The 72,089-nt window shown below is 47.7% G+C and overlaps 2 protein-coding genes across 2 annotated transcripts; both read left to right on the top strand.

The window, feature by feature from the left end:
- Window positions 1-22,583: 22,583 nt before the first annotated feature.
- Window positions 22,584-47,123, top strand: LOC123082409 (vegetative cell wall protein gp1). The gene is made up of 4 exons (XM_044505011.1): window positions 22,584-22,977; window positions 39,794-40,257; window positions 40,350-40,573; window positions 46,235-47,123. Exons 1-4 carry the CDS (start codon window positions 22,584-22,586, stop codon window positions 46,245-46,247), a joined length of 1,095 nt encoding a protein of 364 aa, XP_044360946.1. The 3' UTR covers window positions 46,248-47,123.
- Window positions 47,124-48,047: 924 nt separating this feature from the next.
- On the top strand, window positions 48,048-50,835 carry LOC123188014 (uncharacterized). Its single transcript, XM_044600046.1, has 3 exons — window positions 48,048-48,686; window positions 48,782-49,011; window positions 49,873-50,835. Exons 1-3 carry the CDS (start codon window positions 48,575-48,577, stop codon window positions 50,266-50,268), a joined length of 738 nt encoding a protein of 245 aa, XP_044455981.1. The 5' UTR covers window positions 48,048-48,574; the 3' UTR covers window positions 50,269-50,835.
- Window positions 50,836-72,089: the final 21,254 nt, after the last annotated feature.

Below are 72,089 nucleotides of genomic sequence, written 5' to 3'. Positions count from 1 at the left end.
GCTACATTATTCATGCTTTATCTAGTATTTCCATTAGTGAAATTATTTGGTAAATTGCTCATATTTCCAACACAATGTTGCATCCTTTAGAAGCAATAGGGTAATAGCTGGTGGTGCATCATCCATCCAAGCACTTGGCGCTGATGATTTTGCTAAGCTAGCAAGCTCACAAGCTACAAAGTTTGCATCTTTGTAACAATGTTCTAGATAATATGAGGAATTCAAATATGATAATAGTAAGCAAAATTGATTGCTCCGGTTCCTACAAATATGCTACCTTCATTCATAGCTTCTATGGCTTCCATACTATTTGAGTTAACGATCAGTTGATTGCATCCAATAGACCGGCCAAGTTCTACACCATATATAAGAGTTCTAGCTTCTATTGATAAAATGTTGATACGTCTTAAATGTATCTATTTTTTGGGCACGTTTGCTTTGTTTTGCTCTCTAGCTTGCGTAATTTTGAATAAAACTAATTCAGACAGGCGCTATTTTCAGCACAACTTCCCCATGGAGTTTTGGAGCTCCAAACGGGAACATGAAATAAAGAACTTCCTAGCAACGAAACTATGAACCGATCACCTGAATGGAACCATAGCATCGAGGTGCATCTTTTTCATGTAGAGCTTACCTCAAATCGAAGCACCGTTGTGTAGATCAGAGGGACAAGAAAGAGAGGAGATTAGAGAGAAGCTTGCTGGAGGTTGAAGAAGACATCACGTAATCACCTCGCATCCCTCCCGTCTCCACTCATGTAAGGTGATGACCCACAAGTATAGGGGATCTATCGTAGTCCTTTCGATAAGAGTGTCAAACCCAACGAGGTGCAGAAGGAAATGATAAGCGGTTTTCAACAAGGTATTCTCTGCAAGCACTGAAATACTAGGTAACAGATAGTTTTGTGATAGGATAATTTGTAACAAGTAACAAGTAACAAAAGTAAATAAAGTGCAGCAAGGTGGCCCAATCCTTTTTGTAGAAAAGGACAAGCCTGGACAAACTCTTATATAGAGAAAAGCGCTCCCGAGGACACATGGGAACTGTCATCAAGGTAGGTTTCATCACGTTCATATGATTCGCATTCGGTACTTTGATAATCTGATATGTGGGTGGACCGGGGCTTGGGTACTGCCCTTACTTGGACAAGCATCCCACTTATGATTAACCTGTATTGCAAGAATTTGCAACTACAACAAAAGTATTAAGGTAAACCTAACCATAGCATGAAACATATGGATCCAAATCAGCCCCTTACGAAGCAACACATAAACTAGGGTTTAAGCTTCTGTCACTCTAGCAACCCATCATCTACTTATTACTTCCCAATGCCTTCCTCTAGGCCCAAATAATGGTGAAGTGCCATGTAGTCGACGTTCACATAACACCACTAGAGGAGAGACAACATACATCTCATCAAAATATTGAACAAATACCAAATTCACATGACTACTAATAGCTAGACTTCTCCCATGTCCTCAGGAACAAACGTAGCTACTCACAAAGCATATTCATGTTCATAATCAGAGGGGTATTAATATGCATATAGGATCTGAACATATGATCTTCCACCAAATAAACCAACTAGCATCAACTACAAGGAGTAATTAACACTACTAGCAACCCACAGGTACCAATCCCGGACTTGGAGACAAGAATTGGATACAAGAGATGAACTAGGGTTTTGAGAGGAGAAGGTGCTGGTGAAGATGTTGATGGAGATTGTCCTCTCCTGATGAGAGGAGCATTGGTGATGACGATGGCAATGATTTCCCCCTCCTAGAGGGAAGTTTCCCCGGCAGAACAGCTCCGCCGGAGCCCTAGATTGGTTCTGCCAAGGTTTCGCCTCGTGGCAGCGGAGTCTCGTCCGAAAAGATGGATTGTGACTTTTTCCTCATCGAAAGACTCCATATAGCAAAAGATGGCCATCGGAGGGCCACCAGGGGGCCCACGAGGTAGGGGGTGCGCCCAGGGGGGTAGGGGGCACCCCCCACCCTCGTGGGCAGGGTATGGCCCCCCTGGTGAACTTCTTGCGCTCAGTATTTATTATATATTCTGAAAATGACTTCCGTGAAGTTTCAGGACTTTTGGAGCTGTGTAGAATAGGTCTCTAATATTTGCTCCTTTTCCAGCCCGGAATCCCAGATGCCGGCATTCTCCCTCTTTATGTAAACCTTGTAAAATAAGAGAGAATAGGCATAAGTATTGTGACATAATGTGTAATAACATCCCATAATGCAATAAATATCGATATACAAGCATGATGCAAAATGGACGTATCAACTCCCCCAAGCTTAGGCATCGTCTGTCCTCAAGCGAAATCCGAAATTGAAAAATATGTCCACATGTTTAGAGATAGAGGTGTCGATAAAAATAAAATACGGACATGAGGGCATCATGATCATTCTTAGAACAAAAACTTATATAATTCTTGTCATATGATCTCTTATGCTAAAGTAACAATTCAATCACAATTTCAAGTATGAATCATAAACTTCATTGAAAACTAACAAACTATAATCTCAGTCATTGGAGCAATTGCAATTTATCATAACATAGGAAAGAGTCAATATAAGAGCTTTTCAGCAAGTCCACATACTCAACTATCATATAGTCTTTCACAATTGCTAACACTCACGCAATACTTATGGGTATGGAGTTTTAATCGGACACAGAGAAAGATAGGGGCTTATAGTTTTGCCTCCCAACGTTTTACCTCAAGGGTAATGTCAACAATAATAGTTCATGAAAACTCACATCCAATTAGCCACATATACCAGGATCTTTCTAACATGTTGTGCTTGCCAAAAGATAAAATATAAAAAGGAAGGGTGAAGATCAAGGCTTGGGTTCTCCATTCATCAAGTGAGCTAATGTCAAATAACCTCTTCTCACCGGCAAGTTTGAAATCATAACTGAGCTCTTTAATAGTCCAATATGCCTTATGTTCTAGTTCTAGAGGTAAGTGACATGCTTTTCCATAAACCATTTTATACGGAGACATACCCATAGGATTTTTATATGCAGTTCCATAGGCCCATAATGCATCATCAAGTTTCTTGGACCAATTCTTTCTAGATCTATTAACAGTCTTTTGCAAAATTAATTTGAGTTCTTTGTTGCTCAATTATACTTGACCACTAGACTCTGGGTGATAAGGAGATGCAATTCTATGATTAACATCATACTTAGCAAGCATTTTACGGAAAGCACCATGAATAAAATGTGAACCGCCATCAGTCATTAAATATCTAGGGACTCCAAACCTTGGAAAAATAACTTCTTTAAGCATCTTAATAGAGGTGTTATGATCAGCACTACTAGTTGGAATAGCTTCTACCCACTTAGTAACGTAATCAGCAGCAACTAAAATATGTGTATATCCATTAGAGGCAGGAAAAGGTCCCATATAATCAAAGCCCCAAACATCAAATGGTTCAATAACAAGTGAATAATTCGTTGGCATTTCTTGACGTCTACTGATATTACCAATTCTTTGACATTCATCACAAGACAATACAAACTTACGGGCATCCTTGAAGAGAGTAGGACAATCAAAACCGGATTGCAATACCTTATGTGCAGTTCTATCTCCAGCGTGGTGTCCTCCATAAGCCTCGGAGTGACACTTGCGTAGGATCTATTCCTGTTCACGCGCAGGTACACAACGTGTAATAACACCATCTACTCCTTCTTTATAAAGATGTGGGTCATCCCAAAAGTAATGTCTCAAATCATAGAAGAACTTTTTCTTTTGCTGGTATGTGAAACTAGGTGGTATAAATTTAGCGACAATGTAATTAGCATAATCAGCATACCATGGAGCAGTGTGAGAAGCATTTATGACATTTAGTTGTTCATCAAGAAAGCTATCATCAATAGGTAGTGGCTCATCAAGAACATTTTCTAACCTAGACAAGTTGTCTGCAACGGGGTTCTTAGCTCCCTTTCTATCAATAATATGAAAATCAAATTCTTGTAGCAAGAGAAGCCATCTAATAAGTCTAGGTTTAGCATCTTTCTTTTCCATAAGGTATTTAATAACAGCATGATCCGTGTGAATAGTGGCACTTTTCCCAATTCAAGATAAGATTAGTTTCTTCACATCTCTGCAAAACTCGGTCAAGGTTGCTTAAGCAATCATCAAAAGAGGATCCATAGACGGAAAAATCATCCATGAAAACCTCACAAATCTTTTCACAAAAGTCAGAGAATATAGCCATCATGCATCTTTGAGAGGTAGTAGGTGCATTACATAAACCAAAAGGCATACATCTATAAGCAAAAGTACCAAAAGGGCAAGTAAAAGTAGTCTTTGATTGATCATTGGATGACACAGGTATTTGAGAGAAACCAGAATAACCATCTAGAAAGCAAAAATGTGTATGCTTGGATAATCTTTCTACCATTTGATCAATAAAAGGTAAGGGGTAATGATCTTTTTTGTAGCTTTATTTAATTTGGGAAATCAATTACCATCCTATAACTTGTAATAATTCTTTGCGAGATCAACTCATCTTTATCATTAGGAACGACAGTAATACCTCCCTTCTTAGGGACACAATGGACAGGACTTGCCCACTGACTATCAGCAATGGGATAAATTATACCTGCCTCAAGAAGCTTTAGTATTTCCTTTCTTACCACTTCCTTCATCTTAGGATTCAGCCTTCGTTGATGATCACGAACTGGTTTGGCATCTTCTTCCAAATTTATTTTGTGTTGACATAGAGTGGGACTAATGCCCTTAAGATCATCAAGAGTATATCCAATAGCAGCATGATGCTTCTTCAGAGTTTTCAATAATCTCTCTTCTTCTTGCTCTGAAGGTTTAGCACTAATAATAATAGGATGTATCTTCTTTTCATCAAGATAAGCATATTTAAGAGTATCAGGTAACGGTTTAAGCTCAAACACGGGATCACCCTTGGGTGGAGGAGGATCCCCTAGGATTTCAACAGGCAAATTGTGTTTTGGGATGGGTTCCTGTTTAAAGAATACTTCATCTATTTCACTTCTTTCATTCATAAACATATCATTTTCATGGTCTAGCAAATATTGTTCTAAAGGATCACTAGGAGGTACGGCAACATAAGCAAGACCAATAATTTCATCTTTACTAGGCAATTCCTTTTCATGGTGTTGTCTAGGAAATTTAGGGAAATTAAACTCATGAGACATATCACCTAGACCAATAGTAACAACATCCTTTTTGCAATCTATCTTAGCATTAACAGTGTTCAAGAAGGGTCTACCAAATATAATGGGACAAAAGTTATTTTGTGGGGAGCCAAGAACAAGAACATCAGCAGGATATTTAGTTTTCCCACACAAGACTTCAACATCTCTAACAATTCCCATTGGTGAAATAGTATCTCTATTGGCAAGTTTAGTTGTGACATCAATATCTTCTAACTCAACGGGTGCAATGTCATGCATAATTTCTTTGTATAAGTCAAAATGTATTGCACTAGCACTAGCACCCATATCACATAAGCCATGATAACAATGATCTCCTATTTTAACAGAAATAACAAGCAGGCCTACCACAGATCTATGTTTATCTTTAGCACAAGGTTTGGCAATTCTAGCGGTTTCATTACAGAATTGAATAACATGCCCATCAATATTATCAGACAAGAGATCTTTAACAATAGCAATATTAGGTTCAACTTTAATTTGCTCAGGAGGTGTATAAGTTCTAATATTGCTTTTATGAACCACAGTTGAAGCTTTAGCATGATCCTTTATCCTAACAGGGAAAGGTGGTTTCTCAACATAAGTAGGAACAATAGGATCATTATAAGTGATAGTCTTTTCTTCAACTTTAATAGGTGCAGCTACTTTTACTTCTATGGGAGGATGATATTTAAACCACTTCTCCCTAGGGAGATCAACATGAGTAGAAAAAGATTCACAGAAAGAAGCTACTATCTCAGAGTCAAGTCCATATTTAGTGCTAAATTTACGGAAAACATCGGTATCCATAAAAGATTTAACACAATCAAACTTAGGTGTCATACCTGACTTGTGACGCCCCCGATTCAATCGTACACTAATCATACACGCAAACGTGTACGATCAAGATCAGGGACTCACGGGAAGATATCACAACACAACTCTACCAATAAAATAAGTCATACAAGCATCATATTACAAGCCAGGGGCCTCGAGGGCTCGAATACAAGAGCTCGATCATAGACGAGTCAGCGGAAGCAACAATATCTGAGTACAGACATAAGTTAAACAAGTTTGCCTTAAGAAGGCTAGCACAAACTGGGATACAGATCGAAAGAGGCGCATGCCTCCTGCCTGGGATCCTCCTAAACTACTCCTGGTCATCGTCAGCGGGCTGCACGTAGTAGTAGGCACCTCCCGAGTAGTAGTAGTCGTCATCGACAGTGGCGTCTGGCTCCTGGGATCCATCGTCTCATCGCAGCAATCGGGTATAGAAAGGGGGAAAAGAGGGAGCAAAGCAACCATGAGTACTCATCCAAAGTACTCGCAAGCAAGGAGCTACACTACATATGTATGCATTGGTATCAAATGGAATAAGGGTATCATATGTGGAATGAACTACAGAATGCCGGAATACGAGGGGCATAGCTAGTCCTATCGAAGACTACGCTTCTGGTAACCTTCATCTTGCAGTGGGAGAAGAGAGTAGATGGTAAGTTCACCAAGTAACATCGCATAGCATAAACCTAACCGATGATCCTCCCCTCATCCCCCTGTGAGAGAGCGATCACCGGTTGTATCTGGCACTTGGAAGGGTGTGTTTTATTAAGTATCCGGTTCTAGTTGTCATAAGGTCAAGATACAACTCCAAGTCGTCCTGTTACCGAAGATCACGGCTATTCGAATAGATTAACTTCCCTGCAGGAGTGCACCACATTTCCCAACACGCTCGATCCCCTTTGTCTGGACACACTTTCCTGGGTCATGCCCGGCCTTGGAAGATCAACACGTCGCAGCCCTACCTAGGCACAACAGAGAGGTCAGCATGCCGGTCTAAATCCTATGGCGCAGGGGTCTGGGCCCATCGCCCATTGCACACCTGCACGTTGCGAACGCGGCTGGTGAGCAGACCTAGCAACCTCCATTACAAAGGAAGTTGCATTACGCGGTCCAACCCGGCGCGCGCCGCTCAGTCACTGACGTCATGAAGGCTTCGGCTGATACCATGACGTCGAGTGCCCATAACTGTCCCCGCGTAGTTGGTTAGTGCGTATAGGCCAATAGCCAGACTCAGATCAAATACCAAGATCTCGTTAAGTGTGTTATCTTGAAGTCACCACAAACGCCGACTAGGGCCAGGCCCACCTCTTATCTGGGTGGTCTCAACCTGCCCTGTCGCTCCTCCACAAAGATCCACACAGAGGGCCGTCGGGAAAGTATGTCCTTCCAGCCCCCAATTCGTGAATCAACCGCGGGTACTCAACGAGCCGACCCGACTTTAGTCACAACATATATCATGTGTAATAGATATAGCATATACTCGTGATCAACACCTGACGTGATCACGGCCCGATAGTATAGCATGGCAGACAGACAAGAATGTAGGGCCACTAATGATAAACTAGCATCCTATACTAAGCATTTAGGATTACATGTAAGGTATCAACAGATGTAGCAACAATGACAGGCTATGCATCAAAATAGGATTAACGGAAAGTAGTAACATGCTACACTACTCTAATGCAAGCAGTATAAAGGAGTGTAGGCGATATCTGGTGATCAAGGGGGGGGGGGGCTTGCCTGGTTGCTCTGGCAAGAGAGGGGGGTCGTCAACACCGTAGTCGTACTGGGTAGCAGCGGCGTCGGTCTCGGTGTCTAGCGAGAGAAGAGGGGTAAGAAACAATAAATATTAAGCAAACAGATGCATAGCGATGCATGACATGACAAGTTGCGATGCTAGGGGTGCCCTAACGAGGTAAGAGGTGGTACCGGTGAAGGGGGGAAAACATCCAGGAAAATATCCCCGGTGTTTTGCGTTTTCGGACAGATGAATCGGATGGGGAAAGTTGCGTGTTCTCTATGCTAGGGATGAATGGTGGACGAACGGGCTGCGTATCCGGATTCATCTCGTCGTTCTGAGCAACTTTCATGTACAAAGTTTTTCCATCCAAGCTACGGTTTATTTTATATTAGTTTCAAAAGATTTAAATCATTTTTAGAATTTATTTAATTCAACATTATCCAGAATAGTGTTTGCTGATGTCAGCATTGACCTGGTCAACCTCACAGGTGGGTCCCACATGTCATACACTGCTTAGTTTAATTAGGGTTTAGCTAATTAATTACTCTTTAATTAAATTAACTCATTCATTAGATTAATTAAACATGATTAATTAATTAATTAATTATTCAATATTTTTTAATAATTTAATTAATTGATTTTTATTTTCTTTTCTTTTTCTTTTTTATAAAAACGTTCTGGGCTGGGCCCCGTTTGTCATAGGCCTTAGCGGGCATCCGCGTTAGTGGGTTCGGGTGCAACGGGAGCCCAGCACCCGTTCGTTCAGGCGCACGCCTAGGGGCGGTTGCGGCAGCCGGCGACAGGGAGGCGTGGGCGCAGCGGCTGTAGCGGCGACGAGCAAGGACAGCGGCTCGCCGGTTGAGTAGGGAGTGCAGCCGCGGGGGTGCTCGCAAAAGGGGGTGTATTGCCAGGAGCAAGAGAGGGCGCGGCGGGGCAAGCGGTGGGCGCTGCCGGTCGCGACCACCGCACAGGTGCGCAGCCAAGGCGAACGGCGGACGAGGCCACCGCGGTTGCGCGGCGAGAGAGGCACGGGGCACGGGCGATGAGCGTGTGCAGCGGAGCGAGGCGAGTAAGGCGCGGGCGGCTGCAGCGACGTGGGGAGCGAGCATAGCAGTGAGCCACGGGGCAGGGGTAGGCCAAGCGGGCGGCGCATGGGGGGCGCACAGAAGTAGCGGGGCGAGGCGACGATGGAGGCGGGGCGGCGCGACCGGAGCGAGGCGCAAGCCGCGGCGGGCATAGCCGGGCGCGGCCACCGTGCGGTGGAGCGGCGCGAGCGGTGCGCGGGTGCGGTGAGCGCGGCGAGGCGAGGTCGCGCGAGAGAGAGAGGAGGAAGGGCGCGTGCTCACATCGAGTTCGTAGGTACTGGGCAATGGTGCGCGGGGAGCGACTCGGGGAGGAGGACGAGGAGGTCTGGCATGGGGAGGAGACGGGGAGGCGACGGCGGGGACAGGCGGCGCTGGCGACGGGATGCTGGGATGAGGCTGTGGGTCCGGGCATGATGGAGGATCCTGGCGGCGGCGACGGCAGGCTCCTCCCTCGATCCCGATCCAGTTGGGGAGAGGGGGGATATATTTTTGGAGAGTGGGGGGAGTGTCAGTGGGTAGTGGGGGAGGTTATGGCGATGGGGTGGGCCGGCCTGTTAGGTTATGGCCCAGTTGGGCCGGCCAGCTGGGCCACATATGGCCGAGTGGGGGGGTCTGCCTCTTTTTATTTTTAGTTAGATTTGTCTTTTCCCTTTTTTATTTCTCTTTTCTATTTTAATTCACTTTGGGCATTTAAATATTTTATAAATTTGTGTTTTCTTTACCATAATTACCTGTGCCATTTTTGGCACGCTCTGAACATTTTGTTTTAATTTTTGGAAAACTTTTATTTTTTAACTTTATTTTAAATTTGAATTTGAACCGGTTTTGAACTAATGGTAGATTAGCAACAGTAACTATGGTGACATGGCACCATTTGCATGGAATTACTATAGCTTGATTACCCGGGCGTTACAAAACTCCTCCACTACAAGAAATCTCGTCCCGAGATTTAGGAGGTATAAGGAAACAGTGCGGGGTATTCATCATGCAGGCGGTCCTCGCGTTCCCAAGTGGCTTCATCTTCAGAGTGATGCAACCACTGGACTTTGAGGAACTTGATCGCCTACTGACGTGTGCGGCGTTCAGCTTGGTCCAAAATGCGGACCAGATGCTCTTTATAGGAGAGGTCCTGTTGCAATTCGAGCACTTCATGATCCACTGCTCAGATTGGATCCTTGAAGCAACGGTGGAGCTATTACACATGGAACAAATCGTGAACCTGAGAAAGGTTCGGCGGAAGCTCCAGTTGATATGCCACTTTTCCATGCCTTTCGAGAATAGTGAAGGGACCGATATAGCAAGGAGCTAGCTTGCCCTTGATCCCGAAGCGGTGAGCACCCTTCATTGGTGTAACTCGAAGATAAGCCCTTTCGCCAGGTTGATAGCCCATGTCTTGGTGATGACGGTCATACTGACTTTTCTGACGTGACTGAGCAGTCTTGAGATTCTCGTGAATAATGCGAACTTGTTCTTCGGCCTATTGGATAATATCCGGACCGAAGAGTGGACATTCCCCAGTTTCTGACCAGTTCAGAGGGGTCCGACACTTTCATCCATATAGCACTTCGAAGGGGGAGATCCTCAGACTAGCTTGATAGCTATTATTACAAGAGAACTCAGCATATGGAAGAGATTCCTCCCATTTCTTGCCGACCAAAATTACACAAGCTCGAAGCATGTCTTCAAGAACTTGGTTGACACGTTCAACCTGCCCTTGTGACTGAGGATGAAACGCAGTACTGAACGACAGATGATTTCCCATAGCTTCTTGGAAACTTGCCCAGAATCTTTAAGTGAATAAGCTGCCACGGTTTGAAACTGATAACCAGTGGGATACCGTGAAGTGAAACAATTCTGGACATGTAGAGAGTCGCAAGCTGACTAGTAGTGATTGTTTCTTTGACCGCCAAAAAATGTGCAACTTTAGAAAGACGGTCAATGACGACAAGAATAGCATCATTACCTTTCTGCGATTTGGGAAATCCAGTGACGAAGTCCATTTCAACATTGTCCCATTTCCATTCAGGAATAGGGATAGGTTGCAGAGTTCCAGCATGCCTTTGATGTTCAATTTTGATACGATGGCAAACGTCACACTCAGCAACATAACGAGCAATGTCCTGCTTCATATTAGACCACCAGAATCTCTATCGGATGTCCTGGTACATCTTTGTACTACCGGGATGAATAGACAAAGGCGTATCATGAGCTTCTTTCATAACCTTTTTAGTCTGATCCAGGTTTTTCCTCGAACGTGGTACCACTAGGCGGTCTTTGAAGTACAAGGCGCCATCATCAGCGATAGCGAAGAATGAGGGCTTTCCTTCTGCTAGATGTCGTTTAATCTTATGGACTTCAGAGTCATAACCTTGAATAGTCTTTATACCATCTACGAGATCTGGTACGACAGCCAGGGTATTTAGAGAACCCTTAGTAATAACATGAATATTCATCTTCTAAAACTCTGGGGGAGGGGGAGTGCACCAGGGGGAACAATATGAAGGTTCAACTTTTTGAATTCTACAACAAGCGAGGGCTAAACTTTGTGAACCTGGAGATGGTTGCAGTAGGACTTGTGGCTCAAGGCATCAGCCATTACATTAGCCTTTCCTGGGGTATAGGATATACCCACGTCAAAGTCTACAACAGTCTCCATCCATCTCTGCTGACGGAGGTTCAGGTCAGGCTGAGTAAACAGATACTTCAGACTTTGATGGTCCGTGAAGATCTCGCAACGATTACCAAGAAGGTAATGTCGCCACTGCTTCAGTGCATGAATGACAGCAGCAAGCTCGAGGTCGTGAACTGGGTAGTTTTCTTCATGAGGGCGCAGTTGACGAGAGGCATAAGCAATCACTCTGCGCTCTTGCATTAGGACACAACCTAATCCTTGACGGGAAGCATCACAGTAAATGACAAAGTCCTTAGTATCAGGTGGAGCAAGCACTGGGGCAGAAGTCAACTTGTCTTTGAGCGCCTGGAAACTTTCCTGACACTTGTCTGTCCATTGGAACTTGACACCCTTATGCAATAGATTAGTCAGAGGCCTAGCGATCTTGGAGAAGTTCTCGACGAATCGATGACAATAGCTGGCGAGACCGAGAAAACTTCGGACTTGCTTGAAATTCTTTGGAGGAGTCCAATCGAGAATAGTCTGAACTCGTTCAGGGTTGACGGCAATACCATCCTTGGAGATGACATGCCCAAGATAGGTTACTTCGGGGAGCCAGAATTCACATTTGGAATATTTAGCATAGAGTTGATGCTCTTGAAGCTTTTCCAGCACAAGACGAAGATGTTCAGCATGTTCTTCCTCATTCTTGGAAAATACAAGGATATCGTCCAAATAAACCACGACGAACTTGTCGAGGTAATCCATGAATATGTAGTTCATCATACGAGAGAAGGTGGCGGGAGCATTCGTTAAGCCGAATGACATGACGGTGTACTCGTATGATCCGTACCGAGTCACGAAGGCGGTCTTTGGGATATCCTCTTCACGAACATGGATCTGGTGGTAACCCAACCTCAAGTCAAGTTTGGAGAACACTGATGAGCCAGCCAGTTGATCATAAAGATCGTTGATCCGAGGAAGATGGTATTTATTCTGAATGGTAGCTTGGTTTATAGGACGGTAGTCTTGGACCAATCGGTTTGTCCCATCCTTCTTCTCAACAAAGAGAGAAGGTGCTCCCCAAGGAGAGTAGCTAGGGCGAATGAAACCTTTGGTAAGAGATTTGTTGATTTCCTCCTTAAGCTCAATGAGTTCATGTGGCGGAATCTTGTAGGGTTGTTTGGCTATAGGGGTGGTGCATGCCTGGTTTCAAGTCGATGATGAATTCGACAGCTCTAGCAGGGGGAATCCCTGGAAGTTCTTCTGGGAAGACGTCTTGGAATTCACGAACGACGGGAATGTTTTCAATGCCCTCGAGTGGTGCAGCGTTCAACGCATTCAAGGCATTAAGTCGTGCCTCGGCATTCTAAACTAGATAAGCTTGGTAAGCAATTATTTCATCATAAGGGTGTAGCAGATGGACGACCTTAGTGGCGCAAACTATAGAAGCAGTATACGCTTTCAACCTATCCATTCCCAGAATGAGGTCAATGCTACATGACTTCAGTATGATGGGAGAGGCAAGGAATTCTAGTCCTTCAATTTCAACGGGAACGTTGTGACTAACCATAGAGGTTTGACACTGGCCCGCAGGAGTATGTACCATGATCACAGTGTTCATATCTTTGTATTTAATGCCATGAATGAATGCAAACTCAGATGATATGAATGAATGCGATGCTCCTATATCAAATAAAATAGATGCTAGTACTGAATTTACGAGGAGTGCCCATCACGGTAGCAGGCTGGTCTAGAACTTCATTAAGATCAATGTGGTTGGCATGAACACGACTATAAAACCTGACAGTGTTGTTGCTAGGCTGGTTGCTTCCACGGCCAGCTATGGGAAGGGCCAGTTGATTCTGGTTCTGATTCTGATAGCAGTTCCTGGCAAGGTGACCAGGTTGGCCACACTTGTAGCACAGACCATTATTGGGAGTGGGAACAGGAGCTTGGGGTGGCGGAGCTGGAAGCCTTGGCTGCCTAGTTGGTGGGGGAGGAAGACGTGGTGCAGCATAGGACTGCCTTGGAGCAAGTGCAGTTGCCTCGTACATGCTGTTGGGAATCCATATCCTACGCTTCTGCAAGGACGGGCCCGAAGATGAGCCCGTGTCACGGTTGCGCCTGTGAGAGCTCTGGTGTTCCTGCAGTCCAGTTTCGACATTGATGACCTTGTTCACCAAGGTGGCGGAATTGGCAAAGTCATGCACTAGAAGTGCGAGCTTGATGTCAGCTTGAAGGCCATCACAGAACTTCTCCTATCTGTGTGCATCAGTTGCAATGTCTTCTTCAGCATAGCGGGACAAGTCCATAAACTCCCGCTGATAAGCTTCCACAGTTTTGTTGCCTTGAGTGAGGCTACGAAATTCATGCTTCTTACGGTCCATGACTCCCTGAGGAATGGAGCGAGCATGGAAAGTGGCTTGGAAGTCTGGCCAGGTGATGATTGTTCCAACTGGCAGAGTATGCATGTGGCTGTCCCACCATTGAGCAGCAGGTCCTGTCAGGAAGAAGGAAGCAAAGGTGACATAGCTGGCAGGGGCTACATCAGCCGACTCCATCTCATAGGTGATGTCACGGAGCCAGTCATCAGCATCCAGAGGCTGAGTTGAGCTGCGGTACACGGTTGGGTTAAGGCGCATGAAATCCTGCAGAGTCACTTGGGTTGGCTGCTGGTTCATATTGGGGCGAGGAAACTGAGCCATAATATTCTCCATGAACTGGCGATTCAGCTCAAACTGTTGCATCATCCCAGCCATGTACTCAGGCGGTGGTGGGGGATGGCAACCACGACCACGACCACCTGGTCTAACCATCCTGCTAATATATAACAGGGGTAGTTCAGCATTGAGAATTTACAAGGGCAAAAATCATTCACGATGAAACATGCATAATGAAAGGAACATGATAGATACTACATAGTAGTTGGCATATCTTACAAAAGAGATCATGCATAGAGTTCGGTACACAGAGTTCAGTACATAGGCTAAGAACATCATAGGCGGCACGCAGGCTCGCGGTGAATGCAACTAACACTAACAAGCAATCCTACATTAGTCCCAGGAGGAACTGTGGAGGTAGGTGTAGCCTGACAGCTGGTAGTGACGAGAAGGGAAGTCCTCCACGCGAGTAGCCTGGGGTCCGCGGATACTCTGGTGCGGAACCCGACGTGCAGGTGGCGGGAGAGGACCAAGTGCGGGAGAGTAGCCTCCCACATATGGCCAGCCTACGCCCTGGGGCATCATGGTCCTGGAAGGGTAGATCGCAGAGCGCGACAGACACCAGATTGGACAAAGGGATGCAACAGTGTCAGAGCATAGTACAGGTGCCGACGGGTGGGGTACAACTCGTGGCGAAGAGCTCGGTTAGCTCTATCCAGCCCATCGGCATGCAGAACCAGGTTCTGATGGTAGAAGGGCTCTCGGGTGACAGTGGAGTAGCCATCAGTGTAGTATCCCTCCGCACCAACATCGGATGCGATAGCAATGTGCCTGAAGGGGGAGGTGCCCAACTCCCGATACTCTCCACGAAGACGTGTTAGAGCAGCATAAGCAGCATCGTGGACCGCCATGTCGATAGTCACTCCAACACCATGAGCAGTGTGCAGCACAGTAGTGGAGTCATACTCCCGAGAGTAGAGGTGGACGATGGCACGGTACTGCTCCTGGTTGAAGTCCTGATACTCCTCATAGACGGTGTACTCAGGGTGCCAGCGATAACCCAGATAGGTCATCATCTCAACCAACACAGCAGGTGATCCTGAGGCACCAATGGTCGTCGTGTGGTGCACGACCTGTCTCGTGGGCTCCATCTAAAAACAAAGGTGTTTCAAAGGAGTCAAATGATAGTGTGGATAAAGTTCAACATACTACTCTAAGGAATAACTAGGGCTTATCCAACTTTGGGGTGAATGTGGTCATGGGATCCTAATGTTAAAGTTAGTAAAATCGTTTAACCCGAGTAGAAGAGAGTTCAGAGTCCCAGAGTAAGGATCGAGGAGTAAAAGATCCTAATACCACCCAGATGGCGACGTGGGCCCGTAAGACACATGGACATGTTAGTAAAAAGTTTTGTAATGTCTAGACTTGACTTCGGCCAAGGAGTGTGGAAGGAGGATTCCTACAGGCAGTCGGCTCTGATACCAACTTGTGACGCCCCCGATTCAATCGTATACTAATCATACACGCAAACATGTACGATCAAGATCAGGGACTCACGGGAAGATATCACAACACAACTCTACCAATAAAATAAGTCATACAAGCATCATATTACAAGCCAGGGGCCTTGAGGGCTCGAATACAAGAGCTCGATCATAGATGAGTCAGCGGAAGCAACAATATATGAGTACAGACATAAGTTAAACAAGTTTGCCTTAAGAAGGCTAGCACAAACTGGGATACAGATCGAAAGAGGCACATGCCTCCTGCCTGGGATCCTCCTAAACTACTCCTGGTCGTCGTCAGCGGGCTACACGTAGTAGTAGGCACCTCCCGAGTAGTAGTAGTCGTCATCGACAGTGGCGTCGTCATCGACAGTGGCATCTGGCTCCTGGGATCCATCATCTGGTCGCAGCAATCGGGTATAGATAGGGGGAAAAGAGGGAGCAAAGCAACCGTGAGTACTCATCCAAAGTACCCGCAAGCAAGGAGCTACACTACATATGTATGCATTGGTATCAAATGGAATAAGGGTATCATATGTGGACTGAACTGGAGAATGCCGAAATAAGAGGGGGATATCTAGTCCTATCGAAGACTACGCTTCTGGTAACCTCCATCTTGCAGCAGGAGAAGAGACACTAGTAGAAAACAGGGCTTTGGTCCAGGCCGGGTCAGCCCATTAGTCCCGGTTTAGTCCAGAACCGGGACCAATATGGGCATTGGTCCCGGTTCGTGAGCCCAGGGGGCTGGCCGGGCCACGTGGGCAATTGGTCCCGGTTCATCTGGACCTTTTGGTCCCGGTTGGTGGGATGAACCGGGACCAATGGGCCTCGCTCCTGGCCCACCACCATTGGTCCCGGTTGGTGGCTTGAACCGGGACCAAAGGCTCCCCTTTAGTCCCGGTTCATGTCACCAACCGGGACCAATGAGGTGCCTATATATACCCCTCGCTCGCGAGCAGAGCACCCCAGTGCTCTGTTTTTCTCTGGCCAAGGGGGAGAGGGCTTGGTGGTGCTCTAGCTCACCTCCTATGCACACAAGGTGTTCGATGGAACGCTCGAGCCACACTACTTAAGCTTTCTTCTCTCCAAGCTCGACCTCCAAGCTTCATTTTCCATAATATTTGTCTAGGTTTAGCGGTCCGTCACGCCCCGTCCCCGTCTTCACCGCCGTCAATCACCCGTGCCGAGCTCATCGCCGGCACCACCATGGTGAGCCTCTTGTTCTTATCTTCTTTCTGAAAGGAAAAATATTCTTACTTGTATGTTTACATAGATACTTGTATTATTTTCTTACTTTCATTATTGCATCTTATATAGTGCAATGGTTTTGGTATCCGCCCCGGTCGGCCCTCGTCCTGTCTATGATTCGGATGTGGTATATATATTATATTTATAACTATTGGTTCATTTATTGTTTATGAAAATTGTGCCGACCAACGTGACATAGATTTTATTTATGTAGGATGTATGTGAATCGGAAATGCCAACTGACCCTATTGTCGAGAGGTTAAATTTAGTTGAAGAAGAAAACAATTTGTTGAAGGAAAAAATAAAAAAATTGAGGAGGAGAAGATGATATTGGAGTTGCATGTTGCGGATGTCGTCGATGATCACAAGATCAAGATGGATGCAATGTGCTTGAAGATTAGAAAGATTAGAAAATATGCCATTCATACCGAGGCATAGTATCATTATGCCGTTGGATCAATTGTTACCTTGGTTGCGATTATGATCACATTTGTTTTCGCATTGAAATGTTTTACATACCTTCAATGTATGGTTTAATTAATTAGATGCTCTGGAGAGCTATATGTTGTTAGATGAGAGCTATGTATGCACTTTGGTTTTAATGTGATGATGAACTTCTATTAATTTGGACACTTAATTATATATAATGCACGCAGATGAACCGGCAAGGGATGTACGGTGACAGACACACCTGCGAGTACATTAAGGGCGTGCATGAGTTTCTCGATGCGGCTGAGGCAAACAAGCAGAATGGTTCCATGTGTTGTCCATGCACTGAATATGGGACTACGAGGTCTTACTATAACCGGAAAATCCTTCACTCCCACCTGCTTTACAAGGGTTTCATGCCACACTATAATGTTTGGACAAGGCACGGAGAAATAGGGGTTATGATGGAAGACGGCGAAGAAGAAGAGTACGATGACAACTATGTGCCCCCTGAATACGGTGATGCTGCAACGGGGGGAGCTGGTGAAGATCAAGAGGAACCAGACGATGTGCCCAATGATGCTGCAACGGGTGAAGCTGCTGAAGATCAAGAGGAACCAGACGATGTGCCCGATGATGATGATCTCCGCCGGGTCATTGTCGATGCAAGGACGCAATGCGAAAGTCAAAAGGAGAAGCTGAAGTTCGATCGCATGTTAGAGGATCACAAAAAAGGGTTATACCCCAATTGCGAAGATGGCAACACAAAGCTTGGTACCGTACTGGAATTGCTGCAGTGGAAGGCAGAGAATGCTATGGCTGACAAAGGATTTGAGAAGCTACTGAAAATATTGAAGAAGAAGCTTCCAAAGGATAACGAATTTCCCGACAGTACATACGCAGCAAAGAAGGTCGTATGCCCTCTAGGATTGGAGGTGGAGAAGATACATGCATGCCCTAATGACTGCATCCTCTACCGTGGTGCATACAAGGATCTGAACGCATGCCCGGTATGCGGTGCATTGCGGTATAAGATCAGACGAGATGACCCTGGTGATGTTGACGGCGAGCCCCCCAGGAAGAGGGTTCCTGCGAAGGTGATGTGGTATGCTCCTATAATAACACGGTTGAAACGTCTATTCAGAAACGAAGAGCATGACAAGTTGATGCGATGGCACAGTGAGAACCGAAAGAAAGATGGGAAGTTGAGAGCACCCGCTGACGGGTCGTAGTGGAGAAAAATAGAGAGAAAGTACTGGGATGAGTTTGCAAAGGACCCAAGGAATGTATGGTTTGCTTTAAGCGCGGATGGCATTAATCCTTTCAGGGAGCAGAGCAGCAATCACAGCACCTGGCCCGTGACTCTATGTATGTATAACCTTCCTCCTTGGATGTGCATGAAGCGGAAGTTCATTATGATGCTAGTTCTCATCCAAGGCCCTAAGCAACCCGGCAACAACATTGATGTGTACCTAAGGCCATTAGTTGAAGAACTTTTACAGCTGTGGAATGGAAACGGTGTACGTACGTGGGATGAGCACAGACAGGAGGAATTTAACCTTAAGGCGTTGCTGTTCATGACCATCAACGATTGGCCCGCTCTCAGTAACCTTTTAGGACAGACAAACAAAGGATAACATGCATGCACGCACTGTTTAGATGACACTGAAAGTATTTACCTGGACAAATGCAGGAAGAATGTGTACCTGGGCCATCGTCGATTTCTTCCGACCAACCATCAATGTCGAAAGAAAGGCAAGCATTTCAAAGGCGAGGCAGATCACCGGAAGAAGCCCGCCATGCATACCGGTGATCACGTACTTGCTATGGTCAATGATTTACACTACGTAATCTTTGGAAAGGGTCCCGGTGGACTAGCTGTTCCGAATGACACTGAGGGACATGCACCCATGTGGAAGCAGAAATCTATATTTTGGGACCTACCCTACTGGAAAGACCTAGAGATCTGCTCTTCAATCGACGTGATGCACGTGACGAAGAACCTTTGCGTGAACCTGCTAGGCTTCTTGGGCATGTATGGGAAGACAAAGATACACCTGAGGCACGGGAGGACCTGCAACATTTGCACGAAAAAGACGGCATGCCTCCGAAGCAGTATAAAGGTCCTGCCAGCTACGCTCTTACGAAAGAAGAGAAAGAAATCTTCTTTGAATGCCTGCTCAGTATGAAGGTCACGACTGGCTTCTCGTCGAATATAAAGGGAATAATAAATATGCCAGAGAAAAAGTTTCAGAACCTAAAGTCTCATGACTGCCACGTGATTATGACGCAACTGCTTCCGGTTGCATTGAGGGGGCTTCTACCGGAAAACGTCCGATTAGCCATTGTGAAGCTATGTGCATTCCTCAATGCAATCTCTCAGAAGGTGATCGATCCAGAAATCGTACCAAGGCTAAGGAGTGATGTGGCGCAATGTCTTGTCAGTTTCGAGCTGGTGTTCCCACCATCCTTCTTCAATATCATGACGCACGTCCTAGTTCATCTAGTCGACGAGATTGTCATCCTGGGGCCCGTATTTCTACACAATATGTTCCCCTTTGAGAGGTTCATGGGAGTCCTAAAGAAATATGTCCGTAACCGCGCTAGGCCAGAAGGAAGCATCTCCATGGGCCATCAAACAGAGGATGTTATCGGGTTTTGTGTTGACTTCATTCCTGGCCTTAAGAAGATAGGTCTCCCTAAATCGCGGTATGAGGGGAGACTGACTGGAAAAGGCACTCTTGGAAGAGACTCAATAATATGCAGGGACGGATATTCTTGGTCTCAAGCACACTACACAGTTCTACAGAACTCTACCTTGGTGACCCCGTATGTCGATGAACACAAGAACAGTCTGCGCTCCAAACACCCGGAGCAGTGCGACGACTGGATTACATGTGAACACATCAGGACTTTCAGCAGTTGGTTGGAAACACGTCTCAGAGGTGACAACACTGTTTGTGATGAGTTGTACTTGTTGTCCAGGGGACCATCTTTGACTGTATTGACTTACAAAGGATACGAGATAAATGGGAATACATTTTACACGATCGCCCAAGATCAAAAGAGCACCAACCAAAACAGCGGTGTCCGCTTTGATGCAGCAACCGAGAGCGGAAAGGACACATATTATGGTTACATAGTGGACATATGGGAACTTGACTACGGACCTGATTTTAAGGTCCCTTTGTTTAAGTGCAAATGGGTCAATCTGTTAGGCGGCGGGGTACAGGTAGACCCACAGTACGGAATGACAACAGTGGATCTGAAAAATCTTGGGTACACTGACGAACCGTTCGTCCTAGCCAATGATGTGGCACAGGTTATCTATGTGAAGGACATGTCTACCAAACCGAGAAAAAGAAAAGATAAGGAAGCGAATACATCATACGATGAGCCAAAGCGCCACATAGTTCTTTCAGGAAAAAGGGACATCCTGGGAGTGGACGGCAAGACAGACATGTCTGAAGATTATGAAAAGTTTCATGAAATTCCTCCCTTCAATGTCAAGGCTGACCCAAGCATCCTGATAAACAATGAAGATTATCCATGGTTACGGCGCAATAAGCAAATGACACAAGCGAAGAAAAAGTGAAGACTTTCTCCCGCAACGATTATGATGATACCATGCCAACTTTGTAACACACGAACATGCTACCATTGTCCGTTTTGTACATGCACATGCTATGTGGGTGAAATTATGATACCATGCCAACTTTCAACTTTTTCAGAGTTCATTTGAAATGCTTTCATGTCTTATGGTTCGGCCCTCGTAATACCATGACCATTAGTCCCTGGCCCATGCCAACTTTGAACTTTCAACTTTCTAAAACTAATAGCACTAACAGAAAGTTTATAATTTTGCTCCTCGCCCCTAGCCCATGACCATTAGTCCCGGTTTGTGCCACAAACTGGGACTAAAGGGTTGGTCCTTGTTGCGGGCAGAGTTTAGTCCCACCTCGCCAACCGAAGGGGGCTCACACCGGTTTATAAGCCCTTCCCTCTCTGCCTTGTTGAGCTCCTCTCAAAGTGAAAATAGATGCCCTAATAGAGAAAAGTTTAACCTAAATTCATAGTGAATTTCTCTGAAATTCATAGAAATTTACTATGAATTTAGGTTGAATTTTCTCTATAAGCGCATCTATTCTCATTTTTTAGTAAGTTAATCACAAACTTGTGATTCAAACAATTCAAATTTTAACTATTCAAATTTGAAAACTAATGGCACTAACAGAGAGTTTATAATTTTTCTAAAACTAATGGCACCAATAGAAAGTTTATAATTTTGCTAACCTAAAAGCAAACAGAATTAAAAATTAAAGCAAAAAACAAAAGAAAATAAATAATGCAAAAAACAAATCAAAAAACAGGAAAAAACTATTTTTATAGTAAAGTTAATCACAAAATAAAATGGCACTAACAGAAAGTTTATAATTTTTCTAAAACTAAAAGCAAAAAGAATAAGAAAATAAAGCAAAAACAAAAGAAAATAAAATAATGCAGAAAACAAAACAAAAAAATTGGAAAAAAATAGCAACAATAAGTATTTTGTTGTAAGTAGAAACAAAATAAAATAAATAAAGCAACAAAGAAAACAAAAAAACCAAAAAAAGTGTTTTCAAATTTGAAAACTAATGGCATTAACAAAAAGTTTATAATTTTTCTATAACTAAAAGCATAAAGAATTAAAAAAATAAAGCAAAAAACAAAAGAAAATAAAATAAATAAAACAACATAAAAACAAAAAAAATGCCACCTACTGGGCCCCCACGGCCTGAATACGACTAGAAACCCATCAAAGGGCCAGGATTCAGGCCCGCAGGAGGCACAGTAGGCCCACAGGGATAGCAGTGACAATTAGGCCCGTAAGCCTGCAATGGAGAGAAGCTCGAGAGGGGTGCGGCAGTGGGGCTTATAAACCATTGCGTACCCCTCTCAACTAGCAAGGTGGGACTAAACTTTCGACGCCGCAGCCGCACAAGGCCTTTGGTCCCGGTTGGTGGCACCAACCGGGACTAAAGGGGGGCATTGGTCACGGTTCATGGCACCAACTGTGACCAATGCCCCCCTTTAGTCCCGGTTGGTTTTACCAACCGGGACCAAAGGCCGCCGCTTCCCGCCCTTTGGTCTGCTGAAAAGAGGCCTTTGGTCCCGGTTGGTGGCACCAACTGGGACTAAAGGGAGCATTGGTCACGGTTGGTGCCACGAACGGTGACCAATGCTCCATCTATATATACAGCACTTGTGAAAATTTTGGTTCAGTTCTTCAATCCAGCCCCGACGATGCCGCCACGCTGCCCCTCTGCTCGCCTCGCCATCGCCGCTGTTGCCCCTGCCCCACCCCCGAGCGCGCCCTGCCTCGCCGTCATCGCCGGCCGCCCGTCCGCCGCCCCCGAGCACCCCCTGCGCTGCCGAGCCCGTCCGCCTCCCCCGAGCACCCTCTACACCTCGCCGTCGCCGCCCCTGCCCCTGCCCCGCCCTCGAGCGCGCCCTACCTCACCGTCGTCGCCGGCCGCCCGTCCGCCGCCCCAGAGCACCCCCTGCGCCCTCGAGCCCGTCCGCTGCCCTCGAGCGCGCCCCGCCGTCGCCCTCACCCTCGCCGACCCCGAGGCCGTCCTCGTCGCCGTCGCCCCCGACGCCGGCCGCCCGCGTCTCCTCCCCGATCCCTCCGGGGGAGGTAGCTACCGCCCCATCCTCCCCCCTTCCTTCCTTCCCTGCTCCTTAATTTGCATAATACTATAGATGTATGTATGATGAATTTTGATATTTTTTTGTTCATATATAATGTGGATGTCTATGTATGTATGGAATGATATCGATGGATGTATGTATATAGAACATTCGTAGAAAATATGACGAATCCGATATGACCAATGTCCCCCTCCGGTTCACTCAGGAACACTAACTCTCTCGGAGAAAAAAATGTTATCGGGGAAAAATGTTATCGGGGTCGAGGGTCGTCGAACATGAGAGGAAGAAGAGGATAAAAAAGAAGAGGAAGAAGAAAAAAAAGAGGAGAAGAAAGAATAGAGGAGCTTCTCCTCTATTCTTTCTTCTCCTCTTTTTTTCTTCTTCTTCCTCTTTTTTTATCGAGAACGAGGGTCGTCGAGGGTCGCCGAGCGGTAGAGGAAGAAGAGGATAAAAAAGAAGAGGAAGAAAAAAAAGAGGGGTCGACGGTCGCCTAGGGGTCGAGGGTCGAGAGGGGGTCTAGGGTCGCCGAGAGGGGTGAGGAAGACGAGGAGAAATAAATAAGAAGAAGAAAAAGGAAGAAAAAGAAGAAGAGAAGAAGAAAGGAATAGAGGAGAAGAAGAGAAAAATAGAATATATATTCTATTTTCTCTTCTCCTCTATTCCTTTCTTCTTCTCCTCTTTTTTTTCTTCTTTTTTTCTTCGACATGTGGGGGGGGTCGAGAACGTCGGACATTCATGAGAGAGCCGAGGAAGAAGGGGAAGAAGAGGGAGAAGAAGAGGAGAGGAAGAAGAGGAAGTCTTCTCCTCTATTCTTTTTTCTTCTTCTTCCTATATGTATTAGTTTTTTTATTTAGGTTGTTAATTAGTAGATATTAATTTTGTTCATATATGTATGGATGCATGTGATATGTATGTATGTATGTATCGGGTATGTCATTGTCGATATACCCCCTACCTGATAACTTCGACATGAGGGGGTCGAGAGGGGGTCTAGGGTCGCCGAGGGGTCGAGGGTCGTCGAACATGAGAGGAAGAAGAGGATAAAAAAAGAAGAGGAAGAAGAAAAAAAAGAGGAGAAGAAAGAATAGAGGAGTCTTCTCCTCTATTCTTTCTTCTCCTCTTTTTTTTCTTCTTCTTCCTCTTTATTTTATCGGGAACGAGGGTCGTCGAGGGTCGCCGAGCGGTAGAGGAGAAACCCTAAATAGAAAGTATCGTCGGTGTGAGATACATGTACCGTCGGTGTCGGACACTACATCCACATCCCACAAGTGGCGCGGGCTTCGACGCCCACGTCACTTGTGGGACGTGGATGTAGTGTCCGAAACCGACGGCCACATGTATCTCACACCCACGATACTTGCTATTTAGGGTTTCCTCTACCGTTCGGCGACCCTGACCCTCGACGACCCTCGTTTCCGATAAAATAAAGAGGAAGAAGAAGAAAAAAAAGAGAAGAAGAATTCTCTTTTCTTCTTCTTCTTCCTCTTTATTTTATCGGGAACGAGGGTTGTCGAGGGTCGCCGAGCGGTAGAGGAGAAACCCTAAATAGAAAGTATCGTCGGTGTGAGATACATGTACCGTCGGTGTCGGACACTACATCCACGTCCCACAAGTGGCGCGGGCTTCGACGCCCACGTCACTTGTGGGGCGTGGATGTAGTGTCCGACACCGACGGCCACATGTATCTCACACCCACGATACTTGCTATTTAGGGTTTCCTCTACCGCTTAGTGACCCTCGACGACCCTCGTTCCCGATAACAAAAAGAGGAAGAAGAAGAAAAAAAGAGAAGAAGAAGAAGAAGAAGAAATTTTTTTCTTCTTCTTCTTCCTCTTCTTCTCTTTTTTCTTCTTATTCCTCTTTATTTTATCGGGAACGAGGGTCGCCGAGGGTCAGGGTCGCTGAGCGGTAGAGGAAACCCTAAATAGAAAGTATCGTCGGTGTGAGATACATGTGGCCGTCGGTGTCGGACACTACATCCACGTTCCACAAGTGGCGCGGGCTTCGACGTCCACGTCACTTGTGGGACGTGGATGTAGTGTCCGACACCGACGGCCACATGTATCCCACACCCACGATACTTGCTATTTAGGGTTTCCTCTACCGCTCAGTGACCCTCGACGACCCTCGTTCCCGATAACAAAAAGAGGAAGAAGAAGAAAAAAAGAGGAGAAGAAAGAATAGAGGAGTTCTTACTCCTCTATTCTTTCTTCTCCTCTTTTTTTTTCTTCTTCCTCTTCTTTTTTTATCCTTGAAGCGTTGTTGAGGCCACCCCAAACCCTAGAGAAGCAGTGTCGAGGCCACCCCAAACCCTAGAGAAGCAGCGTCGAGGCCACTAATTAATATTAGTTCTACGTTTGCCACTAATATATCCATCTGTCATGTTTGAATAATAATTGCCATGTTGTCATTATTTGTAGAAACTATGGACACCGCCCGAGACGAAGTACAAGAAGAGTTGTTGGGGGACATAATCGCACGAGGAAGTGATGCCGTCGTCTCGTTGTTTCTCAATGACACCGATGGTCTGGAAGCAGCTGGCTATGATTATGATGGCTCCGGTGACCTAATGCCGGTGCAAGAAGGAGACCGTGAGGACGGCTCCGGTGACCCAATGCCGGTGCAAGAAGGAGACCGTGATGACGTCTCCGGTGACCGAACCGAGTCCGGCCAGGTATATATATTAGTTAAGCTTCTGCTGACTAGCTAATTGATGCATTCATTGTTTTGGTATGTACACATATTAATTAAGTCTTTGTTCTTTTTTCTAGCCCTCCGGATCGAGCACAACTTCGGTAAAGAGACGAGGCCCGAAGAAAAAGTTGAGCTCGGATGAAAAGTTTGAGATCATAGCAATCGCGCCCGACGGCCAACCGATTGAACCCCTCCGGACAAAGAGCACATTTGTTGCTCAGTGCGGGGTTTTGGTTAGGGACAAGATCCCGATCAGCATCCAGCAATGGTTAAAGCCGGCTACAGAAGACCCTGAGGTGTCTTATGTCAATGATATGCAGAAAAATGATCTTTGGACTGAGCTGAAGTCAAATTTCACCCTACCGCCAGAGGATGATCCAGAGAAGCCAGTTAAAGAGCAATTAATCAAGTCTTTTGCTCTTAAGAGGATGGCAGAACTATTCAGGAGGTGGAAGAAAGAGCTGAATAAGTTTGTCGAAAATAAAGAGACACCAGAATTCAAGGGCAGATATGAGAAGATCAGAGATCACTGGCCCGCATTTGTGGCCCACAAGACATCGGAAAAGAGTAAGAAGATGTCGGCGACAAACAAGCAAAATGCTGCGAAGAAGAAGCATCACCATCGCATGGGGTCAGGTGGCTACCTCGTAGCCCGGCCTAAGTGGGCCAAGACTGAGAATGATCTGGTTGATAAAGGGATCGAACCAGAGACAATTAACTGGCCAGACCGTTGCCGGACTTGGTTCTTCGGGGCTGGCGGAACCTTGGACCCTGTAACAGGGAAGTGCATTTGGACGAACGATCAAATGGACATACCAGTCAGGAAGCTTCAGCAGTATATCGAAGCAGCGTAGCAAGGGACATTCTTTCCAGATAGAGAGAACGACGAGCTCACAATGGCCCTCGGGAATCCTGAGCACCCTGGACGGACACGAGGCATGCCAGGCTCCATTCCGTGGAAGGTTGGGTTTCCGGACGCAGGCGGTTACAAATCCCAGGAGAGGAAGAAAAAATTGCAGCAGACCCAAATGCAGGCACTGCAAGCAAGGGTACAAGCGATAGAGGAACGAGAAGCAAATCGCAGCAAACGTACTGCCGAAGCTTCCCCCGAAGCTACTCCGCCATCTCAATGGAGAAGCAGCGTGGCTTCCACCGAGCTGCTTCAGCCGGAGCATGCCTTGACGGCTCCTGCCAGCTATCCCATGGATGCTATCACGGAGTCTCAAAATTGCCACCTTATGACGCGATGGATGAATTTGAAGGTCAAGGCGGCTATTGGCTCTGTTTATACTACTGAACCCGGCGCAACTTTTCACTGCCGGCCGATTCCAGCAGGATATGCTAGGGTGATGGTGGATGAAATAGCGGAGGGATTTGAGGACCTCCAGCTTGACCACCCTACCAGTGAAGGGGAGACTAGGCTGGGGTCTGCTTTGAAGACTCCATGCCTATGGAGGAAGGAGCTCATCAACCTTCCGAACTGGACGCCTCCGCCTCCTCCTCCTCCTCCTCCGGCAAGTCAGGGCACTCCGCCTCCTCCTCCGGCGAGTCAGGGCACCCGCCTCCTCCACCGCCTCCTCCTCCAGTGAGTGACGATCAGGGCACTCGGCCGGCTCCTTCTCCGGCGCGTGGCGGCACTCCACCTCCTTCTCCGCCTGCGCCGACGCGCCCGAGCAGCCAGCCTCCTCCTTCTCCGCCTCATCAGCAAGGGCGGAAGAGACCTTCCACCGCTCCGGCTGCTCCGGCGCGTCGTAGTCCTTCTCCTCTGCCTCGTAAGCAAGTAAAGAAGACAACCGCTCCGTCTGCTCTGCCGGCGTCTAGCAGTACAGCCAGAGGCAGGAGGACATACAGATTCGGTCCTTCTCTGAAGACTCCAGAGAAGTTACCATACGAGAGGACCCCGGAGGAGAACACCGAGATCGCGCGAGAAGAATTGGGGAACTTCTTTGAAGGGGTGAAAGCAAAGAAACATCCACCTCCAGAGGAGAAGGTAGATCCGGTGAAAGCGAAGCGCACTCTGGCTACCCTGACAAAACCACCCAAGTCTCCGCCGAAAGGAAACTATGAGCGCGTTATTGGAAAGGAATTTGCCGAAGCGGAGCGGTCGGGAAGTACTGTCAGTGATCAAAGGCTGAAAGAACGATCAGCTGGGAAACAAATTGCCCAGCTCGGCGAACAAGGGAAGCAATCGTGCCCCCCGCTCAAGGTGCCTAGCAACAACGTCGCTAATGATCCGAGGATGGTGCCCGTTTATAGCAATCTTGGCGATTACCTTCCCGACGATGTACATTATGAACCCATGGAGGTGCAGATACAAAGATACGAGTACGGGAAGCCTCTCGTCAAAGATGAAAGATCTCTATCAACGATGATGCGAAGATTGCATGATTGGTACTTGAAAATCTGCAGAGACTCTGGGGGAGGAGTACTTTGTATGTGAAAGTTAAAAAGGAGCATGACCTCGTTGGAATTGAACTGTTGCCTGTTCCATTTGAGGAGTTCTTTCAGTTTTTCAATCAATTGGCCCTCGATAAAACAACGGTCACCTGCTACTGTCTGTAAGTAGTACTACTTCTGTCATTAAGTCTCTCTATATAGCTCAGCTCTTTCATTGCATGTATTTATAATCATCCTCACTATATTATGCAGATTGAAGATCGCCGAATTGAAGAAAAGACAAGTCGGTGATATTGGGTTCATTAACACATATCTCATAGATGCAACTCAGGTTAAATTTCATGCCGCAGATACCGAGGCCAACTTGCTACGATCGTTGGTAATAAATGAAAACAAAGATATAATACTCTTTCCTTACAACTTCAAGTGAGTGTTACTGTCTTGTGCGTATTCGGTTTCCCTTATATATTAGTCAAGGTTATAGTAATGTAATTGATGAGTTATGCATGTGTGTGCAGTTACCACTATATTCTCCTAGAGATTAAGCTTGAGCAGGGACTAGTAACTGTCTTAGACTCAAGACGAAAAGATCCCCAGGACTATGCGGACATGACTCAAATGCTCGAGAAGTAAGTTAAATCGATCATTATCCACCATATCAGCAACTTTGTTCATTTCCTGATATATCAAGTAATTGTTTTCTTTGTCTGGCAGGGTTTGGAAAAAATTCTCCAAAAAAGCTCCAGGACTCCCGAAGAAGCTGCAATTTAGACACCCGAAAGTAAGTACTATAGTAGCATGTTCCGCGCATCTCCTATTGATTTGGCATTCTTGCTTATCAGTTTGATTGACCTCTATTTCTTGTAAAGTGGTTGTGGCAGGAACAAGGGAATGATTTCTGTGGATACTACGTTTGCGAGTCCATCCGCCACACGACCTGTGAGCGGGGCTACACTGACGAACAATATGAAGTACGTAAATAACAACATTCACAATTTTATTTTATTACCATCATTTGTGTTGAGTTTCATTCATTCATATATATATGTATTGACCCCCTTCTTCAAATTAGATGTTTCGGAAGCGGGATGAACTCCTAGCACCAGCTCGCATGCGAGCAATTCAAGAGGAATTGGCGGCATTCTTTCTTGACCACGTGATCGCTGAAGACGGAGAATACTATGTGGACCATGAGTCCGTATGATTATATTTGTAAGAGATAATTATTGTATATATGTAGCCGGTAGTGTCGGATAGATATACGAGAACTTGTTGTTCGACCAATCTCTCGGAGAAGGAGAGGTGGTCGATATCACTTCTCTCTGTATGCATATATGTTCATGACGATCTTCTGTTTCCTTCGTTTGCTTACTAGCTAGCTAGCGTGTCTAGTCCTCTCTATACGTATGTATAGTACGTAGCGTCGACCAAGCACGGACATAAGAGAGGACACTTCTCTCTATTAATTATAGCTAGCTAACACAATATATGAAACACCTAAATTAACCCCCCAAAACCCCCAAACCCCCCCCCCCTTTCAAAAAAAAACAAAAACCCCAGCCATCGAAATGCTGACGCGTGGATGCCTATTGGTCCCGGTTGGTGCCACCAACCGGGACCAAAGGGTCTCCTGCCTGGGCTCCGCTCACAGGCCACGTGGAGGCCCATCAGTCCCGGTTCTGGATTGAACCGGGACTAAAGGGACAGGGCATTAGTACCGACCCTTTAGTCCCGGTTGAGGAACCGGGACAAAAGGCCCTTACGAACCGGGACAACAGGCCCTTTTTCTACCAGTGAGAGTAGATGGTAAGTTTACCAAGTAACATCGCATAGCATAAACCTAACCGATGATCCTCCCCTCATCCCCATGTGAGAGAGCGATCACCGGTTGTATCTGGCACTTGAAAGGGTGTGTTATTAAGTATCCGATTCTAGTTGTCATAAGGTCAAGATACAACTCCAAGTCGTCCTGTTACCGAAGATCACGGCTATTCGAATAGATTATCTTCCCTGCAGGGGTGCACCACATTTCCCAACACGCTCGATCCCCTTTGTCCGGACACACTTTCCTGTGTCATGCCCGGCTTCGGAAGATCAACACGTCGCAGCCCTACCTAGGCACAATAGAGAGGTCAGCACGCCGGTCTAAATCCTATGGCGTAGGGGTCTGGGCCCATTGCCCATTGCACACATGCAAGTTGCGAACGCGGCTGGCGAGCAGACCTAGCAACCTCCATTACAAAGGAAGTTGCGTTACGCGGTCCAACCCGGCGCGCGGCCTCAGTCGCTGACGTCGCGAAGGCTTCTGCTGATACCACGACGTCGAGTGCCTATAACTATTCCCGCGTAGTTGGTTAGTGTGTATAGGCCAGTAGCCAGACTCAGATCAAATACCAAGATCTCGTTAAGCGTGTTATCTTGAAGTCACCGCGAACGCCGACCATGGCCAGGCCCACCTCTCATCTGGGTGGTCTCAACCTGCCCTGTCGCTCCGCCACAAAGATCCACACAGAGGGCCGTCGGGAAAGTATGTCCTTCTAGCCCCCAATTCGCGAATCAACCGCGGGTACTCAACGAGCCTACCCGACTTTAGTCACAACATATATCATGTGTAATTGACATAGCATATCCCCGTGATCAACACCCGATGTGATCACGGCCCGATAGTATAGCATGGCAGACAGACAAGAATGTAGGGCCACTGATGATAAACTAGCATCCTATACTAAGCATTTAGGATTACAGGTAAGGTATCAACAGCTGTAGCAACAATGACAGGCTATGCATTAGAATAGGATTAACGGAAAGCAGTAACATGCTACACTACTCTAATGCAAGCAGTATAGAGGAGAGTAGGCGATATCTGGTGATCAAGGGGGGGGGGGCTTTCCTGGTTGCTTTGGCAAGAGAGAGGGGTTGTCAACACCGTAGACGTACTGGGTAGCAGAGGCGTCGGTCTCGGTGTCTAGCGAGTGAAGAGGGGGAAGAAACAATAAATATTAAGCAAACAGATGCATAGCGATGCATGACATGACAAGTAGCAGTGCTAGGGGTGCCCTAACGCAGTAAGAGGTGGTACCGGTGAAGGGGGGAAACATCCGGGAAAATATCCTCGGTGTTTCGCTTTTTTGGACAGATGAATCGGAGGGGGAAAGTTGCATGTTCGCTATGCTAGGGATGCATGGTGGACGAACGGGCTGCGTATCCGGATTCGTCTCGTCGTTCTGAGCAACTTTCATGTACAAAGTTTTTCCATCCGAGCTACGGTTTATTTTATATTAGTTTTAAAAGATTTAAATCATTTTTAGAATTTATTTAATTCAACATTATCCAAAATAGTGTTTGCTGACGTCAGCATTGACCTGGTCAACCTGACAGGTGGGTCCCGCATGTCATACACTACTTAGTTTAATTAGGGTTTAGCTAATTAATTATTGTTTAATTAAATTAACTCATTAATTAGATTAATTAAACAAGATAATTAACTTAATTAATTCGCTAATTAATTAATTAATTAATTAATTTTATTAATTGATTTTTATTTTATTTTATTTTTCTTTTTTATAAAAACGTTCTGGGCTGGGCCCCGTTTGTCATAGGCCCTAGGGGCCTTAGCGAGCGCCGGCGTTAGCGGGTTCGGGTGCAACGGGTGGCCAACACCCGTTCGTTCAGGCGCACGCCTACGGGCGGTTGCGGCGGCCGGCGACAGGGAGGCGTGGGTGCGAGGGCTGTAGCGGCGACGAGCAGGGACGGCGGCTCGCCGGTCGAGCGGGGAGTGCGGCCGCAGGGGGTGCTCGCAAAAGGGGGGTGTACGGCCAGGAGCGAGAGAGGGCGCGGTGGGGCAAGCGGTGGGCGCTGCCAGTCGCGATCACCACGCGGGTGCGCAGCCAAGGGGAACGGCAGACGAGGCCACTGCGGTTGCGCGGCGAGAGAGGCACGGGGCGCGGGCGACGAGCGTGTGCAGCGGAGCGAGGCCAGTGAGGCGCGGGCGGCTGCGGCGACGCGGGAGCGAGCACAGCGGTGAGCCACGGGGCAGGGGCAGGCCAAACGGGCGGCGCATGGGGGGCGCACAGAAGCAGCGGGGCGAGGCGACGACGGAGGCGAGGCGGCGCGGCCAGAGCGAGGTGGGAGCCGCGGCGGGGGTAGCTGAGCGCGGCCACCGTGCGGTGGAGCGGCACGAGCGATGCGCAGGTGCGATGAGCACGGCGAGGCGAGGTCGCACGAGAGAGACAGAGGAGGAAGGGCGCGCGCTCACATCGGGTTCGTAGGGACTGGGTAACGGTGCGTGGGGAGCGACTCGGGGAGGAGGACGAGGAGGTCATGCGTGGGGAGACGGGGAGGCGACGGCGGGGACAGGCGGCGCCGGCGATGGGACACTGGGACGAGGCGGCGGGGTCCGGGCGCGATGGACAATCCAGGCGGCGGCGATGGCCGGCTCCTCCCTCGATCCCGATCCAGTCGGGGGAGAGGGGAAGATATTTTTGGAGAGTGGGGGAGTGTGGGTGGGTAGTGGGGGAGTGGGGGAGGTTATGGCGGTGGGGTGGGCCGGCCTGTTAGGTTGTGGCCCAGTTGGGCCGGCCAGCTGGGCCACAGATGGCCCAGTGGGGGGGTCTGCCTCTTTTTATTTTTAGTTAGATTTGTCTTTTCCCTTTTTTATTATTTCTCTTTTCTGTTTTAATTCACTTTGTGCATTTAAATATTTTATAAATTTGTGTTTTCTTTACTATAATTACCTATGCCATTTTTGGCACGCTCTGAACATTTTGATTTAATTTTTGGAAAACTTTTATTATTTAACTTTATTTTAAATTTAAATTTGAACCGGTTTTGAACTAACGGTAGATTAGCAATAGTAACCGTGGTGACGTGGCACCATTTGCGTGGAATTACTGTAGCTTGATTACCCGGGCGTTACATGAGTCCTTACCTTCGTCGAGGTTCCAATCTTTAGAGTTGTGTTTAATTCTTTCCAATAAATCTCATTTCAATTCAATAGTCTTCATCATAAAAGAGATAGCACAAGAAGTATCGAGCATGGTGCGATTGTTATCAGAAAGATGAGCATATAAATTTTGAATAATCATTTTTCTTGAGAGCTCATGATTGGGGCATGAATATAACATTGATTTAAGCCTCCCCCAAGGTTGAGCGATGCTTTCTCCTTCGCGAGGCCAGAAATTATATATATAATTGCGATCACGATGAACAAGATGCATAGGATAAACTTCTGATGAAATTTCAATTTCAATCGTTTGTAGTTCCATGACCCCGTATCATCACATAGCCTATACCATGTCAATGCATCTCCCTTCAAAAATAAAGGGAAGACCTTCTTCTTAATAACATCTCCGGGCACACCTGCAAGCTTAAATAATGCACAAACTTTATCCACATATATTAGGTGCTCATCAGGATGTAATGTTCCATCTCCTGCAAAAGGTTTAGCTAGCAGTTTTTTTATCATACCCGAAGGAATTTCAAAGAAGACATTTTCATTTTCATTTTCATTTTCAGTAGGTTCAGTAGGTTGAGGAGCAACTCTTTGCTCTACTGGTCGGGGTGAAGATACCCCGAACAAGCCCCTCAGAGGATTACTTTCCATAGTAACAAGTGACAGTAAATTTCAGCACACTATATAAATTTTTCCTTACCAAATTTCACCTACCAAAGGCGCTTCACTCCCCGGCAACGGCGCCAGAAAAGAGTCTTGATGACCCACAAGTATAGGGGATCTATCGTAGTCCTTTCGATAAGTAAGAGTGTCGAACCCAACGAGGAGCAGAAGGAAATGATAAGCGGTTTTCAGCAAGTCTGCAAGCACTGAAATACTAGGTAACAGATAGTTTTGTGATAGGATAATTTGTAACGAGTAACAAGTAACAAAAGTAAATAAAGTGCAGCAAGGTGGCCCAATCCTTTTTGTAGCAAATGACAAGCCTGGACAAACTCTTATATAGAGAAAAGCGCTCCCGAGGACACATGGGAATTATCGTCAAGCTAGGTTTCATCATGTTCATATGATTCGCGTTCGGTATTTTGATAATCTGATATGTGGGTGGACTGGTGCTTGGGTAATGTCCTTACTTGGACAAGCATCCCACTTATGATTAACCTCTATTGCAAGCATCCGCAACTACAACAAAAGTATTAAGCTAAACCTAACCATAGCATGAAACATATGGATCCAAATCAGCCCCTTACGAAGCAACGCATAAACTAGGGTTTAAGCTTCTGTCACTCTAGCAACTCATCATCTACTTATTACTTCCCAATGCCTTCCCCTAGGACCAAATAATGGTGAAGTGTCATGTAGTCGACGTTCACATAACACCACTAGAGGAGAGACAACATACATCTCATCAAAATATCGAACGAATACCAAATTCACATGACTACTAATAGCAAGACTTCTCCCATGTTCTCAGGAACAAACGTAACTACTCACAAAGCATATTCATGTTCATAATCAGAGGGGTATTAAAATGCATATAGGATCTGAACATATGATCTTCCACCAAATAAACCAACTAGCATCAACTACAAGGAGTAATTAACACTACTAGCAACCCACAAGTACCAATCCCGGACTTGGAGACAAGAATTGGATACAAGAGATGAACTAGGGTTTTGAGAGGAGATGGTGCTTGTGAAGATGTTGATGGAGATTGCCCTCCCCCGATGAGAGGAGCGTTGGTGATGACGATGGTGATGATTTCCCCCTCCTGGAGGGAAGTTTCCCCGGCAGAACAGCTCCGCCGGAGCCCTAGATTGGTTCCGCCAAGGTTTTACCTCGCGGCGGCGGAGTCTCGTCCGGAAAGATGGATTGTGTTTTTTTCCTCATCGAAAGACTCCATATAGCAGAAGATGGTCATCGGAGGGCCACCAGGGGGCCCACGAGGTAGGGGCGCGCCCCCCACCCTCGTGGGCAGGGTGTGCCCCCCTGGTGAACTTCTTGCGCTCAGTATTTATTATATATTCTGAAAATCACTTCCGTGAAGTTTCAGGACTTTTGGAGCTGTGTAGAATAGGTCTCTAATATTTGCTCCTTTTCCAGCCCAAAATCCCAGCTGCCGGCATTCTCCATCTTTATGTAAATCTTGTAAAATAAGAAAGAATAGACATAAGTATTGTGACATAATGTGTAATAACAACCCATAATGCAATAAATATCGATATACAAGCCTGATGCAAAATGGACGTATCACAAGGGCCTGCTCGCCTGCGCTCGCCTCGGCCTGGCTCGCAAGAAACTGCCGATCTGAGCGTTTCCAGCGAGCCAGGCCCAGAGGTGCTTTAAGTTCCGTGCTATGCAGACCCAACAGTGTATGCAGCCAACCAAACAGCACGTTTCCTTCCCGTGCGGGCCTGGTTAGGCCTTATGCAGGCAACCAAACACGCCTTATGTAGACATAGTACTACCTACTAGCTACAGGCTCCGATCGGCCGGTTCACAGTCGCTTCACTCCGGTTGTAGCACGATCGAGATACGGACTAGCGCGTGTTAGACATAGAGATATTTTACATACATCATTGTTGCGGTATTTAACATCGCGATCGCCATAAACACAGGGGAAATTCCAGTTTACTCAAGTTGAAAACTCATGTCTGCTTTTTTTTGAGACACAAAAAAACACATGTTTGCTGCCACTTTGGCGCCTGACTACTACGAAGATGTCGTGTACAATGCCGGCCCAATATGCGCGATCACCAGTGGTGGAACCTGCTTTGTGTGGGATCCTAAAACATAGGCTTAGGGCATGATAACCAGTGCCTCCACCGATCATATCTGTCGCGCATAGGCTTTCTTTGATGAACTATACAGCCGGTGCGGGGTGGGGGTGGGGGGTGTTGGATCATGGGGGGTGAAAGCCGTGTGCACTACTAGGGAAAATTCTAGAAGTAGCGTGGGTTAAAAGCCTAGCAGTAGCGTGGGCATCCGCGCTACTAGTATAACACTATTTTAACAGTAGCGCCGGTGCCTCCTCGCTACTGCTATCCATATATAGCAGTAGCGCGTTTCAGAATACCGAGCTATTGCTAAAAGCTGCAGCACCGTTTTTTATAACGCGCTACTACTAAGGCCGTGCTACTGCTACACACATACCCTATGCTACTGTTATTATTTCCTGATTTTTTCTGCAGCGTATTTACTCTGTTGTGACCACACGGGAAATTTCTTGGGGTCATATCTTCTATCACACTGGGGCTTGTCGGCCTCTAGGCACCATGGGGGTGCCGGCGACGATGCATGCCCGGCGTGGTGACGCTGGTGGACGTGGTGGTCATCTTCTTCCAGAGATGGCTGGCCAGATGCTTGGTGATCGGATCTCGAGATCCATCATCTAGTCCCGGCTACGAGTAGGGGAGACATGGTTGTCGGTGAAAACCGAGCAAACGGCAGGCGATGGCGACGTTCTCGTCGTTACCTTAATGGAGGCATCGTCGTGTAACTACTGTCGACCCACTCGTGCTGCTCCGGGGGAAACCCTAGGATCTGGTGTTCCAAATCGGACGATGGCGGCACTGTGGTGTCATTTCTCTCTTGGGAGCATTGTTTGTGGAGCAGCGCTAGAAGTCAAAGGCAGGAGGTGGAGCGACTTCGTCTTGCACGGAGCTTCGGTGGAGATGCAAAGTCATGCCTGACCAACAGGTGCTACGCTTTGTCATGCCTGGTCGGCAGGTGCTACGCACGAAAGATCTTCCAAGGACTTCAAGCTGTGTCGGCTGGTGATACTTGGCAGCATGGCGTTGAGGTGTATTAGTGGCGACCGCGATGTGCTTAGCTGTTTGCGCGCAGGGAGGAGGTGCTATTGGGCACCGTGGTGGCGTCGACGGTAGCTAGACCGAGCAAGGTTGATGCATCAGTACAATTCTGAAGATGAAGCGGTGGCAGTTGGCGGCGGCGGCCTCTGAGAGCACGCCGGACCAGTGTGTGCCCCAGACCCGGCAAGTGGCTAGGTTGGGGTCTCAGGTCTTAGATGTTAGGCTTGGCTGCGATGTCTGTTTGGTATTAGGCACAGGCTATCTGCATCCCTTCATCAACTGGATAGGTGTAGCGACAGTTTGTTGCTTAGACAGCGGCTTAGTCTTACTGTTGTAAGACTTTGTAAGGTCTTGTGAGAATAATTAATAAAGTGGCCGGGTGTCATCCTCCTTTTCTAAAAAAAATCTTCTATCACACTAAGTGGGATCATTGATGTGACTACTAGACGTTGGCATGTGGAGAAGCTCAAGCTCCTATCTTTAATAGACCCATCGGGTCAGTCTCTCAGAGATGCTCATAGAGATAGGGTGTTCATGCGTGTAGTTTTTTATATACGAAAAACTACTGTAACTAGATAAATAAGTAGAAAACACTTTTATTTTTCTACACTATCGACCCTATGCAATTAGCAGCATTAAAACAATAATATAATGCACATTGTTAACTTGTGATGATGGGTAAAATAATCCATTTTGACAAGTTCTGAAAAATATGGTAAAATAACATGTTTTTGATACTCTACAAAGGCGATTCATGTGGAGTGCACACAATCACTGAGCCTTGGCCGAACAACCTAAACGAAAAGTAAAAGCACTACATTTTCTTTAGGAAATGACTTTAGCTCACTCATGAAGATAAAAAACATTTGAACACACCTCGTCATAAAATCCCTCAAAGAGAAAGGAAAATATGATTGAAACATGAAGCTAGCATATGTACATCGATGATTAACTAATGAGGCATGCGCTCAAGATAAAAGGATAAAATGTTGAGTTTTCACTTAAAATCACACCTTGATGAAAACTTTCTTCCATCATCAACATGCCAAATTTTGCAGTTAATGGGGTATATCATAGATCAACATCAAATATGTTTTTACGACTAGGAATAAGATGGTGATTGAGAAGGTTTTTCCGAAGAAGGCATCTGGCTCCTTCAATTTCCTTGCTTTCTTGCAGCACTGGCACCCGCTCTCGAGGCAGCGTGATCGCGATCGCCTTGGCCTGATGATGGATGCGCTTTTGGCTTCGACGCGTCGGCTGTCGTCCCCGTAGGGCCACTCTGCGGTAGCCACTAGGTGGCTCTTTTTTCTATTTCTTTTATGCTTTTTGGGCTTGATTGTGCCGTGGCCCCAGCCGTTATCTGTCGGTTGTTGTTCGAACTTGGATCATGTGGACCGTTGCTTTATTTATAAAGCGGGGCGAAAGCCTATTTCGAGGATGGTGGGGTTTCATTCCATGTTCGTTGTTCTTCTAGTGTAGAGGGTTTAGATTTCACATATACCAAGAAGTAATCTTTGTATTCCAAAAAATAAGTTTCAAATAGATTTTAGTGTAATAGCAGTGTTCTACAAATAGTTCAGTATACTCGATGATGATTCATCTATCACCAATCATATGTAAAAATTCCGTCCGTGTGCTCTTAGATCTGCCGCAACAAAGTAGATTTGTTTTTGTCATCACTAATTCACTACAAAGGTGCCCAGTCCGATCAGATTGTCGTCATTACGAGGTACCCAGTCTGACCCACCAAGTGCATTCAGAGTCATATGCCAGACCATCCTCACGAAGTCACACTTCAGCAAGACGTGGTTTACCGTCTCGTCACGATGATCACATAGAGGGCAAAAACCTCCTGATGTGGCAACCCCCTCCGGGCTAGACGGCCTGAGGCCCAACACTTATTCTCAAGCCCAGGCACGCAAAGAACCCTCGCGCCCATTAAACTTTGTGGCATAGGCAGATCTCACCAAGAAGGAGCCACCCTTCTCCCACACCAACATATAGTGTTTGTCTCAAAAAAAAACCAACATATAGTGTCTGGCGATCCCATGGTGAGCTTCACATTCCCAATTCGAGCCCAGAGCGACAAGAACTCCCGAAGGGCGTCCATACCCATCTCTGGCCCCACATCAGCCGCCCAAGCTCCAGCGTGCAACGCCAAGGATACTGATCGTGAGGAGCGAACTTTCTTGGTGTGGCAAGCTAAGGGGAATTGTGGAGAAAGAAAAAGGAAAAACAATCGCGCAGTAGGCGAGGAAGAAAACATATGGGCGGGAAGACTCATGACTAAATAAGAAGCATGGGGCCCATGAATGTTTGTTGCTTGTGTGAGCAAAAAATCTGCGTGGTTCTAGGCTGTCCAAATACAAACACTGTACGGGAATGTTTGGCTTTTGGGTGTAATATACACCCTATATGAAAAACTACTACTGATTTTCAAAACTTCCAAATAAACTAGACCTTCTATTATTGTGCTCGTACATATAATGTTTTTGGTGGAGGAATAACTTTCATGGTATTTTTGGTGAAAAAAAACAAAATCAACAATATACACAAGTTACTATTCACACTTTTTATCCTTGATTTTTTTGCCCTGATGTGATGTCTACGAGAGCTTTTCCTTCGCAAAACTTTTTATACGAGCACAATAGAATGTCAAGTTTTTTCAAAAAATGACTCAGATTTTTTTGGATTTTTTTTCGTAATTACTTCTGTTTGCATATCCTCAGGTGTACTATATACACACCCAAGAGCCAATGGGTATTTCCCTTCGAACATTAGGCTTCCATGAAAAAAAAATACGAACATTAGGCTTTCTTTGAGCAAAGTTTCCCACTAGGGCTGTCGGGTCCGAATCGACCTCAGGCAGCCCGGCCTTGTTTCCTGGCTGGCCCAACACCCGAGACGTTCCTTTCAAAAAAAAAATCACCTGAGACGTTTCCAAGCCGGCAACTCCGCCCTCAACAACGCAGAGGAACCCCCAGACCCCCCACCCAGAGAAGAGAAGGCGGCGAGGAAGAAGAAGAGCGCGGAGAAGGCGGCGGCTTTGGAGTGGGCGAGGAAGATGTTGGAAGACGCGAGTGTCAATGACGGAGAATGTTGGGAGCCGAGGGCGATGACCGAGGAAGACGTCGCGGCAGCGGCCGTGTACAGAGCCAAGGCGGAGGAGGCGCGCAGGAGCCATGAGCGAAGGGAGCAGCACGACGCCGTGACCAGGTGGATCGCCACGGGAGACCCCGAGGCCGTCCAGCGCTGCAACCAGTGGATGGAGCAGGACATTGAGGCCATGAGGCTCAAGGACATCGCCCCACCGAGGATCTGTCGGACTGGGAGGCCGTCGAAGCCAAGAGGCATCGAGAATTCTGGGAGTTTCTATGGGCCGACTCCTTCGGCTCCTGGGAGGACACCAGTAAGCAAACCCAAATCCCCTCCCCCCTCTTGATCATTTGCTCCTGGATTAATCTCTGCTAAGCATCTTGATTGGTTGACATTGATCTGCAGCACCTATCCTGCCCATGCGTTACACGGACGAGAAGCCTCCGCGCGGTACGGCCTACCCCGTGCGAACTCTGCAGGTCTTTTCGGTCAGCGTTGCAGCCATCAAAGGTGGATTGGACTGGCCTCTGGATGTGTATGGTGTCGTCGCCGCACGCGACTCGTTGGATCACAATCGCAACATTATCTTCCACCGCACTAGGGATAACTGCCAAACCATTGACAAGAAGGTTCGTATTCTCCTCGCTGAATTAATGTTATTTGGTGCCATATTATTGTTGCCTCCATGATGTTACTTCTATAGGGATATATATACTCTTAGGCTTTCTGGAGATGAAATACACATATCCCTGGCATTGACTCTCTCCAAACTATTATTTCACCTACTATACTAATTAATATCAATATAGATACACATAAGTTTGCACGAAAATGCTTTGTGTATGATGAAAAGCTGTCCAACCTGTGTACGACGCTCATCCAGGCCATATATCTTTATCTTTATCTTTACCTACTAATAAAGCAGCTAATGCTTCTGCCCGTACGTCGTCGGCGATTTTGCAAGAAAGTCCCTGTGCTCTTTTGTATTCAACCCGCAGTCCAAAGCGAACCGGTATGAAGGGAAAAAAACACAGCCAGGCTCTGCCTCGGGCCGCTTCCTGCCCCGCCCCGCGCCGCCGGCCGCTTCCTGCCCCGCCCCGCCCGCGCCTCCGGCTACCTCCTGCCCGGCCCCGCCCGCGCCGCCGGCCACCTCCTGCCCCGCCCCATCTCCTCCTCATCCGCGCCCGCAGGTAATCAACCCGCAGTCTGACCGTAAGTGAAAAAACGTTTCGTACGCAGCCCAGACTCCGTCGTTAAAATTGCTGCCCACAGGAGAACGAGGGTTCCTCCGCCGCTGCGCCCCACCCCCTGCTCTGCGAGAACGACGGTCCCTCCGCCGCGCCTCCATCCCTTGCTCCGCGGTGCCCGTCCTCGCTCCCCGGCCCCCGAATGCACACAAGATCGACAGGATCCGCCGCATCCCTCACAATTTTTTTCCAGATCGAGATCGATGGGGATCGACAGGGGCGACAGTGATGGGGAGTTGGATCTGTGTGGCGGCGTGGTGGGAGCGCGGGGAGGGGTGCTGTGGTGGCGGAGGCGACCGGCGCCGTAGATAAGCGCTGGGGAGTTGCCGATGCAATGGCCGAGCGAAGGGGAGAGCCGTCGTGGTGGACGAGAATGACCACCATGGATTCCTCGCCCCAAGTCATGATCCAGTTGCTGCCGCTCTTCGAAGCCATCTGCTCCATCACATCGGCAACCTCACAGGTCACAGCCTCCCATCTGGAACCTTGATGTCGTTTTAGTTGCCGACACTATGCAACGGTCCTTTTTAGTGCAATGCTTGCTTAGCACTAATAGGTAGAACATTCATCAATCAAGCGCATGTACCAACATGATGGTAGATTTTTTTATTGGCTCTTCTCTAATCTGCAAGTCATATATTGTGGCAGCGCTGGGTAGATTCTTATTGGCCCGTGTTGTGGTGAAAACATGCTGTGGCTGATCGCTTCATTTGCTAACATTGATATATGTATGCTGCTGATGGGTCCTGAACTCCTGATATACACTGCCTATTGCTGCTAAAATTAGTATTGCTACTCAATTTGATAGTTTAAGTGGTAATGGATGGCGAGATTTTGTAGTGCTCATATGCCAGTTAGTCAATTGTCCTTTCTGTGCTGAATTAGAGAATATTGCCCATATGTTAATCAGCTGCTCCTTTGTATAGTTGTCAGTTTATGGCTCTAGGTGTAGCTTCATTTATGCATATTGGTAATGTTGTGTTGATTTCTTTTGGGCGGAGGTTACTTCATCAATGAGGGGCCGGAGGGAGAGCTTGGCAGGGCGGCATGACGGGCTGGTCTGCACCAGCAGAACGGAGGGAGAGATTGAAAAAGAGTGTCCGCCTGCAGTGGCACGGAAGAAGAGTTTGAAAGCAGCACGGGCGGCTGCTCTGCGGCTGGTATTGAAGGTAGAGCTTGGCAAGAGAGAATGGGAGAGCTCTACTGCCTCGAGCATCGCATCCAGCCCCAATGGCATCATGCCCACTTGCCCGGGTAAGCTTCTTCTCTGTTCCAATTCTTGCACTTGTTGGTTTTTTACTTTCAGAGCTCTGGGAAATATCAGATGGTGTGTGTCTTCTTTGATGGTACAAGTATTTTAAACTGGCACCGTCTGATAATATATGATTGCTATAATGAACAAAGGTTGTATTTTTTAATTGATTGGTACGCAATTGTTGTCTTAGCTGATCACTTGCTCATTTCCATTCTTGAAAATGCAAGATTATTAATTTCCTTATAAGGATATATAAAGATAGAGGCAATCTTTTTAAAACTTTTCTGAAATCTGATATAAATGAAAATGTCTGATATTCAAATTAGTTAGATTAGTTTCTGTACTCCTAGCAGTGCACCTAAATTTGAGTACCAATGTTTCAGGGTACTATTTTGTTTTTTGAGAACCAAGTAAAAGACACAGTTCCAGTGTGATCAGCTAAGAGTTTATGTACACAACATCGATTCTATTTTTCTCAAACCATTTATTTTAGCTTGGATAAGTGGTGTTTTGTTGTTCTACGGACTGAATTTGTTGACGAACATGGCTCGTGTGTATTAATTCATCAATGTCTCTGGCTATCCTGCAGTACAAGGCAGACCATAGATTCCTCCCGATGAAGATTGATGTGGCGCGATGGAGAGCTTGGTGTGTGCGGCCTGCTGATGGCGCTCGGGCCGATGGTGGCTTAACAACGCATGTTCTCTTATCGTCCTCATGCTCTCTGCCCTTAATTTTATCTCTCCGATTCTTTTTTGGTTACATGCACATGTGATTGAGGCAGGACAACAGGAGCAGCAAGAAGCATCGACAACTATGAGCTAGCTGCTAGCAGTGCCCCCCCCCCCCCCTCATGTACATGGATTTGTAATGGCCAAGGAACACTTTCGATTCTTTCTTTAGTGTTTTCACTATCAATCCATATTTGGTGAACTTGTTCTACTGTTCATGAGCCTCCGCCCAGAACCTGTCTGATGTCATGCGTACGACGGACTGAGACACGTTCTAATTTTCTGGTGAAACTCTTACCTCTATTTAGAAAATCCAAATGATGAAACAAGTGTATTCAAGGTTGGATCTGCACCTTAAACATGTGTACCTGATGTTCCAAGCTGCCGGTGTTCACAGCTAAGGAGTAGGCAAGGGTCCATGGTTCATTTGATTTCGTGGGGATTATCCAGTACAATGCGATCTACACTGAAGCCGATCTGAGCCAGGTGGAATAGAAGTTGATAGATTATTCTGGCGTCAGGGCTTCAATATATATATCAGTCAGAAGTCTTGCAATTTAACCAGTTTATGCCTGATATTTTTGTCTCTACATTTATGTAGTAAGCTCAAGGCATCAGGTACGCTTTACATACAAGGTCTCGTTCAGTTTAGTTTCCCATGTAGTGTTAAATTCTGATGAACTATATTCAGTACAAATTGTAAGCTAAAGCAGATTAAAAAGATAATAAATATGCTCAATCCATGTTCAGTTGCTAAACTGATCAGGAACTACACTTCAAAGAGCTAACTGTTCACAATAAAATAGCCATAAATTTGTCAGTGTTTAGGGTATTCATCCACTCAGTGTCATGTTTCTGAATTTTGTGATCCGGAAAACATTACTGGTCATTTCATAGTAAGATTATAGAGTTGTTCTCCCTTTATTTTGCATATCTACTCACTTGCTTATAGTAAATAAATAATTAAATAGTCGGAACTGGTAATTTCAAGGAAAGAAATAAGAATCTCATGGTCTTTGCTATCGCACCTGTACTGGAGATTGGTCTTTCAGTCTCCATGCCAATCCATGTCTAGCCTGACTGGACTCTTCCAACTTTTGTCAAGCTACGTTCCAAGTTTCATATTTGAAATAGCTTATGTTTTATAGGTAAAGGCACACAAGTTTGCTGTTTAATATGACCATCAACTTATTAACAATCTGTAGAACATCAGAATACTTATATGTTTAAGTTTTTGTAAATGATGAACAACAATATAATTTCATGCTTAAAATCACAGCTTGGGTTAAAGGCGTGTGATTTGTTTTCCTCCCGTTGCAACACACGTGCATTTTTGCTACATACTCTCTCTGTAAAGTAGTGATCTGAACGCACTTATATTTCTTTACAGAGGGAGTACTTTCATCAGAAAAAAGGAACGCACAGATATTTTAATTAGTTTTCTTTCATGTTGGCCTTAACTAACAAACATGTTCTCAGCAATTTCTCCACCTTTGCCATGGGATGGGAACCAAGCTTACACAATAGAGGCTATTGAGTTGTATTGTCAGGTCTGTTTACGTATTTTGTATTTTACTTGAGAGTGAACCTCTAAGGCTGTACCTTCTTTTAAGTGCTAGCACCTAGAGATGATTTGAATTTTCCTCTTGTAAATGTCATGAGGCATGGCCACAACCTCTCCGTAGAACATTAAAACAAACATTGATCTCCCTGTCATGAGGCATGAGCCACAACCTCTCCGTAGAACATTAAAACAAAACATTGATCTCCCTGTGGGTAAACAAACATTGACCTTTTGATTTATTTTTCCACTAGACGATTGTGGACCATGTGCAGAAGGAGCGTCCATTCAAGCACATTCTAGCAGGATGGTGTGCAAGTTCCTCTTTTTCTTAAGCTCAGGTTCCTCTTTCTTGCATGAGTTATTCTTAATTATTGAGTTGATTTGCAGGATTTACATCAGATTGGCACAATTTGATGAACTTGAATTGTTTTATTTGGCCATTATATATTTTTTGAGTTTTTTTGTTTGCCCGTTGCAACGCACGGGCACTTTTACTAGTATAATATAACATATGCAATGGATGGTGAACATAAACTGTGGTACCATTGTCGGACAAAATTGAGATATCACAACTCAAGTTTGCGGGAGTCTGTGACATTGTTACGAAGTTCCATGCATACACTGGTGATTGTAAAATAGCCATGGCAAATCTGATCGCTACTCGGAACTTGCTTTATGAAAAAAAAATGCTAGTAGCTATATACCAAATGATCAATCCATGAAGTATGGATAAGTCTCCTAGTGTAACAAAAAAGTTCTAAGTTCTCAAAGGATTTCACATAACAAATCAACATGGAGATGAAATACATAGTCTGTTTTCAAGTCTTGTTATATATATCCACGTTCAAGTTTGAATAATCAATGTGCATTTCTAATATGACTTAGTGTAGCTTTCTTCCAGGTATAGGAGTATCCTATGGAGTAGTGCCTGCAACTTTTACCCTCTCTTGACTGTTTCCCTTTGGGAATTGTCCCTCAGTTTGTTTGTGACCAGCATTCATTTCCTATGTACTTGATAATTTTTTGTGTTCTCTTGTGAAAATGCTCTAGTGTTGTTTGGAATCTGATCTCTTAGATATTATTAGTTGCAGAGTATATATGCACACCAAGAAATGCCCCTTTTTTGTTTGCCTCTAAAGCGTTTGCATCCCGTACATAGTTTTGAAGTGTATGTTTTGACAGTGATGTTCAGCTCTTGCTTCTTCTTTTGCTTCAATCTACATATTATTTGTTTAAAATGCAAGGGTTTTAAAGATTTGAAATGCTCGCTGACCCAACTCAAATTCATTGGCTCTTACCTCCAGCAAATTCTGCCTTTTCTGTGTTTGCTACCCACATATGTTTAATTCAAGCTCTTGTTATTAAGTCTAGCTTAAGTGGTTTACTTGTCAATGGACGCATTTTTTCTTGACATCAGCTTAGATTGGTTATATTCGCACCAGTCTTGCTCAAGATAAATGATTCATAACTTACATTCTGAATTTTGCATGCAGAATCCATGTCTGAGACGGACAGGTCCTACCCGCGCTGTTGTTGTTGTGGATCCTGTGTACTTTGAGGTTAACTTGCGAGTAAAGGGCAAAACTGAATCTGGGGATAGAGATTTGAGCTATCTGGCTGTTTATTATCGTGATTCTGGCTCTAGCGAATCGTACGCGTTTAAAAATGTCAGCACTAGCAAGCTTAGCACAGTGGCATTGATGTTGGGTGATATTGTTCATTCAGTGGAGGCCACCATCAGTGTGAGAGTGGTTCGTGGGGAATGGTCGGAAGGTTGTAGAGGTCTAATTTTTGCCAATACCGCCAGTATCGACGCCCAAAAAATTGAGTTGCTTGCGTTCGGAGATGATAAGTTGCCTGTTGTAGCTAATGGCACGATAAAGCTTTCACGGTGTGTTGTATCTGTTGAAGCTGATGGAGAGTTGAGAGTCTGTGTCATGGCAAGTAGCCTGGAGGATCAAACTGTTGAGAGAGATTCAGAAGCATTCAAAGCCAAGAAAGCCTCCAGGAGCAGGTGAATACTTGAAGTTCACTCTTGTAAGTTGGAAGTCACCATCGCATGGTCTTTTGTCCCGAACTAGCAAAGACTGTCTGGGTTTTGTTGCTGGATGATTGTTATTGCCCTACTGATGGCCTCTGGTTTATCTCAAAGTGGTACCTGTGTGTTGGATGTTAGTTGTATCCTGGTTAGATGTGTCTTGACTAGTATATGTAGTGTGGGCAAGCTAAGATATTTGACTATGTAATGTAGTGTCCTAGTTAAATTTGTCTTGACTAGTATGTAATGTGGGCAAGCCAAGATATATTTGACATGTAATGTGGACAAATTAAGATATGTATTTGACTATGTAATGTGGACAAATTAAGATATGTATTTGACTATGTTATCTCTTGGAGGCGCGGGTGAAGGGGATCACAAATTAGGAAGGGGATTGGCATTCTGGGGTGGCTGCTCTGCACTGCAGCGTCCCTTGAGCCAGGCACCTTGTCTTCTGGCTGTCCCAAGCGCGGCACTGCTGCATGGTTGGGGCAGGTGGAGCTGTGGTTCGGAAGGGCGTCGTTGGGTGTTCCTGTATCGGGAGCACAACGAAGAGCTCCAAGGCATTTGGCTTTGCTTTGTTGGCGTCAAAATATTCATCCCTCGGCCTCTGTTTCCTTGCCTCCTGCTGGGTGGGAGCGGCTGATGTGAATGAGGCTGCGCAAAATGAAGGTGAGGGGTGACGCAGTTGTGGCCACAGAAATTTGAAAAGACATGGAAGAAGCTTGAGCTGATCTATCATGTCTCAGGATGAAGAAGCCAGTGTTGTGCAACAGAAACAGTTGAGCTGGATGACTTGCTTTGTTGCGAGTAAGTTATGTGGCTACAGAGGTCAAGAATCACATGGATTTGAGAGGGGGGGTCGCAACACGACCGACCTTTTTTCACCGCAAGGCCACTTGGAGAGCAAATAAGAATCGCTTAGCTTATCTGAAGAACGGAGCAGACCAGATTGTTAATGATCAGAAAACAGATGGCAACAGACTTCTTTGCTCATCTACACACCAAGTACCAATAAGTTAATGCGGAGATAATTCTGAATCTGGTGCACCAAAAAGTGAGTCCTGAGATGAATCAAGATCTCTGTAAAGATTTCACTGATAAAAGAAATAAGCGATGCCATTTTCCAAATTGGGCTGTTAAAAAAGAAAGAACGAGAAATAACACCCAAAAAGTTAAATTGAATAATAAATAAAACAAAACAAAGAAAAGCAACCTGTATATTATATAAGAAACGAACGAAAAGAACGAAAGAGGGAACGCGCAGAACGCACTTGGGCTATCGGATCCGAATCGACCTCACCTCAGGCAGCACGGCCTTGTTTCTAGGCACCCCGACATCCCCCAAATCCCCCACCCTGAGAAGAGAAGAGAAGAGAAGGCGAGGGTCGATCTAGGGTTAGGGTTCTCTCGCTCTTCTCTCTAGCAAAGCGGCGATGGAGTTCACACGGCAGGAGCAGTTTGATGCGTACGTCGATTTGATACTGGCGGTACGGCAGGAGGGGACGACGAAGGCGGCGGAGGAGGCGGAGAGGAGGAAGACAGCCCACGCCCCCAAAAACAAAAAGAAGAGCGCGCGGAAGGCGGCGGCTCTGGAGTGGGCGAGGAAGAGCTTGGAGGCGGAGAGGGCCAAGGACAGGAGCGTCTTCAAGCCCAAGACGATGACCGAGGAGGACGTCGCGGCGGCGGCCGGAGGAACCAGGACCGGAAGGGGGAGCTGGACGCCGTCATCAAGTGGATCGCCACGGGAGACCCCGAGGAAATCAGGATCTCGAACCAGTGGGTCGAGGAAAACATGGAGGCCATGAAGCTGCAGGCGCTCGACCCCACTGACTACTGGGAGGCCGTCGATGCCAGGAGGCACCGGGAATCCGGCGAATCTCTGCGGGTCGACTCCTTCGGTCCCTGTAAGCAGACCCGAATCCCTTTCTCCCTCCTCGTCAATCGCTCTAGGAATAATGATCTCCGCTAAGCGTCTTGATTGGTTCACATTGATCTGCAGCACCCACCCAGCCCATGTGTTACACGGACGACAAGCCTCCGCGTGGACGCGGTACAGCCTACCCTGTGCGTACTCTGCAGGTCTTTTCGGTCAGGGTTGGAGCCATCACAGGTGGATTGGACTGGCCTCTCGATGTGTATGGTATCATTGCCGCACGCGACTCATTTGATCAGAATCGCAACATCATCTTCAACCGCTCCAGGGATAACTGCCAAACCATTGACACGAAGGTTCGTAGTCTCGTTGCTCACGTGCCATATTATTGTTACCTCCATAATGTTATTTATATACTGGGACATATATATATGTATGGTTAAATTAGAGATTTAAAACATGAAGTGAAGTGAGAAAATAATTACTTTCTCTTCCAATTGTTATGGGCAAATATATACCAAATTATCAATCCATGAAGTATGAATGAATCTGCAAATGTAAGTGGGAAGCATGTTATTTGTCTGTAAGATGTTCTGAGTTCTAAAAGTATGCAACATCAGTGTAGATAATTTCCAGGTATAGTCGAATCCTATGGAATAGCGCGTGCAACTTTTACCCTCTCTTGACCAGTTTGTTTGAGGCCAGTGCTTCATTTTCAATGTACTCGATAATTTCTTGTGTTCCCATGTGAAATTCTACTTGAAAATCCTCTAGTGTTGCTTGCAATCTGATCTCTTAGATAATAAGTTTTAGAGTATATATGCACACCTCAGAATTTCCCCTTTTTGTTTGCCTCTAAAGCGTTTCCATACTGTACATAGTTTTGAAGTGTATGCTTCAGTTGTGATGTTCAATGTTTGCCTCTTCTTTTTCTTCAATCTACATATTATTTGTTTAAAATGCAGGAGTTTTAGACATTTGAAATGCTTGCTGACCCAACTCAAATTCATGGGCTCACCTCTAGAAAATTCCGCCTTTCCTGTGCTTTCTACCAACATATATTTAATTCAAGCACTTGTTATTAAGTTTAGCGTAATAAATGGATTACTTGTCAGTGGACGCATTCTTTCTTGACATCAGCATAGATTGGTTATATTTGCTCCCGTCACTACTCGAGATAAATGATACATAACTTACATTTTAAATTTTGCATGCAGAATCCATGTCTGAGACTGACAGGTCCTACCCGCGCTGTTGTTGTTGTGGATCCTGCGTCCTTTGAGGTTAACTTGCGAGTTAAGGGCAGAACTGAATCAGAGGACAGAGAATTGAGTAATCTAGTTTTTTATTATCATGATTCTGGTTCTAGTGAATCATACGTGATTAAACGTGTCAGCACCAGCAAGCTTAGCACAGTGGCATTGATGCTGGGTGATATTGTTAATTCAGTGGAGGCCACCATCAGTGTGAGAGTTGTTGGTGGGGAATGGCCAGGAGGTTTTCAAGGTTTAATTTCTGCCAACACGGCCAGTATTGATGCCAAGAAAATCGAGTTGCTTGCGTTCGGAGATAAGTTGCCTCTTGCAGCTGATGGCATGATACAGCTTTCATGACATGTTGTATCTGTTGAAGCTAATGGAGAGTTGATAGTCTCCGTCATGGCAAGTAGCTTGGAGGATCAAACTGTTGAGAGAGATTCAGAAGCATTCAGAGCCAAGAAAGCCTCCAGGAGCATGCGTATGCTTGAAGTTCACCGTTGTAAGTTTGAAGTCACCGTCGCATGGTCTCTTGTCCAGAACCTACCTTATTTCCACAAACTTACAAATGATGTCTCCGTCATGGCAAGTAGCTTGGAGGATCAAACTGTTGAGAGAGATTCAGAAGCATTCAGAGCCAAGAAAGCCTCCAGGAGCATGCGTATGCTTGAAGTTCACCGTTGTAAGTTTGAAGTCACCGTCGCATGGTCTCTTGTCCAGAACCTACCTTATTTCCACAAACTTACAAATGATGTCTGAGTTCAGTTGCTGTATGATTGTTATTGGTTTATGTCAAGTGGTAGTTGGATGTTGGTATCTTGGTTAAATTTGTCTTGACTAGTATGCAATGTACGCAAGTGAAGATATACTGTATTTGACTATGTAAGTAATGTGGAAAACTTGAGGGATATATATTTGACTCAAGTAACGAGGGCAAGCTATTAGATTTAATTTAGTATTTCCTTGTGTATTTTTCTCATACTAGCTTATGCTGGTACATTTAGTTTGTCTCGATGAGTATTTTTTTTGAAATAAAACAACCTCTTTATTTATTAGTGATAATGGTTACATCATCTATAAAAAAAATTACAATATAATTCATAGGTTCCTCTATGAGCGTTTTAGTTTGACTCCATGCACTGGAAAGAATCAATGTCAACTCACTACTAGGGAAAAGCCTATACACAGAATCTTACCAGCAGCGCGCTTTAAAATCAGGCGCTGATGGAGTCATGTACCTAGGGTAGGGTCACAGACCTGATCTAAGTACCCTACCCAAGGACACCCTTAGAAGAGGTCACCTTCCAGTCGACCAACGAGGGATTCACTCGACTGACTTGAAGGACTCGACCACGAAGACTCACTCGACTACCAGGAGGTCAAAAGGCACTCTGCACTGCAACGGCCTGTAATTAAGTAGACTTTATGATAGTTAAGACACTTTATGTGGGACGTTACCAGTAACGCCCCGGACTAAATACACCTTAAACCCTCCATTACGTGGGCTGGCTGGGGTCCTGGCGCACTCTATATAAGCCACCCCCCTCCACAGGCAGAAGGGTTCGGCATCCTGTAATTCATATACACATAATCCACTCGACCGCCTCCGGGCTCCGAGACGTAGGGCTTTTACTTCCTCCGAGAAGGGCCTGAACTCGTACATCTCTTGTGTTTACAACCTCTCCATAGCTAGGACCTTGCCTCTCCATACCTACCCCCCACTCTACTGTCAGACTTAGAACCACGACAGTTGGCGCCCACCGTGGGGCAGGTGTTTTAGCGATTTTGTGGAGAAGTTGCGGTTCTTCCGAGTACTTTTATCATGATGACTGCTGGAGTTTTGGTTGAGGGTCGAGAGATCCGTCTCGGTGCTCTCACCTTCGTCGCCGACGACTCCGCCTGGCTCCAGGAGGCTCCACTCGACGTCGATGCGCTCCCCGTCCGCGGTGCGACGCATTTTCGCGCATGTGTCCGCGGCGTTCTGCTGCGGCAACCGTCGACTCCGTATCGGTCGACTCCCCCATCGACCACCCTCCCGGTCTCCCGCCAGCGCAAGCGCTCGGGCCGGTCGAGGCTTCAGCGGTGGGTGAGGCACGCGGTGGCTCGCCAGACGGCCACCACCCAAGTTGCGGCAATCGAGCCCGACGAATCTCTCTACGGCCTGTTCGATCTGTCGACTGGCTCCGTAGAGACTGCATCCGAGTGCGATAGCAGTGATCCAGCGGCGGAAATCCTGATGGTCGACGGGCCCCGCAGTCCCCCTGGCTTCGCCCGTGATGGTGGAGCAGGCGACGGAGGCGACCCCGCACGAGACCACGAAGAGTACCAGCCCGAGCCACTCGACTCTCTGCAAAGAGAGGAACTTCGCCGCAGGAACGTGGATGCCCTGCGTACTCCCATCGCAGGAGAAACCCCCGAGGCTCGCGCCTTGGAGGAGGCACGTTTGGCCAATTTGGCCGAACGCACTCGACTGGAGAATCTTCAGCGAGCACTCGACGAGCGCGCGCGGCAACGAGTTCCCGACACCAGTCGACGTCAACTCTTCCCGCCGACTCAGGTATATCGAACCCCAATCCAGAATTTAGCAGCTGCGACCCGTATAGCAGAGTCCATCCAGCCCTCTCAGTCGGAAGCTGGCAGAGGCTTGATGCAGATCAGGGATTTGCTCCGGGCAGCAGGAGATCAGAATTCGGCCGTGTCGCAGTCGCGCAACAGAATTCACAGTCGATCCGTCGCTGCGAATACGGTTCAGTCGGCTCACAGCCCCAGATCGCCTCCGCGGCGTGAAGGGCGCGAGAATCGGCGAGACCAATATGGTGACCGACTCGACCGAGATGATAGGCGTCGAGTGCCCAATTCCCCTCCGAGGGGTGGGTCTTACGCTCCTCGGCAGCAAGATGACAGACGTCAGCTCAGTGCGGGGCGAAGAGTTCCAGTCGACCCCAGAGAACCAGGCTTTGATGCGCGATCCATTATCGTGCAAGGCTTAGTCGACCGGAACAGAGCCCATCGAGGTGGACTCGACAGAGATGCGCCCACAAGCAGTCGAGTGCATGTTTCTGGTCCTGAATGTTTCAGCAGAGCTATCAGAGCCGCAGTTATCCCTCCCAATTTCAGGTTGGCAACAGGAGTCAGCAAGTTCACTGGTGAGTCTAAGCCTGAAACTTGGCTTGAAGACTACCGAGTGGCGGTTCAGATTGGTGGTGGGAACGACGAGGTGGCCATGAAGCATTTGCCCCTCATGCTGGAAGGTTCTGCCAGGGCATGGTTGACTCAATTACCTCCTAGCAGCATTTACACTTGGGAAGATCTGTCCCGAGTGTTCATCAGAACGTTTGAAGGAACTTGCAAGCGACCGGCTGGATTGACGGAGCTGCAAGTCTGCGTGCAGAAGAACAATGAGACTCTCAGGGAGTATATTCAGAGATGGATCACTTTGCACCATACTGTGGAGAATGTGTCTGATCATCAGGCAGTCTGCGCCTTTAAGGATGGTGTCAAGAATAGAGAATTGAGTTTGAAATTTGGTCGAACCGGTGACATGACCTTGAGTCGGATGATGGAGATTGCTACCAAGTACGCCAACGGCGAAGAAGAAGACCGACTCCGAAGCGGCAAGCACAAGCCGAGTCAGTCGGAAAAGGGAAACACCAGTCGGAAACAGAAGCGGAAGGCTGAACCGGCAGCTCCTGGAGAGGCTCTGGCCGTGACTCAGGGAAAGTTTAAAGGGAAACCAAAAGGATCCTGGAACCCTAAGAAGGTAAGGATAAAGAAGGGAACGACGTGATGGATATGCCGTGTCACATCCACACGAAGAAAGACGAAGAGGGGAATATCATCTACCCGAAGCATACCACTCGCCAATGTCGACTCCTGATCCAGCAGTTTCAGGGAAAACAGTCTAAGGACAAGGAGAAGGAGTCGGACAAGCCCGCAGACAAGGAGGACAGTGAGGAAGGATATCCACATATCAACTCCACTCTGATGATCTTTGCAGATGTGGAAAGCAAGAGTCGATTGAAAGTCATTAACCGAGAGGTGAACATGGTCGCCCCAGCAAAAGCAAATTATCTGAGATGGTCCCAAACACCCATCACATTCGACCAATCTGATCACCCGACTCATATTGCCACCCCTGGGAGGCAAGCTTTGGTGGTCGATCCAGTTGTCGAAGGCACTCGACTGACAAAAGTGCTGATGGACGGTGGTAGTGGGCTGAATTTGTTGTATGCAGACACGCTGAAAGGAATGGGCATTCCGATGTCCCGACTGAGCACCAGTAACATGAGCTTTCATGGAGTTATACCAGGGAAGAAAGCCGAGTCACTCGGCCAAATAGCTCTGGACGTGGTGTTTGGTGATTCGAAACATTTTCGCAAAGAGAAGTTGACGTTTGAGGTCGTGGATTTTCAGAGTGCATATCATGCCATTTTGGGGAGACCAGCTTATGCACGGTTCATGGCTCGACCATGTTACGTGTACCTCAAATTGAAGATGCCCGGCCCCAAAGGAGTGATCACTGTCACCGGTGATCGGAAAAAGGCAGAAGAGTGCTTTCAGAAGGGCTCAAAGATTGCCGATTCCCAGGTGACAGCGGTCGAGTTCGAAGAATACAAGCAAAACGCAGATCCGAGTGATTTGCTGCGATCCAAGAAACCCGCCACAGAATCTGCATTTCAGTCGTCCGGTGAGACAAAGCCTGTTCACATTCACCCGACCGACCCCGATGCAGCTCCGACCCACATCTCCACAACACTCGACCCGAAATAGGAAGAAGCGCTCATCCAGTTCCTCCGTGAGAACTGGGACATTTTTGCATGGAAGCCCGCTGACATGCCAGGTGTTCCCAGGGGACTGGCTGAGCATCGCCTAAGAGTCGACTCATCTGCAAAACCAGTCAAAGAGCATCTTCGGCGGTCCGCCGTCCAGAAGAGAAAAGCCATTGGTGAGGAAGTGGCTCGACTGTTGGCGGCAGGATTTATCCGAGAGATATACCACTCCGAGTGGCTCGCTAATGTCGTCATGGTTCCTAAGAAGGACAAATCACTCCGAATGTGCATTGATTTCAAGCACATCAACCGGGCCTGCCCGAAAGATCATTTTCCTCTCCCTCGCATAGATCAAATTGTTGACTCGACCGCGGGATGCGAGAGACTGTCTTTTCTAGACGCCTACTCCGGGTACCACCAGATCCGTCTGTACGGACCCGACGAGGTAAAAACAGCTTTCATCACTCCATTCGGGTGCTTCTGCTATATCACCATGCCATTCGGCCTCAAGAATGCCGGAGCCACATTTATGCGAATGATTCAGAAGTGTCTTCTCACTCAAATCAGTCGGAATGTGGAAGCGTATATGGATGATATCGTCGTCAAGTCACGAAAAGGTTCCGACCTGCTCGCTGACCTCGCCGAAACATTTGCCAACCTCAGAAGGTATGATATCAAGCTCAATCCATCAAAGTGCACATTTGGAGTTCCTGGTGGCAAGTTACTCGGTTTTCTCGTTTCCGAGCGAGGAATCGACGCTAATCCAGAGAAGATCGGCACTATTCTCCGAATGAAACGCCCTGTGCGAGTGCACGATGTCCAGAAGCTTACTGGATGCTTGGCCGCATTAAGTCGATTCATCTCACGACTCGGTGAAAAGGCATTGCCTCTTTACCGACTGATGAAGAAGGCAGACAAGTTCGAGTGGACTCCAGAAGCTGATGCAGCGTTTGCCGAGCTAAAAGCTCTGCTCTCCACCCAGCCGGTGCTTGCTGCTCCAATCAGCAAAGAGCCTCTGCTGCTCTATATCGCAGCCACAGGACAAGTCGTCAGTACTGTGCTTACGGTCGAGCGGGAAGAAGAAGGAAAAGCTCTCAAAGTTCAGCGCCCAGTGTATTATTTGTCTGAAGTCTTGACTCCATCCAAGCAGAGATATCCTCATTATCAGAAGCTTGTGTATGGAATATACATGACCACAAAGAAGGTTGCTCATTATTTCTCTGATCATTCCATCACAGTCGTCAGCGACGCTCCACTATCAGAGATTTTGCACAACAGAGATGCAACTGGTCGAGTGGCTAAATGGGCGATTGAACTTCTTCCCCTTGATATCAAGTTTGAGGCAAAGAAAGCCATTAAGTCCCAGGCAATAGCAGATTTCCTCGCCGAGTGGATTGAACAGCAGCAGCCGACTGAAGTTCACTCGGAGCATTGGACCATGTTCTTTGATGGCTCTAAGATGTTGAATGGTTCCGGTGCTGGGGTTGTCCTGGTTTCCCCCAGAGGAGATAAGCTCAGATATGTGCTCCAGATTCACTTTGATTCCTCCAACAATGAGGCAGAATATGAGGCCCTCTTATATGGGTTGCGCATGGCCATTTCACTCGGCGTCCGTCGCCTGATGGTTTATGGCGACTCGGATTTAGTGGTCAACCAAGTGATGAAGGAGTGGGACGTGAGAAGCCCAGCCATGACTGGATACTGCAGTGCAGTGAGGAAGCTGGAAAAGAAGTTCGAGGGGTTGGAGCTCCATCATATACCCCGACTGAAAAATCAAGCAGCTGATGATCTAGCAAAGATAGGTTCCAAGAGAGAAGCCATTCCGAGTGGTGTGTTCTTGGAGCATATACACACTCCGTCAGTCAAAGAAGATCCTTTCACCGAAGAAGCTCCACAGCCCAAGAGTGCCACAGATCCGACTGAGGTTGAAGTCCCAGCGGTGGTCGACTTGATCATGGAGGTCTTGGTGGTCATTCCCGACTGGACAGTTCCATATATCGCGTATATCCTGAGAAAAGAGCTTCCGGAGGATGAGGAAGAGGCTCGACAGATCGTCCGTCGATCTAAGGCCTTTACCGTAATCAAAGGACAATTATACAGAGAAAGCGCGACTGGAGTTGGTCAGAAGTGCATAACACCAGAAGAAGGTCGACTCATCCTCAATGATATCCACTCGGGGACCTGTGGCCATCATGCGTCCTCTCGGACCATCGTGGCCAAAGCATACCGAGCCGGATTTTACTGGCCAAAGGCGAATGAGATGGCAAAGGAGATAGTGGATAAGTGCGAGGGATGTCAGTTCTACTCGAATATGTCGCACAAGCCTGCATCAGCCCTGAAGACCATTCCACTCGTCTGGCCTTTCGCAGTATGGGGGTTGGACATGGTCGGTCCTTTGAGAACAGGGCGAAGTGGCTTCACGCATGTACTGGTGGCAGTCGACAAGTTCACCAAGTGGATCGAGGCTAAACCAATCAAGAACCTTGACGCCGGTGCTGCTGTTAGCTTCATCAGAGAACTAATATTCAGATATGGAGTCCCGCACAGCATCATTACGGATAATGGGTCGAACTTTGACTCGGAGGAATTCAGAGATTTCTGTAACTCTCAAGGCACACGAGTCGACTACGCTTCAGTCGCTCATCCGCAGTCGAATGGACAAGCAGAGCGAGCCAATGGCCTGATTCTCAAGGGACTGAAACCCCGACTGATGCGTGATCTCAAGCATGCAGCTGGAGCTTGGGTCGACGAACTTCCCTCGGTGCTTTGGGGACTGAGGACCACACCTAATCGGTCGACCGGAAGAACTCCATTCTTCTTGGTCTACGGAGCTGAAGCAGTCTTGCCGAGTGATCTTCTCCACAATGCTCCTCGAGTTGAAATCTACAACGAAGCAGAAGCTGAACAAGCGCGGCAGGACGCAGTCGACCTTTTAGAGGAAGAAAGGGAGATGGCTCTGATCCGGTCGACCATCTACCAACAAGATTTGCGTCGTTTCCACGCCAGAAATGTGAGAGGTCGAGCCTTCCAAGAAGGAGATTTAGTTCTCCGAGTGGATCAGAAGAAACAACACAAGCTTGCTCCTTCTTGGGAAGGACCCTTCATCGTCACCAAAGTTCTCCACAACGGGGCGTACCGTCTCTACAACGTCGAGCATAATATCGACGAGCCCCGAGCTTGGAACGCGGAACTACTCCGCCCATTTTACACTTAAGTTTTATCACTCGGATGAGTTGCAATAAAGTACTTCTGTAGTTCATGGACCTCAAAGTAATAGTGTCATAGTTCCTCCATAATTTTTGTCACTTTTTACTTTGTCCAATGAAATTTCCCCCCAGTGGGTGACTTAGCCGCGAATCCGTTTCGCCTAAGTTTGTAAAAATCCTACCGAGTGGTGAGCCAGACTCCCACTCGGAGGCTTAGCTGCGAATCCGTTTCGCCTAAGTTATCGAAAATCCTACCGAGTGAAGAGCCAGACCTCCACTCGGAGGCTTAGCTGCAGCCCAGTGCTCGCCTAAGTTATCAAAAATCCTACCGAGTGGTGAGCCAGACTCCCACTCGGAGGCTTAGCTGCAGCCCAGTGCTCGCCTAAGTTATCAAAATCCTACCGAGTGAAGAGCAAACCTCTCACTCGGGGGCTTAGCTGCAGTCCAAGTGCTCGCCTAAGTTATCAAAATCCTACCGAGTGGAGAGCCAGACCTCTCACTCGGAGGCTTAGCTGCAGCCCAGTGCTCGCCTAAGTTATCAAAAATCCTACCGAGTGAAGAGCAAACCTCTCACTCGGGGGCTTAGCTGCAGTCCAAGTACTCGCCTAAGTTATGAAAATCCTACCGAGTGAAAGCCAGACCTTCCACTCGGGGGCTTAGCTGCAGTCCAAGTACTCGCCTAAGTTACGAAATCCTACCGAGTGAAGAGCAAACCTCTCACTCGGGGGCTTAGCTGCAGTCCAAGTACTCGCCTAAGTTACCGAAATCCTACCGAGTGAAGAGCAAACCTCTCACTCGGGGGCTTAGCTGCAGTCCAAGTACTCGCCTAAGTTACCGAAATCCTACCGAGTGAAGAGCAAACCTCTCACTCGGGGGCTTAGCTGCAGTCCAAGTACTCGCCTAAGTTATCGAAATCCTACCGAGTGAAGAGCAAACCTCTCACTCGGGGGCTTAGCTGCAGTCCAAGTACTCGCCTAAGTTATGAAAATCCTACCGAGTGATAAGCCAGACTTCCACTCGGAGGCTTAGCTGCAGTCCAAGTACTCGCCTAAGTTACCGAAATCCTACCGAGTGAAGGGCAAACCTCTCACTCGGGGGCTTAGCTGCAGTCCAAGTACTCGCCTAAGTTATGAAAATCCTACCGAGTGATAAGCCAGACTTCCACTCGGAGGCTTAGCTGCAGTCCAAGTACTCGCCTAAGTTATGAAAATCCTACCGAGTGATAAGCCAGACTTCCACTAGGAGGCTTAGCTGCAGTCCAAGTACTCGCCTAAGTTATCGAAATCCTACCGAGTGAAGGGCAAACCTCTCACTCGGGGGCTTAGCTGCAGCCCAGTGCTCGCCTAAGTGGATTAAGGAATAAGTCGATTGCAGTAAGTGCCCTGCTTTGAACCTGCAAAAGACATTTCGAGCCAAGAGCAATCATATTCAAACGACAAATTCAAGTTTGGATCGATACCTAAAGGAACCGGAAGTGCTCAGGCGCTAAGCCCGTTAAGGTTTATCGGTTACAATTCCACTCGGCATACCGAGGCAAATTTAAAGCGTCGAGCTTAGAAGAAGTTTTTTACCCCTCCTGTGGAGGGCTGGAAGGTGCAACAAACTCATCAAGATCAATCCCATCTGCGATCCGAGTGGCAGCCGCAAGGAAAGTTTCCATAAAGGACCTGAAGTCGTGTTTCTTGGTGTTGGCCACCCGGAGGGCCGCCAGCTTGTCTTCTCGCGCATCTTTGCAGTGAACTCGGGCCAGACACAGAGCAACATCTGCACCGCACCGAGCCGAGGATTTTTTCCACTCCTGCACTCGACCAGGGATCGTGTTCAAGCGAGCCATCAGCGACTCGAGGTCATTCTGAAGAGTCTCCCCGGGCCAGAGCGTCGAGTCGATGCGAGATGTGGCGACCTTCAGCCTTGCAAGATAGTCCACGACAGCTGCAACACGGGACTCCAGTCGGAAAACATTCATGGCAACTTCGTCGTCCATCGGAGAATTGACGGGGTCAAGGTTTGGTTCCAGCCGGCTAGTTTCTTCTTCAAAGTTTTGACAAAATTCTGCAAGGACGATCACCGAGTCAAGGCGATGGTCGAATGGAAAAACCACGGTTGGAAATGATCGCCGAGCATAGAGATTTACCTTCAAGCATAAGAAACAGCTTCTTGGCAAGACCATTCAGGAAGGCCTCCAGATCTTTTTTCTTCCCAAGAGCAGCTTTCAGATTGGCATTTTCTTGCTCAAGCTTGGCGACTGAAGCTAACTTCTCGTCAACAAGCTTGATCTTCTCAGCTAGTTCAAGGTCCTTCTTCCGTTCGGCCTCCCTCACCTTACCTGCAAGTTACAGCAAGATCAGATTTTGAAACAAATAAAGGGAAAAAGCAGTCGTCAAGGTCTCACCAAACATACCTTCGGTCTCCTCCTTTGCCTTCGTCAGATTCTCCTGAACCAGCTTCAAATTCAGCTCGAGCTGAATGTGCTTGTTTTCCAGCTCAGAGTAGCGAGCCACAAGATCACAGGAGTTCTGCGAAGAACCAATCGACTAAAATGTCAAATATAATTCACTTCCGAGTGAAAAAGGAAAAATCACGCGTTTCTAAGACTACAGCCGAATACGAGCATTCGACCGTAGTCTCGGGGACTACACCCAGTGGGTGCACTCAGCGTGCCCCCACTAATCGACCAGTCGAAGACAGAGTCGACCAGTCGACCGGTTTGTGAAACCCAGTCGCCTTAGTCGAATGACGGAAAGACTGAAATTATAAAGCCTAAGGCGACGAACGAATAACCTAGCCACGCCCAGTCGACCTTAGCCTTGGGGACTACACCCAGTGGGTGCACTCAGCGTGCCCCCACTAATCCTATTTGAAGACAGAGTCGACCAGTCGACCTCAAAAAAAAACAAGAGATATCTTCTTTAAGACTGTAACCGACTGCCAGCAGTCGACCACAGTCCTCGGGGACTACACCCAGTGGGTGCACTCAGCGTGCCCCCACACACGACGGTTTGCGAAATCCATTCGCCGTAGTCGAATGACGGAGAGACTGAAATTATAAAGCCTAAGGCCGACTGCCCGCAGTCGACCTTAGCCTTGGGGACTACACCCAGCGGGTGCACTCAGCGTGCCCCCGCTAACACGGAGTTTAAATCGACACACCCAGTGGGTGACTACTATAAATTCTGGAAGAAAAGTTTTTGATAGCATATCCTAACAGAACAAGTGGTGGTCGACTGACCTGAACATTCCTTTGAAGGGCGGAACTGGCGTCGTAAGCTGCCTGGCTCGCATCCCGGATGGTCTTCAACTGCTCCATCATGATCCCTGCCTGGCGTATCGCCTCCTTCGCGGCGCCAGCTTGGTCCTCTGGGACGTGGTGCGTCGTGAAGAGGGAGGGCTGCGGAGCACTCGTCAGCGGATCTGCGAAGGACACAGTGTGTCGAGTGGTGTTCTCCTCCTCCGCGACCAGAGTCTCAGGCACCGTCACATCCTGGGGCACCCTGCTGGCAGACGCTTTCCTTCTCATTCTGTGCTTTAGTGGTTCCTCGTCTTCATCATCATCAGGGAGAGTGATAACAACATTGGATGGAGCTACAGAAAAGAATCAGAATTAGAGATCATGAGTCAGTCGACTAGAAACGGTGTTAAGAGTATAATACCAGGTTTTGAGGTTGCTGCGTCCTCCATCGCATGGTCGTCAGCCCGGGCTGAGGTCTCAGAAGTAGCAGCACTGCAACTCCAAAGAGTCAGTCGACTAACTCCAGCGCCAACCAGAGATAAAGTTCACACAAAACAAGAAGACGTAAGCAATATGATTACCCTGATATGGTGGGGATGGACACCTTCATCTTCGGCAGGTGCTTGGTCGGCTTCGACGGGGCCGCCCTGGGCTGCTTCGGCGCCTTTTCAGTCGGCGCCGGAGAGGTGGTCCGGGGGCGCTTGGTCGACTGAGTAACAGTCGCGACCCCCTCGCCGCGTTCAGTCGCAGGGTCATGGACAAGTTTCGACCGCCTTTCCGAGCGCGGTGGTGCGACCTCCTCCTCCTCCTCCTCTTCCCCGTCCTCATCGTCATCATCATCATCGTCATCGTCATCATCATCGGCCTCGGCGGCGTCCGAGTCCCACTCCTCCTCCTGGCTCTCGCCCCCGCTCGCTTCTCCCTCCTCAGTCGGAGCCTGCGCTCCGTTGGGCATCGAGTACAGTTCAGTGAGGGCCTGAGGGACAACAAGACAAAGATCAGTCGACCGATCAGCAGAGAAAGCAGAAATAAAATATGATGAGAATACAACGGGAAGTGGGGCAGACATGCCTTGTTTGGATCACTGTGGCAGTCGAGTGGAGGAATCCTTCTGGCCCCGCGAGGGTTGTCCTTGTTCCCAGTAACAGCGGCCATCCACCTTTCCAGAGTGGCATCGTCGACTGCTTCTGGATTGACCCGAGTCACATCCTCAGTCCCGCAGTACAACCACATGCAGTGGCTCCGGAACTGAAGAGGCTGGATTCGGCGCCTAAGGAAAACTTCCAGGAGATCCATGCCCGTCACTCCCTCCCGAACCAACTGAACTACGCGCTCCATCAACATCTTCACGTCAGCTTTCTCCTCCGGAATCAGCTTCAGGGAGGAGGGCTTGTTCACTCGGTCCATGGTAAATGGAGGGAGCCCACTCGACTGCCCCGGTGTCGACTCATCCTGGCAGTAGAACCAGGTCGACTGCCAGCCTCTGACTGACTCGGGAAATGTCATGGCTGGGAAGGTGCTCTTGTTTCTCACCTGGATCCCCAGACCTCCACACATTTGGACCACTCGGGTTCTTTCGTCGCCTGGACTCGCCTTCTTCACAGTTTGAGAGCGACATGTGAATATGTGCTTGAACAAGCCCCAGTGCGGTCGACAGCCCAGAAAACTCTCGCACATGGACACAAACGCGGCAAGATAGGCGATAGAATTCGGGGTGAAGTGGTGGAGTTGCGCTCCAAAAAAGTTCAAGAAACCACGGAAGAAAACGCTCGGCGGCAAAGAGAATCCGCGGTCGACATGGGTAGCCAGAAGCACGCACTCACCCTCTTCCGGCTGGGGCTGCCACTCTTTCCCCGGAAGCCTCGCAGCTCCATGGGGGATCAGGCCCTCGTTGGCCATGTCGAGGAGATCCTTCTCCGTGATGGTCGACTGGATCCAATCTCCCTGGACCCAGCCTTTCGGCAGGCGGGATCTGGACGAAGACCCACCGCGGCTGGTGGATCTCCCCTTCGCCTTCTCCGTCGCCGACGCCTTCTTCGCGCGCTCCAGCGCCGCCGTCTTCTCCTTGACCATGGCTTCCGGCGGGGCGCGTGAGGAGAAGTGGTGCGGAGGCGAGAGCGAGCGCGTTGGGCGGAGACGAAGGAGGCAGAGAGAGAGAATGCTGAGGCACTGTTCAAAAAACCCTCGCCGGGCGCATTTATAAGATCCCTTCCGAGTGGATGACAGGTGGACCCGGCAGATCTAATCATATCCTGGAACTGTTACGCGGGCGGGATACGTGGCGAAGAAAGCGGCGCGGGGATCGAGGCGTCTATGTCCCGTCCCATCCGAACGCCGCGGTCCGCTCCGCTTCGCGCGTTTCCCCAAATTTCGCATCCCGCGGAATCCGCGAACGGCAGATCAGTCTGTCAGGCGCGGGATTTCCTGCGATCCGTCGCTCGGAAATCGACGAAGCCCGAAAGATCACTCGACGAAAGAAAAGAATGGATCGAGTCGACTGAAGACAAGTTGCTCACTATCAACGAAGAGATTCTCTGGTTCAGAACAACGCACGACCAGTGTGCAAAGGTTAATCGGAAACAGCATCAACTCCTCCGTCACTCAAAGCCTCAATCCATTCGGGGGCTAATGATGGAGTCATGTACCTAGGGTAGGGTCACAGACCTGATCTAAGTACCCTACCCAAGGACACCCTTAGAAGAGGTCACCTTCCAGTCGACCAACGAGGGATTCACTCGACTGACTTGAAGGACTCGACCACGAAGACTCACTCGACTACCAGGAGGTCAAAAGGCACTCTGCACTGCAACGGCCTGTAATTAAGTAGACTTTATGATAGTTAAGAAACTTTATGTGGGACATTACCAGTAACGCCCCGGACTAAATACACCTTAAACCCTCCATTACGTGGGCTGGCTGGGGTCCTGGCGCACTCTATATAAGCCACCCCCCTCCACAGGCAGAAGGGTTGGGATCCTGTAATTCGTATACACATAATCCACTCGACTGCCTCCGGGCTCCGAGACGTAGGGCTTTTACTTCCTCCGAGAAGGGCCTGAACTCGTACATCTCTTGTGTTTACAACCTCTCCATAGCTAGGACCTTGCCTCTCCATACCTACCCCCCACTCTACTGTCAGACTTAGAACCACGACAGGCGCTACTGCTAAGTAGCAGTAGCGCGGGTTTTTAAACCTCGCTACTACTAAGTTGATAGCAGTAGCGCTGGTTTATAACCCTCGCTACTACTAAGCGGTCTCTACCGTGCCCCCCGGGACATGCCATAGTAGCAGCGCGGGTTTTTAACCCTCGCTACTACTAAGTTGATAGTAGTAGCGCTGGTTTTTACCCCTCGCTACTACTAAGCAGTCTCTACCGTGCCCCTGGGCCATGCCATAGTAGTAGCGAGGGTTATAAACCCTCGCTACTACTAAGTTTTTACCCCTCGCTACTACTCCGGGACATGCCATAGTAGTAGCGAGGGGTAAAATCCCTCGCTACTACTAAAGGTCCCATTTTGAAACTCTAACCCCCCCCCCCTGTGGATCGCCTTTTCGGTTTTGTAAAAAGCAAAAGAAAATGATAAAAACTTCAAAAATTAAAATCCTTCGAGATGTAGTTCTGTTACTACATCTACTAGTTAGGAAAATTTAAAAACTTAAATTTGGACATGTTTTGCAAAAAGTGTAGGGAAAAATGTAAAACGGCTATAACTTTTGCATACGATGTTAGAAAAAAACGTATAATATATCAAAATGTTTCAAAAATTAAAATCCTTCGAGATGTAGTTATGTTCTTACATCTACTAGTTAGGAAAATTTAAAAACTTAAATTTGGACATGTTTTGCAAAAAGTGTAGGGAAAATGTAAAACGGCTATAACTTTTGCATACGATGTCAGAAAAAACGTATAATATATCAAAATGTTCAGCATGAAAATCCGCATACTATGGTGACCTCCTACGGCCTGTTTGCAAATTTTTAGAATCCTCAAATTCTAAAAGGAAAAAAAGTTATGCTCAAATTTCAGTTTTTTTTAATTTTGGTCAAATCTGGTCAAACTGTGGTCAAACTACTTATTCAAGACGTATTAGTGTTACTAAATAATTATTCAAGAATATAAGTGTTACTAGATAAGTATTTCAGTTTTTTGGAATTTTGGTCAAATCTAGTCAAACTGTGGTAAAACTTTGGTCAAAATGTGGTCAAACTCCTTATTCAAGAAATATTAGTGTTACTAAATAATTATTGTGGTTTAGAACAATAGTTTTAAACTCAAACAGCGAAATGTGTGACTTCATGCTCAAGCTAAACTCCCGAGGGTTAATAGGATTGACATCTTACTATTGTCAGGAAAACAACAAGTGCAGACTTGGAATCGAGGGAGAATAGAACCCGGAAGTTAAGCGTGCTCAGGCTGGAGTAGTGAGAGGATGGGTGACCGTCCGGGAAGTTAGATGATTTGGAATGATGAGAGGTGATTAGAGATTAAATTGAGCAGCGATGAGGGTGATTAGAGATTAGAGGTTAAAATAATTCAGAAATTTGAAAATTCGGGCAAAAAAATCGAAAAAAAAAATCGCGGGTTAGTAGTAGCGCGGGTTTTTACCCACGCTACTACTAACGGACGTAGTAGTAGCGCGGGTGCGCCCGCGCTACTGCTATATGTTAGCTGTAGCGCCGGCCCCCGCGCTGCTGCTAGGCTTTTCCCTAGTAGTGACTACTCCCTTCGTTCGGAATTACTTGTCACAAAAATGAATGTATTTTAGTTCTAGATACATCAATTTCCAAGACAAGTAATTTCGAACGGACGTATTTTAGTTCTAGATACATCAATTTCTGAGACAAGTAATTCCGAACGGAGGGAGTAGTTCCTGGTGTCTGTAAGAAAATTTACAATATAATTCATAGGTTCCTCTATGAGCGTTTTTGTTTGACTCCGTGCACTGGAAAGAATCAATATCAACTAGTTCATGGTATCATTTGCTTAGAGCGTCTCCAGCCATTGCCCCCTCTGGGGGCGCGTAAAATCGCCGCCTGGGGGCGAGCCGGCGCTAAAACTCAGCGTGGGGGCTTTCGAGTTTCCAGCCGTCGGCCCTAGGGTCGTCCCCAGAAGGCGGTTTTTTATAGAAAAAAAGGAATTCGACTAAAGTTTGGCAAACTAGACAAATATTCGGCTAAAGTTCAGCGAATATGACATTACATAACAAAGTTTAAAAAAACGACAACAACTACTACTACGGGTCGAAGAACGCGCTGAGCGGGGCGAAGTCGCCGACATCACCGCCATCCTCGCAGTCGTCTTTGTCGGCCTTCTTCCCCTTGACGCGGCCGCCCTGCTGGACCGGTGGCGGCGGCGCGTCATCGTCGTTGTCGTCGAGGACGACGATGCCTCCCTCGTTGCGGCCACGGCGTCGAGCGGTGAACTACTCGTAGGTGCGGCGCTGACGCGCTAGCTCCGTCCGCGCCCAGTCTTTACGCGCCCACTTCAAGGCCGCCGCATTGTCGAGCTCCTCCTTGACGCTGCCGGCGAGCCCTGGCTCCGTCTTCACGGCGGCGAGCCCCGGCTCTGTCTTCGGTTTGACATAGCGGGGAGGAGCCGCGCCCGCCGCCCTCGTTGATGACGATGCCGGCGCTGCGGGTGCACCAGCCGAGCGGCGTCTCCGCTGCGGGCTCGGCCTTGATGCTGAACACCGCCGACGAGCCGGAGGAGTGGGAAGAGAAGCGGGAAGAGTGGGAGGACGAGGAGGAGAAGGAGCCGAACCTCATGGGCATCCATTGCCCGGTGCTCCGGCGGGGGACTGGGACGGCGACCGCGGCAGGGTATGTCAGCAGTGGCATGTTGCCGCCCTTGAGGTGCTGGAGAACCTCGTGCAGCATGCGGCCGGGGGCGCCCCACCACAGGCGGCGCCCCTTGCTGTTCTTGACGCCCCCCACCACCGGCGCCCCGTTGGTGGAGGCCAGTCGCCGCTCCTGCCGGTGTTGGAAGTACGTCACCCACGTCGCGTGGTTGTCGGCAGCGTACTGCGATAGGGCACGCTGCTCCTCCGTCAGCGACGCCCGCACGCGGTCGACCCCGTCGGCGAAGTAGTCCGCGCGCACGTGTTGACGTCGGGCACCCGGGGAATGGGGACGCCACCTGCGCTGAGCCTCCACCCGTCCGACCCTGCGCGCATGTCGGGCGGCGCCGGGATGTTCGCCTCAAAAAGGAGGTACGCCTCCCACGCATGCAGCGAGCGGCGGCCGAAGCCGTTGGCCGCCGTCGCGTCGCCGGGGAATCGCTCGCCCATCGTTGACGCTCGACTTGGGAAGAGAGGGGAGGATCGTCGGCGGCAGGTGCGCACGGGGAGAGGGAGGCAGAGCACGACGGGGTGTGGCCAGAGGGGAAGGCTAGGCATCGCTTTTATAGCTGGGCGCCATGTGTACGCGTGGCGGGAGGAGGACGTCGCCGCATCGCCTGTGAGAATTCAATGGAAGGCTGGCCGATGACAGTCATGGCATTGATTCCTTGTGGGAAACCGAGGCGGTGTGAGGACGACGAGGCGACTGTCGCTGACGCGGCGGGCCGCAGTTAGTTCGCGCCAAAATCGCTCGCTCCGGTGCTCCCAGGCGCCCCCAGCGTGCCGGGTTCGGCCTGGGTCCGCCGACCCTAATTTCAGCCCAACCCGGCGAAAAGGGCTTCTGGAGCGCGACTGGGCCAATTTCGCCTGCCGGTACTAAAAAATCGTCTGGAAGAGCATGTTGAGAACGCGGCAGGAGATGCTCTTATAGATACAATACATGCTCCTGCTATCCAAATCCAAGAATAGATGAGACTAGCTCTCTCCTCTTAGGTATCTCCACTCCTTACATTGTCAACAATGATAAAATCGAGGGCCCCGTTTCTCTCCTGGAACCGCTGCGCACAGGCGATAAAGGAGGCGACAGTTATGCTTTCCTTGACACCACCGGGTGCCGGCGACGCTGGGTCCTCGTCCGTTTTGTCTGCCGTTCCAGCGATGGGAGCGGGTGGGGACCCCGATAGTTTCTGTCCGGCAGCGGTGTAGGATAGGCATAGTTTGTTCTCAGAGGTACTGCTTTAATGGTGGAGACAGCATTGCGTCGAAATAATTTGCTTATGCTCTTCTTTCATCTCGATAGCGCTCTAATGGGTGGTGCTGTGGAGCAGGTGGCTCGGTCTTCTTACCGATCTTTAGATCCGGTAAGATTTGTGTTTGATGGTCGGCGCTCAACACTCTCTCGGATAGCGTTGGTGTCGACTGTTGTGGTTGTGGTTGGTGTCTTGCAATGGGATGCATAGATGGCAGAATGCAGTGGTCTTCCTCTTCTTCGATGTCATCGAATGAAGTTAACGATGCTGGGATCTAGCGGACATGGGGAAGAACCCCGGCTGACGTGCCACAAAGTCTCAGCCACGTCGCTTGCGGCGGTCCGGTTCATTGGCTCGAAAAGCATCCTTGTATGAAAATGTGCTCCTCTAGATCTTGGTATGAAGGCAGTTGTCCCCTCAGCAGCGGTGGAGGCCGACCGTGGGCGATGTTTTAGCGTGGCACAAGATTTTGCCGAAGTGAAATTCTAGTTTTACTTCTTGTGAAGTCATTGATGCAATATTGCATGATATCTACGTATGTCTCCTGTGACGACCACATGTATACTCTTTGTAACACATTTGTCCAATGAAATATATATGGTTATTCAAAAAAAAGACACAGTGATAAAATCGATGGTACATGCATGCTAAAACAAGCAGAGCAGGGGCTAAAACAAATTGATCCAAAAAGAAAGAAGATGCAACTCCTAAAGAATAAATCCAGTTTACGGTTTGATGTTTCGTAGGATTCTATCTATAGGTTGACGCCTACATGAGGAGAATGACAGAGTGAAGTTGCTCACAATATGAACCGGGAGCTAGATGTGCCTCGTTAAGCTTTTTTATTTCCTGAAATTTGCCTTAATATATGTTTGAAAGAAATTTGCTGAGGCGCTGGCGTGGCCAACCCGACGCCGTGGCCGTCACCCAAGTGATGCACAACAAGCGTGAGTTCTGTCGTTCTGTAGTGCAGATTGTCTCATTGGGTTTCTGAAAGCGTCGTCAACATCTGCCACTTCATGGGTCCATACACTGGGAACTCACGCAAAGAACTTCCTGCTCGCCAGATTTGACTTCGGTTTCTCTGCCTTCATCGAAGAAGGTCAGCACTTTAATCAATATATTCTCTCGCAATATTATCTCCTTCTTTCTTATGTCTTCCTAATCCCCTGCAGATGGCATGACTAGCTAGGTTCAGAATGTAAGACGTAGGGTTTTGGAAAACTGCATGACACCCATAACGGGTGTGGCTATCTCATATATATAAGGGGTACACAAGGGTGTACGGTACAATATATAAGATATATACAAAAGCTACGTATAAATACAGTCTAACACCCTCCCTCAATCTTAACTATGCCCTGAGGTACAAAGTATGTTAAGATTGCGCCTGCAGCCTACAAACTGAGGTTGTGGTAGAGGCTTCGTGAAGATGTCAGCAAGTTGGTCTTTAGAAGAGATAAACTTGATATAGAGTAGCTTCTGTGCAACACGTTCCCGCACAAAGTGATAGTCAACTTCAATGTGTTTTGTCCGAGCATGAAACACTGGATTAGATGACAGATATGTAGCACCAATGTTGTCACACCAAAGGACAAGTGGCTGAGGTTGAGAAACTCCTAATTCTCTCAATAAGGATTGTACCCATATGATCTCAGCTGTAGCATTGGCAACTACTTTGTATTCAGCTTCAGTGCTACTCCTGGACACCGTAGCTTGTTTACGAGCAGCCCAGGCGATCAAATTAGGACCAAAGAAGACAGCATGGCCCCCCGTGGATCGCGTGTCATCTGGATTACCAGCCCAGTCTGCATCCGAAAAAGCAGAAAGAGTAAAAGACGGTGCTGGCTGAAGAAGCAAACCATATGAGGCAGTGAAGCGAACATAGCGAAGAATACGCTTCACTGCTGTCCAGTGAGAAGTCCGAGGAGCATGAAGAAACTGACAAACACGATTGACTGCATAGGAGATGTCAGGCCGAGTGATAGTCAGATACTGCAGACCACCAACAATACTGCGATACTCAGTGGAATCGACGGAAGTGAGAAGATCTCCATCAAAAGCAGACAAACGATCAGTAGCAGACATAGGAGTCATGGCATGTTTACACTGCAGCATACCTGCCCTTCGCAACAAATCCATGGAGTACTTATGCTGTGTGAGTGTCAAACCAGCATGAGAACGCAAGACTTCCAAGCCAAGGAAGTAATGCAACATTCCTAAATCCTTCACCGCAAAGTCACCACTTAAAGAAGAGATCAGACGATCAGCAGCAGCATCGGATGAACTGATGAGGATAATATCATCAGCATACACCAGCAGATACATTGTCACCTCAGGCCGATGCAGAAGAAATAGTGATGTATCAGCAGTAGAAGGAACAAATCCAAGTGACCGAAGGACAGAGCCCAATCTGGCATGCCAGGCACGAGGAGCCTGCTTCAGCCTATAGAGCGCCTTGACCAGGCGACACAGATGATGAGGGCGAGCAGGATCAACAAACCCTGGGGGCTGACGCATGTAAACCTCCTCATCCAGAACTCCATGGAGAAAAGCATTCTGAACGTCCAGCTGACGGAGAAACCAGCTTCGAGTAACAGCCAAGGACAACAGAAGTCGTATAGTCATTGGTTTGACCACCGGACTGAACGTATCCTCATAGTCAAGACCATACCGTTGCTTGAACCCTTTCGCCACTAACCGTGCCTTATAGCGTTCAATAGAACCATCGGCATGGTTCTTAACTTTGAAGACCCACTTGGAGTCAATGACATTAACACCAGAAACCGGAGGAACAAGTTGCCATGTACCATTTGTCAATAATGCCTGAAACTCTTGTTCCATAGCCTGACGCCAATGAGGAATCCCGAGAGCATCCTGAAAATGACGTGGTTCAGCCGAAGGATCTTTCTGAAGATGAGCAACGCAGGCTGCAAGTTAGGCCACCGTCCCATCTTTGCGCTGCTTGGGACAGAAAATGCCAGAACTGCTGCGTGTATGCGGCCGCCGAGCAACAGCAGCGGGGTTCAGCGGCACCAAGGAGGCTGGCGAGGCATCTGGTGACGATGCAGTAGCGGCTGGCAAGGGCGAGGCAGGGCCAGGCGATGCAACAGGAGACAAGACGGGCGACACCGCTGAGCGGTCGAGGTCAAGCGAGACCGGCCCAGGCAAGACCGTCCGCTCGACGGAATCCGAGGACGGCCCAGGCGAGGACAGCCCAGGGGAGGCTGGTGCGATGCCATCCAAGGCCGACCCAGGTGAGGCCAGCGCAGGGGAGGCTGGTGTGGGCGAGGCCGGGGCTGAGGACCCCGGTCCAGCGGCAACCACCGTAGGTGGTCCAGCAGGAGGCATGCATGGCGCATGCATTGCACCATGCCTCACGTCAAGTGCATCCAACTCCTCTTGTTCATCCAATAACTCAAGGCGAGCTCCACGACCTGTACCTGCAGCATGATTAGGTAGCAACGCAGGAGAGTATGCAATATCAACAAATTGAGCAGGCAGAGGAGAAGTAGAGGATGAGGATGAGACTGGAGGTGCAGGAGTCAACGATAAAGACGAGAACGGGAATACATTCTCATCAAACACGACATCACGCGAGATGTAGACACAATTGGATGGAATATGGAGGCACTTGTATCCTTTATGAAGAGAGCTATACCCAAGAAAAACACAAAGTTTTGATCGAAACTCAAGCTTGCGCTTATTGTATGGACGAAGATGAGGCCATCAAGCACAACCAAAAACTTTGAGAAAGGTATAATCGGGAGACTCATGAAGCAACAATTCAAGCGGTGTTTTCATCCCAAGAAGTCGTGTAGGAAGCCTATTTATAAGAAAACAGGCAGTGGAAAACGCATCACTCCAAAACCTAAAAGGTACTGAT

This window comes from Triticum aestivum, chromosome 1A (assembly GCF_018294505.1).
Source record: "Triticum aestivum cultivar Chinese Spring chromosome 1A, IWGSC CS RefSeq v2.1, whole genome shotgun sequence".
Lineage (NCBI taxonomy): Eukaryota > Viridiplantae > Streptophyta > Magnoliopsida > Poales > Poaceae > Triticum > Triticum aestivum.
This window is presented reverse-complemented; position numbering and strand designations above follow the sequence as displayed.

What these genes read in the sequence shown, in the direction of transcription:
- LOC123082409 (XM_044505011.1), top strand. Translation starts at nt 22,584, where the DNA reads ATGCCGCCACGCTGCCCCTCTGCTCGCCTCGCCATCGCCGCTGTTGCC. An exon ending in CCCCGATCCCTCCGGGGGAG is followed by an intron (nt 22,978 to 39,793) that starts GTAGCTACCGCC and finishes GACGTTTCCAAG; the next exon opens with CCGGCAACTCCGCCCTCAAC. An exon ending in CGGCTCCTGGGAGGACACCA is followed by an intron (nt 40,258 to 40,349) that starts GTAAGCAAACCC and finishes ATTGATCTGCAG; the next exon opens with CACCTATCCTGCCCATGCGT.
- LOC123188014 (XM_044600046.1), top strand. Translation starts at nt 48,575, where the DNA reads ATGGAGGCCATGAAGCTGCAGGCGCTCGACCCCACTGACTACTGGGAG. An exon ending in GGTCGACTCCTTCGGTCCCT is followed by an intron (nt 48,687 to 48,781) that starts GTAAGCAGACCC and finishes ATTGATCTGCAG; the next exon opens with CACCCACCCAGCCCATGTGT. An exon ending in GCCAAACCATTGACACGAAG is followed by an intron (nt 49,012 to 49,872) that starts GTTCGTAGTCTC and finishes TTTTGCATGCAG; the next exon opens with AATCCATGTCTGAGACTGAC.